Source organism: Solanum dulcamara, chromosome 3, assembly GCF_947179165.1.
Source record: "Solanum dulcamara chromosome 3, daSolDulc1.2, whole genome shotgun sequence".
Taxonomy (NCBI): domain Eukaryota; kingdom Viridiplantae; phylum Streptophyta; class Magnoliopsida; order Solanales; family Solanaceae; genus Solanum; species Solanum dulcamara.
This window is the reverse complement of record NC_077239.1, coordinates 76,646,837-76,699,638: the sequence shown is the minus strand read 5'-3', so window position 1 is coordinate 76,699,638 and position 52,802 is coordinate 76,646,837. Positions and strand designations below refer to the sequence as shown.

Sequence of the window (52,802 nt, the reverse complement as noted above, 5' to 3'; positions counted from 1 at the left end):
GTTTAGGCCTTGAATTTGAATTAGAGTTGGCAGCGGACCAACTAGAAGGGATGAAAGTTAGGCTTGAATGACTCTAATAAGGTTAATGGGAATGATAAGAGTTTTGCATAAAGTTGGCGGTGAATCTCTTAAGAGCATGGTTTCTTCTTGTTGATTCTTTTATATTATGCAGTGGGTATCGGGTTTATCGATCGATGATACCTACCAGTACGTGTTGCTTGTACTGATACGACTCTTGCTATGCCATTTGTCATAGTGTGGTTACAGAATCGGTGATGTTTATTAGATTGATAGAAGATAAATTCCAAACAGCTTCTACTCTTTCTTCCTTATGGTGTGAGCTGTATCATTATTTCATTATATATTGTATCATTAGACGCTCGTGTACTTGTTAGATTGTTCATTTTAATAAACCATCAGAGGTTTAAGTTGATACAAAGTGATTTCATAACTCTTTTGCCTATTATTGGTATTTTGTTAAACTTTCGCATGTCCTTTCATTTAAGGGGTTGAGGGTTCTCCTACCTAGGTGTTAGAGTGGGTGCTCGCACGGTCCGATGGATTGGATCGTGACAATATAAGTACATATCATTCACAAATTTTCATGAATTTATATGAATATACCTGAGATATACGGATATACAATTAGATATATATTGATATTAGTTGGGATACAAAGATTCCACTATCAAATGTGCATATGAGATGGAGTCTTCTTCAAACTCGAGTTTTCAATATGAAGTTCAGCTCAAATTCGTCATAAATCATCTATAAACACCTTTAAAATTCATATTCAAACATCTTAAGATATTTTCAGGAAAACTCTATATCACTAGTTGAGATAAATCACAAATACGTAAAATAAAAAAATTAAAATCGAGCGTCAATGGTCTTTAATGATATTTTTAGGTCTTTAACCTCAAATGATCGATGGAAATGTCAATAAAAATGGCATTGCAATACGAGATTGATGAAAAATTAATGAAGATCTCTTAAACTAAAAAAGTAGAGAGGTTTATGAGAATATTGAAAATTTCTAACACTAATTTTTTTTTTTGTGATTCAACTTGGATTGTATATTTAATAAAAGAAAAAGAAATTCAATTCATATTCATATACTTTTTTTAGTTCCGTTTGTATTTACTCGACAAAGGCCAAAGCCAAAGCATGGTGACAAAAAAATGTCATAAAGACCTTAGCTTAATTTCACTTAATTAAATAACACATATCCTTGTAAAACTTATTAGTACCATTACACATTTATTAAATTTTAATATCAACTCTATATCCCTAACTGATTTTTGATTTCAAGTCTTTGTGATGACAATATCTTTTTAATTATATTGTCAGCCAAGCTTGCATGGACTTTTGACATTTTTAATTGATAATTTTATTGCAATTTTAAATTATCTAGTTATTCCTAATCGAGCAATGCCATTTATAAATTTGATTAAGGAGCGATAAACCTGAGTGAAGAATATTACTAGATTTGATTTTTTAAAAGTATAAGGCGAGATTATCTTATTGGTGAATTTTGTCATATTAGTGGTTAATTGTAGGTTATATTTTATTTAAATAATGTCAAATTCAACAAGAAAAAGAAGAATAAAAATGCTTGTTAGCACATTAATTTTCTAACTCCTTATAAAAGGGGGATTCTTATGTTCAAATAAAAGCAAAAGTGATGTGGATTATTCAAGAATCAAAATTGAATTACTTTATAATTTTTTTTTTTATATCTCGATCATGCTTCTGGTTTAAGATTATTTTTTTTAGCTTTAATTTATAAATTATCTTCCACCTTACTCAACGAGGTCTTAATTAGTTGAATATGATCAAAATTGCTTGGATATTTTAAAAAATAATATAAGTTATTATTAGTTACGTAAACATTTTCTAAAAGTTGAAACCTCTTATTATGGTCCTTAGAAAAGACTACAACTAGTCAAAAAATGACTAAGAGAAGAGCCATTATAAGTAAGAATAGTGCAAAAGTAGGTGATAGAGCTTATTAAAGTTGTCTGAACACCTAGATGCATGTTAAGAAAAAAGAGCGTTCTTAGAAAAACTTTTTTTTCCGTCAAATTAGAAAATTCTTAGCCTCTAATTTTTTTTTAATCCTCCAATTGGATCATCAGATTTTTACAAGGTGGAGTATAAATTTGATAGCAGTGTGGAAGGGCTAAGGACACGACTTGTGATTTGGTGGGATATTCAATGAGAAGGAATAGGTTTCACAGAGTGCTTTTCCTCGTTATCAAGATGATAACTAGTCGATATCTTTGGATTTATAGTGAGGAATTGTTGACAATGATTTCAACTAGATGTTAATAACACATATCTAAATGGAGCTTCCTAGTGATATGAGTCCACATTGTCCTAGACATGTTTGCAGACTTAGAAAATCTTTCCATAGTGATATGCTTGTTTTATTATTGCCTTATATTTCGATAAGCATTCTGATAGTGATACTAATTTTTTTTCAACAATGGCAGTCAAAAATTAAAGCTAATTCGTTTTAATAATGACATCTTCAGCTATACCCTCAAGTTCCACACCTTTCATCAACAAGATTTATATATGTATACATCAAAAGTAGAAATTTGATGCAACTTTCTTGATTTTTGGGTGATTAATTCATTGTTTGATGTTTTATAATTGTGGCACAAAAAGATCTTTCAATAATAAATAAAAGAAAATTTTAAAAAATAAATTTAAATATAATTTTTACGTGGCATTGATGTGACACTGACGAACGCGTGTGTGATGCACTTTCCGTTATGAGAGTGGTATTGTAGTGTTAGGGTGAGATTAAATTCACTTAAAAGTTGTTAAAAAGGTATTTAAATGCCTATATAGTTAAACTGTTAAAATAAATTTTGTTATTAAGTTCAACAGAATTTGATGTATTTACACAAATAAATAATCATGCCAACTTTTGTTAATTAATTAGGTTTGTAGTTGGCTAAACAATCTAACAAATGCTCCTCCAAAAGTTATCTTTGGAAGTTGGAGTGTTAACATAAAGAAAGATTTATTTGATCATCTAGGAAATGAAGCCCAAATTAAAGCATTCTTTTTGTAGTATATATGCATATTAATTGTTAGTTGAACCACATTCTTCTAAAGCTTCACTACTTGCCTTATAGCTGTATGTGTTTCCCCTATTATTAATTATCAAAGCTTATTCTCCGACATAACTAGAAAAATAATTTTTTTAAAGAGTTCTTATTTGGCACTAATTTTTTTTCACGAATATATATCACAACTTGATTACTAATATTCCCTTCTCCATGTATGTTGCATTTTTCGAAAGTCAATTTGATTAACTTTTAAGGCTAAATTAGATTACATTAATTCGATATTTTAAAATATAAAATTAAACCAATATTCAAAAATTACAAGAAAAGTACTATAAGTTTTAACTATTTTTTTTAAAAAATATTATTAAAAAAATACATCTTAAAATATTAGACAAAGTTTATATAATTTGATTCTCAAAAAGAAAACTATGACAACTAAAAAAACCCGGAGGGAGTAGTATATAATAGAACAAAGACCATCATGTCATGTAAAATTTCTCCAGTACTGTTGTTGTTTCTTCTAGAAGAGACATTTTTGAAAAAACTTCAAATTGACCTAAAATATTATGAGTCACATGTTTGAATATAACCTTAGGTTTCAAATTTCAAGAAAAAAACATCTTCAAGAACTCTTTAATTTGTTTTTTTTAAAAAAAATTATTATTGATGTATAATAGCAACCATATATATGTATATTCACTAAATAAAAGTCAAATTAAATATTCTTAGACATATATATGCCAAGCCAATAGAGACAATGAAGGATCTTTATGTAATATGGATAGTGGCATGTCAAACATTGATCATGTTTTCTTTAATTAGATACTAAAATCAAGTTCTCACGGCCATTTTCTCCTCCTTCAACCACTCTTAAATTTAATCGACTTATACACCTAACTTAATCATTTTGATCCAGTCTCATTTTATTTTTATTTATTTTTGGCCTACACTTATTTTAAATTTTATTTTTCTGAAGAGAATATGAACATGTAAATTGAAGAAAGGAGATGGATGACATACCATTAGATTAAACTGTGATGAGATGATAAGTATTTTTTATACACTTTGAGGTGATAAATACTCTTATTTTTGATATTTTGAGTTAAAATAACTTTTATACACTTTTACAATGTTTGGATAAAATAAAAATAGATATTTTTAAGTATTTAATTATAAGTCAAAAAGATAAAAATATAAAAATAAATCAAAATCTAAATCCTATCTAGACAGGCTCGTAAGGGTAAAACGGAACAAAAACAAAGTAATTAATTTTATCTTATTTTTATAAAATAACAAGTAAATTGGGGCAAATATAGAGGAAGTAAGTAAGAGTCCTGCAGGTTAAGAAAAAATGGAAAGAGATTTGTGAGAGACTAAAATTAGTCATCTTACATTATGTGCATGGTGATTTACTCTCATGAATACCTCAGGACCGTTTGGTTAGCGGATTAAATTATTTTGAAATTATAATTTGAGATTATTTTATTTTATTTTTCTGGTGAAATAAAATAATCTTAAATTTGAAGAGATATTTAGAATTAGAATTATGATTAAATTTATACTGTATTTAATTGATCACATAAATTTATACTGTATTTAATTGATCATATAAAATTATTCTAGGATCAATTTTAACCATCGACCAAAGGAACCCCTTAAATTAGTTAATTGTCACCTAATTATCACGCTTTGAATCTCAAAATTGTGATACTCATTTTCCTATAAAATCAACTATAACAAGTCTCTAGTAGGGAGTGTTTCTCTTCGAATAAGATTTTATGTGGCGCAAAGTCAGATTAGTTTATCGGACACCAGATAAGCCCCCTCCCCCCCCAAAAAAAAAAAAAAAGCTATTACGAGTCCTTACTCATGAGACTCACCAAATTGTAGAAACAACAGGGCCACACAATTTGGTCTTTCGGATTTGGTAGTTGACTTCAAAAGTCTTCAACTTTTAAGAACTGGTCAGGTTCAGAAAAAAGTGAATATTTTGAAAATTATTAGAGCTTTATTTGTTGTCATTTCATAATTAATCCGCTTACGTTCTAATTCATACAGTATATAATGGAGTAACAAGCGAAGATGATATACGTATTTTAACTTCTAATTAGTTTCTACCAATGAGTACCTCTAAATTAAACAGGTTCATTTTCAAGAAAAGACGATTACTTACTATAATTAAACTCGACCTTTTCATCAATAATTAAACGACGCTGAAGCATGCATACATTTTTAGGCAGATAGTTTCCTATTTGCTAAATTCCAACCAAAGTATTGTTGACTTCAGAATATCGACATATAGAAATTCAATTTTAATTTTCACATGCAAGTTGGATTAATAAATTACACACATTTCACATCAAAGTACAATTTAAAATTCAGAAAAGAAAAAAAGAATTTTATTTGTTGAATGGTTCATTGTGGTAAACTCTCCTTCTTGCCAGCTAGGTTTCACCTGCTTATGGTGACCAAAACTCAAACCAACCAAAAAAATATTAAAATGATAAAAAATTAGAGGAAAAAAAGGAAGAACAAATTAAATGGATTATTGGGACCAACTATATTATGCTTCACCGTGTGAGGGAAAAAAGAATAACACTTTAATATCTTGTTTACCAATTATTAGTATTTTTACAGTAAAGTAAATGTGAAAGAGAGAAAAAAGAAATTAAAGAGTTCACAATGACCTGTTTTTAACTACTGAGTAGTGCTATATAATCCAATAGTATATTACAATTCCTACCTCATAATCCCGACATATTATAACCTTTGAATAATTATTCTACTGGACAATGTTGAATTCACATCTAATATTTGCTCAATTTCATAAATAAAATATTAGATTATTGTTTAACATTTACCACAACGCACAAAATTTTGATTAGACTATGATCTAAAAAAAATTAAATTTTGAGAGAAATAAAAAGATGACCATTGACTAAACAACTCGCTCAAAAAGATGCAATTGACAAAATTTCCGGCCGTATTGATGTATGACCTTATTGGATCAGGCTTGATTCAAAAAGAATAATAATTAATAACATACCATATTATAAGTGTCTTTGGATTGATTTAGCCTATTCACACACATTTTGTATCCAATAATTAGTAGAACGTCTCTCAATTTTAAACTTTTAAGGTTATGGATTTGAGTCTTGAAAAGGGGATGGAAGCTCTTAGAAAGAGATTAAAAAAGGAGGAGGAGAAGTTAGAACCAAATAGCATAAAAATAAGTAGTAGCTAGGGCAACCAGGACTTAATTAATCTTGATAAATAAATCTTAAAACTTTCAATTAGCAACTAGCTAGTTTTTACCACTTCAACAAGAAAAGGAGTAGTTAATTTCCTTGCTATCAAAATTTCAAAGATCTCTATTCTAATTACCCTATTCATTTAATGCAACAAAACCAAATAATTAACAAAAAATAATGTCAATATAATTAATTCAACATTATTAATACATTATATTTAATATCATTTTTATACACTCTACCAAACAATTCCTACGATATCATGAATTTTTCACCATTAATGAACTTTCCCATCATAAGCTACCGAGTCAATGCATGAAAGACATGCAATACCAAATTAAAGCATATATATGATGTGTTTAGATAACAATGTACTAACTAATATAACATTATTGTTGTGTGTTCATTGTTTCCAAATTTCTAACAAACATACTATTTTTTAATTCTTATGGTTTGGCTTTCCAAGAAATCAACCTCCCTCTATCATAATTACTTTAACTAAATGGGATACTGCCAGTCCCTCCTAGTTGTGTTTTAAAAATCATAAATCATACTGATAAAGGTTCTTCCTTTCTTCTTCTTCTTCTTTTTTTTTTAAAGAAAAAAAAAACCTACATATCTTCTTTTCAATTTTCTGAAAAATAATGTAGCCTTCCTAGATCTTTTCCCCTTACAGTCAATCTCTCTGTGACAATTTACTATCCTCTATAATAATATTTTATCAAAGCGGCTAAGTTTGTTTTTTTGAATTCGACTATTATATTATGTTATTTTATATATTTTATATAACAATATTTTGCGATATATAATAACAAAAAATAGGTTTAATTACACTGATAACCTCTCAATTTATAAATTCGCCAAAAAAAACCCATGTAGATACTGAAACTACGATTTGTTTATATTGAGGACTTGATCAAGTAATCAAATTTTCCTATTAAACTTGATTCAAATTCTATTTTTTTGCATGTGTTCTTAAATAATGTCCATTATGTAGACAAGTCACTTAATATATGTCACCTCTTGAAATTATACGTATTAGCCTCAATAGTTATAGAAGCTCAGATATGTTCCAATTGAGGATGTTTTGAATAATTAAAAGAAATAACATATTATGTGGTTAACTTATTTATTTAATGACATTTGAGAATACACAAAATAATTTTTTCCACAAAATTTAAATCAAAAGTGTTTAATAAAAATACTTTATCACGTGTTTAGATATTGGAACATACTGTTATAGTCCAGTGTCTAAATGACTTTTTTTTTTTGAAAAAATTAAAGGGCTATCAATATATTAAGCTCAAAAAATGTTCCTACAAACAACACTGTTACAGAGGTGACAGTGTAAATCCAACCTTTGCCTTTCCATGAATCTAAAATATTTTAAAGTACATAGGACATTGAAAATCATGATGTGTGTATACAAAATAATCCAATAAGTTTAGCTAATTTAATACCAACAAATTAAATTACTAAAAGCCGTGTTTTTGGTGAGATCAGTAGCTAATGTCCATTTAACTTTCTAACATTTGTACAACATCATCATTTTTGTCTATAATGTTTATACCAATTTCCAGGTCTTATTTTGTTTAAATTAAGGATATAGACAAAGGCAAAGAGAACTCTTAATATAGTACTTCTCTCAAGAAATCTCCTAGGGTTATATATATCAACTAGCACATTATTATCAAAAAAAAGAAGATCAACATTAAGTAAGATATGGTCAATTTTTGAATATCCTAATTGTAGTTGTCTGGTTCCTAATCATTATTTAATTTCACTAATTAAATATAAAAAAACTCTCTCTACCAGCCACTTAGCCTCTACCAATAGCCATTTAAATATCAACCCTTTGTGGCATCTATCTAAACATATTCCAACATAATACATTAACTTGTCTTAAACCCTAAACTCCTGAAACTCATCACACAATTATGAAACTCATCAACTTAGCCCTTTGTTGCTTCTTCTTCATCATTTTCTTCTTCTCGAAACCCTCTATTCAAGCTTCAATCAAATATGAACCAAACCCTAGACTTTTCAATGCTTACATAGCTCTACAAGCTTGGAAACATGTCATTACTTCCGACCCAAGAAACTTCACAAAGAATTGGTATGATTACAATGTTTGCAACTACACCGGGGTTTATTGTGCTCCAGCTCCAGATAATCCTAATATCACCACTGTCGCTGGAATTGACCTCAACCATGCAAATATCTCCGGCTACTTGCCTGAAGATCTTGGTTTGTTGTCTGATTTAGCCGTTTTTCATATCAATTCCAATAGGTTTCTAGGCACTATCCCGAAATCTTTTTCTAAGCTTCGAATTTTATATGAACTTGACGTGAGTAACAATCTTTTGTGTGGTGAATTTCCTTCGGTTGTGCTATCTCTTCCTGCTTTGAAATTTCTTGATATTAGGTATAACCAATTCGAAGGAAAGGTCCCTTCAAGACTTTGGGATCGAACACTCGATGCCCTTTTCATAAACAACAACAAATTTCAATTTTCATGGCCTAACAACTTGGGAAAATCGCCTGTTTCTGCTTTGGTCATGGCTAATATTAAAGTAACGGGATGTATACCATCAAGTATAGCAAAAATGTCAAAAACCCTAAATGAGATTATTCTCTCGAATTCTAGTTTAAGTGGATGTTTGCCACAGGAATTAGGGTTATTGAAAAATGTGAGGGTTCTTGATGTGAGTTTTAACAATCTGGTTGGAGAGTTACCGGAGACAATTGGTGGTATGAAGAAATTGGAACATCTTAACGTGGCACATAACAAGTTCTCCGGTGAGATTCCGCAGAGTATTTGCTCGTTGCCAAAGTTGGAAAATTTCACCTACTCTTATAATTACTTTTGTGGTGAACCGAAGATTTGTCTCAAGTTGAAGGATAAAAACGATAAGAAAAATTGTATACCATATCGACCATCACAACGTTCAGAAAGTGAATGTAAGACATTTTATTCACGGGGTCCGGTGGATTGCAGTTCATTTGGTTGTAGATCACCTCCTCCACCACCCCCGCCGCCGCCACCTCCTCCTCCACCACCGCCGCCACCACCTCCACCTCCACCGAAATCACATTATTACCATTATCCTTGATTGATGAGTTGTGTTTCTTTGACTTTTGTTTGCTTTTACGTGATTGGACAGGTTTTGTATTGAAAGGGAAAAATGGAAATAAAAAATTGATCGTTGAATAAATTATACATGTAAGAAAGTTAGACTTTTTTCTTTTTATTTTCTTTTATTTTTACTTTTTTTTTCTATTATTGGATATATACATTGACTTTGATTATGTTGTACTGCTAATGGATTTAGACTTTGCATTTTAATTTCCTCTTTTTATTGTTTTTTGTGCAAATAATACACACCATGTGATATTTTCGTCCAATTAATAGTGTCCATTAAGTACGAATCTTCAGCCTTAAACACCTCATTGGCTAATTCAAGTAGCCAAAAGTGAAGAAATTAATAGCACATTGGTCATGTACTAACTACCAAGCAAGGAATTTTATAAGAATTCTTTTAAAAACATATTAAATATCACATCTTGTATTTAAATCTGTGAGTCTGTAACCTAGAATAATCTTTGAACCCTCTTCGTTATTAAAGTTTAATTTTTCTTTACGTTTTTTGTTTTATTTATGCAATATAATTTATCAACGAACGAAATTGAGTTTAAAACATAAATTATATAGGACGATGCTCTTGTGTGAAATTAATCTATAATATATTTTTAATACTAAAATTTAAATGATATTCATTATATTATTTCATATATCTTAATTAAATCACATGTGTTAAGCTAATTAATGAAATGAGTATCTCTGCTGGTTGTTGACTTGACTTTATGGCTATGGTTGTTGGCATCTTTGATTTTTGGCTTAATATATAGACATTTACTTAAATTTATCACAATATTCTATCTAAACGTTTGAACTAAGCTCTATTTCAATTGAATACTTCAATGAGTATGTTCCGAACATAAGTTTGCTAGCTAGTGAAAAATAAAAATAAAAATAGCAAGGTTGAGAACCAGATAAAAAATATAATAAGGAAAAGAAATTTTATTCCCTAGAAGTTTGTTTGATTGAGAAAGCTATAACTCTTGTAAACCAGCTTGATAAAGGGTAGTGGTAAGGACAATCTCAGTACCACTGCAAGTGTGATAGTCCTTCAAGCAAGGAAAACGATGGGGCAAAATATAGTCACTTTTTTATGTTCCAATTGAACAATGTCCATTTTTTATTATTCTCAAAGAAATCATTTATTTCATCTCGGGAGAAATACGATCGGGAGGAGCTAAAGAGCATAACATGATGGACCAATGTGAATGAGTGTACGTTTTGTTGCTCCCAATAAATTGTTTCAATTAAACACTTTTGATTCAAAATTTGAAAAAAAAATTGCATATGAATTTTCATTCGCTTATTAGATAATTAAGTTAACCACATAAAATGTCATCTCCTTGAATTATACACATCAACCTCAATCAAAAAGTATTTAATGTGTATAATTAAAAAAGAAGACATATTTTCTCTAGTTAACTTAATTATCTAATAAAAGAATGAGAACACACTTACTAGTATATATATATATAATTTGAATAAAATATATCTTATTAGAGTATTATATTAGGAGTTAAGACGTCTAATTAAAAAAGAACTTAATTTGAATATTTACATAAAATATCCTGATAAATTTAGAAGTTTTCTGGCCGTCTCGCCTTGCCTTGCCACGTCCCACCCCTCTCAACTACAACCCAAGAAAAGAGCCAATCGAGCCCACAGGCTAAAGCCAATTTTTTGCAAAAAGGCTGAGCCCATTAATCAGTGGTCCATAATACAAAGCCTAATATCTGAATGGGCCAATAAGATGTCATTAGGGTTAAATTGATAGGGTTTGCCATTGAAGCCGTCGTCGAGCTCAGTATAGTCTTGTGTTTTCTCTCTTAGCATAGCTCAGAAGCTCGACCATGGCCGTCGGGTATACTCTCTCTTTCTCCCTCTATAACTCAAAAATCGCATTTTTGCAGTATTTATATTTCACCTTTTTTTGCAATTTCATTGTATTACAGTAAGAACAAGAGAATTTCCAAAGGCAAGAAAGGAGGAAAGAAGAAAGCGTAAGATCTTTTTTCCTTAGTTTTATACCAAAGTTTCAATCTTTTGTCTTTCTGTAATCTGGGTATTTTGTTAAATATGTTTTAAATGTTTATTCTTCAATTTTAGTATTTCCTGCTGTTTTCATTGCTTCAGTTATCGTCTTATCTTTCCCCTGGTGCTTTATTTGGTTGTTGTTACGGCTTTCATTTCGGTATTTCCTTTTTCAAAGTGTTATTTGAGTCAATGGTTTATCGGAAACAGCCCCTCTATAATCTACCATCCCCAGACCCCACTTGTAGAATTACATTTTGTATGATGTTGTATTTTGTTGATTTGATTCTTTCTGGTGGATTCAGAGCTGATCCATATGCTAAAAAGGATTGGTATGATATCAAGGCTCCATCAGTATTTGGTGTCCGCAATGTAGGGAAGACCCTTGTTACCCGTACACAGGGTACAAAGGTAATTATTTTCCTTAGTGTTAGTTTTATGAATATTTACCACTACTTCATGACATTGACTATATGTATTCTGGAAATGTTAGAGATAGGTTATTTTAGTGGTTTGAGTATGTGATTTCGAATATTGGTGAGTATTTCGAGTTTTATGAATAGTTTCTCCGTTTAGTATTTGAAGCTTAAGTCTGACCTGATGTGGCATTTTGCTAAATGTGGGTATTGCAAGTTTTGTGATTTCAGAATCTTCATTTGACCTTTCCTTAAATATGGTTAAGAATGTTGACTTTAGTCATTAAACTTTGATTGAGAAAACTAGACAAGCTTGACATATGGAGAAGGTCTCTCTTGTGAAACAACAACAACAACAACAACAACCCAGTGAAATTCCGTCTGGGGAGGGTAGAATGTACGCATACCTTACTCCTACCAAGGTAGGACAGCTGTTTCCTGGAAACCCTCAGCTCAGTAAAAGCATAAATGCATAAAAAATGTTAGATAAGAATAGGAAATTAAAAGTTTATGAGAAAAACAACAAACAAATAACGAATAGATAACAAATAAATACAAATAACAAATAACGAATAAATAAATAATGAAAGCGTCACAGATAAAATAGAGTAATCAAAGCATAGAAAGTAATAAATACTAACAGAAATAACAGAAATCAGAAGTCAAAGCGCAAGAAATCGTAATGCACTACTACGCCTATGAATAGAGAAGAATAACGAGACTATGAACTAGCCTTCTACCCTAATGTGGGTCCTCCACACCCTCCTATCTAAGGTCATGTCCTTCGTAAGCTGTAACTGTGTCATGTCCTGTCTAATCACCTCTCCCTAATACTTCTTCGGCCTACCCCTACCTCTTCTGTAACCATCCATGGCTAGCCTCTCACACTTCCGCACTGGGCATCTGTCTCTCCTCTTCACATGTCCATACCATCTCAGTTGCATTTCTCGCATCTTGTCTTCCATCGAGGCCACTCTTACCTTGTCCCGAATAGCCTCATTTCTAATCCTGTCTCTCCTGGTGTGCCCACACATCCATCTCAGCATTCTCATCTCAGCAACTTTTATCTTTTGAATGTGAGAAGTCTTAACTGGCCAACACTCCGCCCCATACAACATAGCCAGTCTAACCACCACTTTGTAGAACTTGCCCTTAAGTTTTGGTGGCACATTCTTGTCACATAGCATTTCGGAAGCGAGCCTCCATTTCATCCACCCTACCCTAATACGATGTGTGACATCATCGTCAATTTCCCCGCTGCCTTGCATGATAGACCCAAGATACTTGCAACTACTTCTCTTTTGAATGGCCTGAGCACCAAGCCTAACTTCCACGCCAACCTCATGAGGTGTCTCACTGAACTTGCGAAAATGCTAACTATATTATATGAAAGTGAACTTTATAAAGCAAAAATGTTAGGACACTCTACATTACAAGGAGATCCCTCTCATCAATTGATGATTCTTGTTTGTAACTTGTCCATCTTTCTCTCACTTTTTTAAGAAAAGTTATTGATTGCTTCAAAGAAAATTTTATTGTGTGAAAATTTGGGTAAAAACATTTGCACAATGAAATCCCATGGCTTTTGGTGTAAATGTTGTTAATGATGGCTTCACAAAAGAGTCTGCAGCAGGTGCCGGTTAATGGTAACCTGTCTGCCGCATGAAGCCTAAATGAATCCAAGATGAAGATCCATTAGAGTTAGTCACTTAGTTGTACTCTCTTGACTCAATATCTTGGCTATATTTATATATTATTCTTCAAGGGAATTTTTCAGACAACGGGTATTTTCTTCTTATTTCTATGAGAAATTACCCTTTGGACAGTGCCTATACAATGCTACTTATCATGATTGGAGGATGTTCTTATTTATCCCCAGCATTTCTTCAAATTAAAAGTAGCCACATTATGTCAAGCAGTGATGAGATAGCTAACATGTGGGGAGATCTATTTTAAGCTTGGATCAGCTTGGATCTTCGATGAATTTTCTTTTTACGCTTGGCTTCTGAGCTTCATCTCTTAAATTTACTTGTTACAAAACCTGATGAAAAAGCAGGGGCCTATTGCCTTTTTTGTGAATGAGTCTCTCGTAAACTTCAGGGATATCAATAATTGCATTGTTATTGGGTGAACCACTTGACTTAATTCATGATGGAATGGTTCAGTGAACGATGATACATTATAGTTTTGCTAGATCAAAATTGAAAGATCACCACTTTCCAAGACCATTCTTATGATTCATTAATTGAGCAATTTTCTTCATCTGATCTTATATGTACTGAATCATTGTATTCCTCCTGTGCGAAATGATTACTCAATGTGGTTTAAAGTTTTCTTAACTTAATGAAAAAAACAGGGACGTATTGCTTTTTGTGAACTATATCAAAGAAAACACAATTCAATGAATTATAACGTTATTTCTTCTTTCCAGATTGCTTCAGAAGGCCTGAAGCATCGTGTGTTCGAAGTGTCATTGGCTGATCTTCAGAATGATGAAGATCACTCCTTCAGGAAGATTCGTCTGAGAGCTGAAGACGTCCAAGGAAGAAATGTCCTTACAAACTTTCATGTATGACAATGAACTAGACTTTTTTCTCTACCTGTTCTTATTAAAATCTTCCTACCAACTTTTTTTGCGTTAAAATGGTCAGGGTATGGACTTCACCACAGATAAGTTGAGGTCTTTGGTAAAGAAATGGCAATCATTGATTGAGGCTCATGTTGATGTTAAGACAACTGATAGCTACACCTTGAGAATGTTCTGCATTGGCTTTACTAAAAAGCGCCCAAACCAACAAAAACGAACTTGCTATGCACAGTCAAGCCAGATTCGCCAGGTACATGCAAATGCTTGTTCATAGCATAACAAGTGTTGTTCTAATTCTTACATAGCTATATTAGTTGTGTGATAAATGGAAGAAATGGTAGGTTTAAGTTTTCTCAAGTATTCACTTTGATGTGCACAAGTCAATAAGCAATAGAAATAATGTAGGGATGAATACTAGTGCTTACACTTCCCCTTCCTGTATTTTGCTAACATCACTGATCTCTACTCTCTTCAAATTAATGGTTTTTAGATTCGTCGCAAGATGCGTGAGATCATGGTTAACCAGGCACAGTCGTGTGATTTGAAAGACTTGGTCCTGAAGTTCATTCCTGAATCTATCGGCAGGGAGATTGAGAAGGCAACTTCAAGCATCTACCCGTTGCAGAATGTCTTCATTCGCAAGGTCAAGATCTTGAAGGCTCCTAAATTCGACCTTGGCAGATTGATGGAGGTAATTTTGTTGTTCCCTTCTCCAGTAATGTTAATTTCCATTTTTCGACACGCTATCATTATAAATGATTACCAAATTCTTTACTGTTTCATCTAAAGTGAACTAATGCTTCAGCATCTGAAGGGGTTTGTGATAGTGTATGAAAAATTAATGTGGAGATGATTGTTTCTTGATTGTCCTAGGTTCACGGTGATTACTCAGAGGATGTCGGTGTGAAGGTGGATAGACCGGCAGAGGATGTTGCAACTGAGCCAACTGAAGTAGTTGGAGCTTAAATATGTTATGATTTTCAAATCTGTTTTTGAACTTGCTTGTGGCTTAAATTGTTTTTCATTAAATGAGTTAGTAGGTTACCTTCATGTACTTCCTATTTTGTTTCTTGAGAGTTTAGGAACAGATTCAGAAGGAATTTTATATACCATATTATATTATGTTTCCCAGTAAATGCCACTGCCTTTAATGTTGTTTACCCATCTATTTTAATCTGTGCATTGTGTAAATGGTCTTAAAACCACCAAAATAAGATTTTCATTATAGAAGCCTCTGACTTCACTTTGTGAAAGTGCATATAAGGCCATAAGAATTATTCACTCTTTCTATGAAATAGTTTTCACATTAATTGAAAATCAATGTTTGACTTGAAAATTTCAATTTTAAAAGTTTATTTAAGTACATTTTAAGTATGAACATTATTTCAAATATTCTTTGCTTAAAGGGTCAACCAAATACAATTTTAATTTCATAAATTTCAGAGTAAGGTGAAAATCTTTGGCCACGCCTACTTAAAGGTCTGGTATGTGGAAATAAGTTAAAATCTTGAGATAAATTGTAGAATTATTTCATTTTAAGCTTGGTACAATCTTTATTTTATTTTTAGCATTTCGGCATTGTTAATACTGTAATTGTGATGGCATTATTTGTATTTCTCATTCTATGTGATAAAAGAACTATACAGAGATTATTAATTCCCACGGACTTTTTGGAAAAGATAGGTTAAAATTTGAAGGTCAGACAGTGTGTGTATTATGATTTTGGATAACATGTTCCCAACCAAATTATAAGGTATAATAATTTCGAAAAAAAGATGCAAATTAGTTTATAACCTTTGATTATTTATCCCACCATTTATATCATAGTAATGAAATAAGTTATCCTATATACATGGTGGGATAACTTATTCCGGAATACATCAAAGACTAAAAAAAAAAATTCTTTGGTTTGCCATTACTTAAAAAGTGCACTGGTTAAGAGACTTTCAGAAATGTATATGCACAAGCTGAAGCATAGTGGCTCCATGCAACAACTAATATTAGATACCATCAACTAAAAACACCTTAGAGAGTTTCAGAAAGATTAAAATTACAAAACACAAAGCATTGCTAAAATTCTTTAGGCAGTTAAAAGTCTAAAAAACCGAAATAGTAGCCATGAGAACAAAGCTTATTTGGAATTAGATCCAACCTAACTCTTAACACTTCCCCTAAAATTAAACAAGGATCAGTTTTTCAAGAAAAAGTTTCAACCATTAGACGCGATATCTGATGCTGCCATTATTGCTGCTGCTGCTACTGGAAGGTCTAAAGCAACACATAGGACCCTTCTTTTTCTTCTCGCTGTTTCTCCTCCCGATATGAATGAAGTTCTTCAGTATGATGCCTGTGCTACTCCTGGAAAATTTGCTCCTAACTTTGCTCTTCTTTTCATCGTCCAGTTTCAGCAAAATGTACTGAATTTTCTGAATCTCTAGTTGCAACCGTCCAATCTTCTCAGAACCCTTTCTTGCCTGTTCTGAAACTCTCTTCTGACGGATATTCATGACCTCTTTCGAGTCTGCTGAACCACTGCTTGGAGAATAGGATGTACTTTCCTCTGTACTCTTCATCAATTGGCTATTCAAATTCACCAGATGTACGACAGTTTCCTCAACTTCTTGTAGCTGCTCCTTAACTGTTTCAAAATCAAAATTTTTGGTTTTTTTGGCCTTTTTGTTTGCCTCCAAATTTCTTCTCAGGCTATCAACAGTCAATTGAAGACTCATCAATTTCTCTGCATCGGAAGCAAGTCGCTTGAGAATCTTTTTGTTCATTTCTTGATTTGCCTCGGACGAGTTCATTGATAACTCTAACTTGTCCACACCCAACTCCTTCTCCACTTCTGATTCCGTAGGTGGATGTTTGCCCCTCCACTCCAAATTCCTATATTGGTTGTGCATGATAGGCCCCCCCACTGTTGGATGATTTGCCCGTTTCTTCATATCATTCACACTACGACTGAGGCTGCCGCCTTCTGCAGATTCCCACAGCTCAAGCATCTGATCATCTACTCTCTCTGCCGCAGAATGAGCTCTTTTAATTCTTTCTGGTGAACTATCAGAGACATGATCAAGTGGTATATCTTTCATTAGTGTCCCATTTTTGACTTCAAAGGACTTGGGTTTTGTCTTCCTTCGATTACGGTCATCGTCATGCTCCTTCTGATGACTCCTCCTTCCTGCAACTTCATGTTTTTCTCTATCCAAACTGGGCCGAGATTTTACTGACTCAATTTCACTCGCAGTACTATCTCGACCAGGCTTGATGTGTAAAGGTTTATGCAAAATAGGCTTGTTCATGTCTTCCACTACTTTCTCAACTGCTTTAATCCTATTCCTCAGCTCCTGCAAATCAAGAACGTCTTTTGGCATGATAGATTGACCATCCGTCAGCTTGTTGGAGCTAATTTGATCGGACTGAACATCAATTTCAACATACTGCAAATTCACGCAGAAAGAATAAAATTTCAGCAAAAAGTTGGAGATAACAGACTGCCGGTGATAAGCCGGAGGAAGGTGAGGATGACGTCAAGTTGGAGATAATTGCTACAATCTCTGCTTGAAGCTCAAGAATAGAGGAAGTAAACGAGAATAACACTTAGGAATGCTGATGCTTCCTGTCATTTATGTTCTGGAGCACTTAAATTAAGTTTTCAAGTACATCCACAAGTCAACTCCAAAATATATGTTAAAAGTAATGTTTGTTTAACTAGATATCCGTTGACAATCTATTGCACATTATGACTAAGCAAATATGGAGGAAACTTTTGAGCAATCAAATCACTTATTGATGTTTTAAAGCAATTGATGTTTTAAAGCAATTGATGTTTTAAAGCAATGGGCATGTACAGAAAGACCAGATGTCCCTTCAAACCTAAACATAAAGAAAGAAAAAGAAAATACTGCTTACATATGAGAAAGTACATTACCTTTGCTTCCTGAGAGCGAGCTAGATTAAGTTTCACAAGGAGCAGAGCATTATGCTCAAGTGAAACAATGTCATCCCTCAGAGAAGCAATTACAGGAGCATATGAATGTAACTGTGACTTCAGTTCTCCAATTTCACCTTCCATTGAAATCATTTTTCCTTTCATCCGTTGAATCTCCAAATCTTTGGAAGCATTTTTATCCTCGAGTCTTTCACACACCTCAGTCAACTCATTCATTTTGTTTTCCAGAAGTACTTCACGAACGGAGGAGATCTGGAGATCAAAATAAAAGGTTGCTGCCTCTGCCTCCCATAGTTCAAACTCATAGTTTTTCTCTTGGAGCTCCGAACTCAGATATTCTTCTCGCATTCGTTGCTCTTCAATTTCTTCATGCAACTTACCCAGTTCAGCTACCAAGTTCATATTCACTTCCCGGAGGACTTCAATTTCTTGGTTTTGAGTAGTATTTGTACTTGATATTTCAAGCATCTTCTTTTCTAAAGTTTCATTTGTCTGTATGGATTCTTGACGGTCAGTTTTTAGCACATCCAGAGTCATACACAACTCTGAGTTCAAATTCTCAGATGCTATAAGCTTCTGCTTGGCTTCCACGAGTCCTGCTTCTTGCTTATCAATTAATTCTTTTCCAGTGGAAAGTTCCAACTTCAAATGATTGTTAGATTCCCTTACTTCATAGAGCTCCTCTTCCAGCCTTTGAACTGATTCCTTCAGGAGTAAGTTTTCGGTTTCCTTCATTTCCAGCTTCTCCTTCAATTTGCCCATTTCCTTGTCAAGGTCACTGATAACACCATGAAGATTGTGCATATCTTCACATACTGACTTCAGCTCAGCAGATTTCTCATTACCAAAACTCATCCAAATTGTAGAGAGATTGCTAAGAGCAAGTGTATCTAGTAAAAGGGTATCATTTTCCTGCCCCACCATCCATTTCTCCTCCTTGATCTCTGTGAACTTTAATAACAAAGTTCTGTTCTCCTCAAGAACTTGAGAGTATTTCTTTTTTAATTCAACATAAGCTGTCTGCAACTGATCATGCTTGACACAGAGACTCCCAACCTCTGCATCAAGTACAGCGGTTAGTTGACTGCCTTTACTCACTTCCAGTCCCAATTTCTTATTCATCTCTAGAAGTTCGTGATTGTCTTTCTGCACTGTGACAAGCTTCTCTGCCATGATACTGAATTCTTTCTCTACAGATTTCTTCACTGATTCAAGTTCGAGGGCCTCTGATTTCAGCTGTACAAGTAAAGTTACGAGAACAGAGTTTTCAACCAATTCCTGCTGCTTATCATCCTCATATTCTCTGAGTGAACATTTTAGATCCTCGATATTGCCCAAAATATGATGCAGAAATGTTTGCTCATTTTCCACCTTATCTTCAGATACAAAATCAGATTCATTGTCAAGGGCCTTGAAAACCCGATATATCCCGAGTCTCAACCTTTCGATTTCATCCAGCAAAACTTCTGCTTCGACCTGTTGCTCAAGGCTCTCATTTTCTAACTCTGTAATCAGCCTGTCAGCCAATTTTGATGCCTCAACATGTTTCTGACAGTCCACCAATAAACTATAATTCTTTTCTTCCATGTCTTGTATGAATTTCTGCAGGATGAAAATTTCACACTGGGCTTTCACAGCTTTGTCAAGCTCCTCTTCAAATTCTTTCTTCCTCCACTTGCTTTCTTCTTGTAGAAGATGAATGTGGTTCTCCATACTAAACAATCGGGTCTCACTCTGATGAGTAAGTTTGGCCCTTTCTAGTTTCTCCATTCCAACTGCCACTCTCAGTTCTTCTACTTCTAAGCTAGTTGCTTTTTTGTCCTTCTCCAGGCAAGAATATTTTTCTTCCAATCCTGTAAATCTTGATTCCAGGTATTCTAGTCTCCGTTCAACATTTTCCAACTGAAGCGCTAGGTTACCTCTTTCAGCAAGAAGATTGGACTTCTCATTCTTCAGCAATTGGCAGATCTCTTCTAAACCCTTGGATTTTTCCCTCAGACCTTCAAGTTCAACTTTTGCACCAAAAAGAGAGTTCTCAAGAACAGCATTTTTCTCTAGGAGTTTCTGCATGCTATCAGTTATAATTTGCAACTGAGATAGCAAAGAACCTTTCTCAGCAACAAGGGTCAATTTTTCTCCATTAAGAATTTGGCAAGACTCTTGAAGTGCCCTCACATTTTCCTGAGATCCCTGCAACTCGCCATTCACGTCTGAGAGGGAACTCTCCAAAACAGCCTTCTTTCTCAGAAGTTCATCCATGTCCTCCAGCTTTTTTTGAAGGACTTCTTTCTCCTTTCTGTCCTTCTCAGAGATTATTCTCAGCTCCCTGCTTTCTTCCTGCAAGTTCTTTATTGAAGACTCGATACGCTCAGGGTTTAAACCTGCACCCTTCACTTGCTCCACCAAAGCCTGGTAGCTCCTGTTTAGGTCCTTGATTTCCTCCTTCAAACATGAAATGTTTTTCTGAAGGTTGTTATTAAGTTCTACTTGTTCAGCAACCTCCTCTTCGAGTCTCGTTTTCATCTTCCTCAGGCTAAGGATTTCATTTTCCAGATTCTCCTGTGAGAAGGTTGAGGACAATTTCAGTTCACTCAGGCTTTGATTTTCATCCTTCATTCTCCGAAGTTCATCTTCCAAACTATTTTTGCTTGTTTCCATGTCCTTCAGAAGTTGAAGTCCATTTTTGAGTTCCAATGCCAGCGCTTTCTGCTCCTCTTGAGATTGAGAATGCAAGTTTTGCAAAGCCAAAAGCGAGGCTTCAATTTGTGCATGCCTCAAGTGCTCATTTTGCAAATCACTTTGAAGTTTCTCCAGCTCCCTTTGCTTCTGAGAAAGCTCTTGATCTTTCATAGTTATCTTCTTTGCCAAGTTATCTGCCTCAGAGTGCAATGACTGATTTGATGTCTCCAGCAGAAAACACTTCTCTTCAGCATTTTTAAGCCTAGCAGCACCCACTGAAAGCTCACCATTAAGGCGTTTTACATCCTCTTGTGCACAAGTTAGTTCATTCTCAAGTTTGGATATTTTCTCCAGACAGTTTTTATATTCACGGATTGAGACTTCTTTCTTCTCAGTTAGCTCCATAACAAGATCTTTCAGTTTCTTTATCTCACTTTCAGCTCTATCGGCTTTCTCACTAAGAAGTCTGGATTCCTCCTGAGACAGCAAGAGTTTTTTCTCCAGTTCAGATATCTTTTCCAGGCATTGTTTGTACTGATGAAAACAACAGTCCTTTTCAGACTCTAATTTACAGATCTCATTCCTCAGATGCCAAGCTTCACTTTCTGCCTTAATTGCTCGCTCATTCACTCCTTTTATGTCTTCATGTGCTTGAGAAGCCTTATCCTCCAAACTGGATATCCGTTCCAAATACTCCTTGTGTTTGCTCAAAGCAGCATCTCTTTCAGCCTCCAGCTTGATAAGTGATTCCTTCAACTTCTGAGCTTCATTTCCTGCTTCACTGGCCCATTCATTGAACTTAAGGGAGTCCTCGTGTGCAGCACTGAGATCCCTCTCTACAGCTGACAACTTTTCCAGGCATTGCTGATATTGCAGGAATGTACTTTCTTTTTCCGCCTCGACACCAGCTAGGGCTTCTTTCAGCATCTGAACTTCGCCTTCAGCTTGACCTGCACGCTCTGACTCAGTAAGAACTTTGGCCTTGAGGTTTTCATTCTCAATTGATAATTCAGATACTTGAGAATGCAAAATTTGTTCTTTTTCCTCTGTATTGCTGTTCAATCCTTTCTTTAAGGTTCCCTCAAGGAACTTCGAGTTCTTTAGCATTTCTTCTCCAGCCCCAAGCATCTCATGCAATTGTTTTAGACCCCACTCACTTGTTCCCTTATCATCACCACTATAAGTTCCACTCTTGTGTATAGCATGCATTCTTGACAGCAATAATCCCACTGCATGCTGATGCAAGTCACCTGTATCAGGAAAAGCATGAGCTCCACGCAACACTTCTGGACTATGTGGCTCTGCCGCATGTACGGAAGATTTCACTGGTGAATCTTCAAGAAGAAACTGTACTTGGTCGGGAAATGCTTCTGACATGGTTTTCTGGGCCTGCTTAAGTTCGCCTGTTACATGGTCGTATCTTTCAGCTAATGCCCTGTATGCCCTGTAGAACTCCTCAACTAATTTCATAAGCTCAGGCCTTTTCTTGTAGTACATTTCAGCCCTTCTTGCAAATGAATCAGCATCTTCTTCGATGAGCTTGATCATAGCCTTCACTTTAGAATCCATTTCTGCGAAAATAAGAAATAAAAACAGGTTAATTAGGACATTTTGGATAAGACAATCCATTACAAAGAATTAATACAAACTTTTCCAGTAAACCAAGCAGAAGACGTTAAACGGGGGAAGGAGAATTAATGCCACAGTATTATTCCACCAGCCTTTACGACTATTTAGAGCAAACCTTTCGATCGTTCGAACCAGATAACTAGGACGTATGCTAAGGTCAAACTGGTGGTAGATACAAGCTTGATCTGTTTCACTTTAAAAAAGATAAATCTTTAATTGCACTTAACCTTTTAAGCCACCTGTAATATATGCACATATGGTAGGATATCTAGGTGGTTAATAAATGGATGTAGTGATTGTGCCAGGTTGAATGAACTCAGGAGTTAGTTGAGGTTAGCAAACATGGTTCCAATTGAAGTGTTTGCATACGTTGTGCAAGAATTGGGTACTAAGTAATACTTCGATTACATGAAACAGTCATTTTATGAGGGAATAATAGGCAAGGTTCTCTTTCACATGCAACTGACACTAGGCAGGTGGTGCACTTTGTATGACATACACAAGAGAGGGAGGCAGTCGGATTGGATAAGAGGAAGCGCCAGGCTATACGGAAACAGAAAAGACAAAATTTACAGACTTTTGGGAGACAAAAACTAATTCTTAAAGATATTTCAAATTAATTCTCTTTTGAAAAAATGAAAATATTTTTAATTTCCGTGAATCAAATGTTGAATGAAATTGATCCTTCTTTTCACTGATACTAACGACCTATAGGTCTCTATACCTACTTATTAAAGATCATCAGAATGTGTTATTCAATCAAAACAAATATTAGTTTGTGAAAAGTCTTGAGGGCAGCCCAAGACATCCGTCACAGAAGATCTGCCTCAGGAGGGAGGCCGGTAATGTAAAGACTAGCTAGAACATAGGTTCAAGGCAAAGCCATGGAATGGTACTCTTGCTTTTGGGCATAAAGATAAGCTATGTAGACACTCCAACCATTTCGTGCAAATATAACCTACAGTAGAGAAGGCTTAAAATACTCTGGACATAAACCCCCCATCTTGGGAAAAAAGGCAGCCCATTGCAAGGACCACTGCCTTCATGCAGGTCGAGGGAAGAGCCACACACCAAGGGATGTGATCTAGACTGACCACCCTGATGCAAGGGTCAATGGCTGCTTCTACGGCTCAAAGTTGTGACCTATAGGTCACATGGAGATAACTTTACCGTCGCTCCAATTCAAAAACCTCCAACTTGAAAGCCCCAAAAAGTTGTAGGTAACCAAAATCCCAAGCACATTGTATACACATGTCCCATAATGGCCACATTGTTTAAATACAGAATCTTATGGTAAAGGCACAAAGCGAGACACAAGGAAAGACATTTGAAAGAGAAGTACGATCTGAGTGGGCATGGAGCAATTTTTTGAGACTTAAAGGGACGCACTTGAGCGTGCAACAAATCTTTTAACACAATATAATAAAAACAATAGCAAGCACTAGGTGGCACATGTATTTGTTTCTTTTGATGCTTTCATGAATGCATGATGCAGATGGTATCAAGTCCGACAATCATAGTTCAATTTGAGCGCAATCATCCTGTATTTAGAAATCCCTATTTATGATGTGGTAAAGAAAATACAACATAGAAGACACAATTAAGAACACCAGAGATCTCGTTCTCCAGATAAAAATGAATTAATAATCAAGCAATTTCTGCAGGGGCTAGGAGAACAAAGACAAAAGGAACCAAGTCTCTAGATACTCACCAGTAAGATTCTCCTGAAGCCATTTTGAGTTCTTGGGGATATGACTATCCCACCACCAAGAGTACTTGCGCCTGGAGTCGGAATGTGGCAAGGTTGCCATGACTCCAGCAAAGAACAAAAAAACAACTGGATTTATCCTTGCAGAATACTGCAGGAAAAAAGAGAAAAGAGTAACAAATTCAGAAGAAAGCAGCCCAAACCAATTTTGGGGTAGAGAATCAAGGCCTGGAGATGAGAACTACGTGAAATGAGAATTAAAGCTAATAAATCATAGCAAAGTACCTGTTCTGTGGCTCTGGCAAGCACAAAGCACAGCTGCAGCTACAGTTACTTTTCAACTTAAAAGTTCCAATGCCAGTGTACCAAAGGCAACCTGAACAGGAAAAAAAAAGGACTGATTGAGAATCAAGTCTCATACATTACAAACTGTTAATTAGAAGCTATTAACTTCTCAAAAAAAAGACAACTGTTAATTAGAAAAAAAAGGATTGATATGCACATCATGATTTAACAGAATTTTCCAAGAATTCACCAATTGACAAGATTTATCAAGTCCATACAAGAAAGAGGGGAACTTCTAATTCTGATCAAGGCCTCATAAATAGACTTGTCAAGTAGCAAAATCAGAATGAAGAAATTTTCATCTAACTCTTAATTAACCAAGACTTCTTTTTTCCCTGATTATAAGTAGAGTAGAGTCCTAATTATCAAGATTTACACAACCCCAACATGAAAACTAAAAATTCTGAGCAAATGGGCAAGATTAAAACCAACAAAAAATCAATCTTTTTTGTGAATTGAACAAAAAACCCACCAGAAGAATGGAGAAATTTTCATCAACTCTTCATTAACCAAGACTTCTTTTTTCCCTGATTAAAAGTAGAGTCTAATTATCAAGATTTACAAAATCCCAACATGAAAGCCAAAGATTCTGAGCAAATGGGCAAGATTAAAACCACACAAAAAAACATTCTTTTTTTAAGAATTAAACGAAAAACCCAAAATCTAGAAGCCAAAAAAATGATATAAGAAGTGACATTGATACACAAAACCTCAAAGATACAAAACAGTTACACATCAAGAACAAATGATCCTCAAAAAACAAGCAAAAAAGATTGGATCTTTATAACATAAAAAAAATCAGAAAGTTACCCAAGATTACAGAAATCTGAATTAACAGAAGTCTGATTAGCAGCTATGATTATCAAGAACCAACTAGCTGCTTCATTCCCTCTTACCCCATTTCCTTTCTTGCTCTCCCTTTCTCATTCACTCTCTCTCTTTATCCTCTAGTTGGTACAGTGTCAATGTGACAATCTGTAAAAAGTAGACAAAATATGAAAAAAACCCTTCAAGATTGCACCTTTCAATACAGGTTCAACTACACACTGTGTATAATGTATGTATATACTCTAGTTTGGCGCACGGGGGGGGGGGGGGGTAAAAAAGTTGACGTTGTAAAATGGAGTAAATGTGCTAACAAAAAAGGAAGTAATGATCCTAATCAATTTGATTTCTTGAAAAAAAATTATTTTTTTTAAAACAAAAATTGTTGAGATTTTGTCGGCACTTTATTGGGTAATACAACTCTTGTATACTCATGACCAAGAATGGGGTTGTGCTTAATTTATTTATTTTTGGACTAATATATCCCTTGCTTGGGATCTCAAAAATGTTCTTTCTTGGGTCTAATTTCATTTTTAAAATATTTTTTAATTATTAATTTACTTGAAGTTAAATTCTTTATGGGATTATAAGAACCTCTTTATATGTGGCAGAAGCAGACCAGATCTTCTCTTTATTCTTTGCATTTTTATAAATGATACTCCATATATTTCTTTTTAGTTTTTTACACAAGAATAAAAGATTTTCTCAAATGAAAATTATTCTTTGTTTAGGTGAATCAACTTGGGAGCCTGAATTTTTTGGAGAATGTTAGCAATTTGTTTGAGTGATCATAAGTACAAAGAATTCGCTAAATACGATTTTACAATTAAACATTTTAATTTGTATAAGTTTTCTTGCGAAAAAAGACTTTTTGGGTAGTCGTCCTTCCATTCCAAGCCAGCACGATGGGGTTCCCCTTCCCCGCCCGGGAAGAACTTTACTCCCAAGACCTTAAGCTAGCAAGACGAATAGGTTTAGACTAGGGCATAAGCTCACCAATTAGGATGCGTGACTGACGCATTTTTTTTTTCAAATGATCTGGGGCATTCCCTCGAAGCGATCTTCTTCTAGTTGCAGGACGAAATCCGACAGCCAGCTCTGAATAACCAGCAAGTCCAGCAGGCTTTGCCTTAACGCCACGAAAACATAGCCGCCATAATAAGAAATAGGCGAAGCAGTTCCGATAGAATAACGTTAAAATAATATTTTTTTAAAGAAACATTAATTAGATGTGGAAGAAGAAATTTTAGTCACATCATTATTGTAGATTTTATAGATCGACAACATATAACATACAATCTTTATCCAATTAAGGTAAATTTAGGTGAATCAACTTGGGAGTCTGATTTCTTGGAGAATTTAGCATTTTGTTTGAGTGATTTTAAGTACAAATAATTCGCCAAAATACGATTCTACAGCCAAATATGTTAATTCATATAAGATTTAGTAATTGTAATTATTGCAAGTTCCGATTAAATAATGTTGATTTGAATTTTTTTTTAAAAATTATGTTGCGAATTTTATAACCTGGTTGCATATAAACATATACTTATCCAATTAAAATTGATTCATCTTCTAACGTTCTACTTTTAATATATTTGCAAATATATATATATATATATATATATATATATATATATATATATATATATATATATATATCTTTTTGAAAAGCTACTAAAACTGAAAAAGCATAGTTTTAGCAAACATGTTAATGTCATTAATTAATTAATTTTAAATTTGAAAAGCTGCTAAAAAGTGCAAAGTGAAGAATGAAGGCTTTTGCAGGACTAAACCACTCACCCCACACATTTTCTTTTAAGGAAAATCTGATCTTTGGTCCACAATTTCTTCAATAAAATTTCTTGTAACATTCAATTGAATTTATGTTTATTTTTACACAATTTTGATATTAATTTTATAAATTTTCTCTTCTTTTTTTTTTTTTTAAAACAACAATTCAGATTCAGTTTTAATATTATTTTCTTTCTTTTGTTTACCTTAAAGCATATACATGCGTGAAAGCTTCGCTGGCTTATCAAATACTTAAAGCAAAAGTAGATATGATGTGAACTTCTCTTCTTTCCACTAATTTCAACCTCAAGTAAAAATAATCACGATTAAGCAAATAAATGTTATTAGCATTACCATATTATATTTTGCTAATTTATATTTCTTCAATTTACATGTACAACAGTACAAGTAATTTGATTTGGTCACACGTATATTAAAAAAATAGGTATTTATAAAAAAAATTTGGGTATATTGTTGTTGTAGATATCTGTCAATAGGTTTAGAAAATATTTGTTGGACTTCTTATATGGTAAAGTTTATCCATATATGACATTTATATTAAATCATACTAAGTAGGCATTTGAACCTGAATTGCTTAATATTTGAATAGAAAAATAGCGTTTAAAATTAAGTTGAAAAAATGTGTTTGAAATTTAAAGTTATGTTTGAATATGTATTTCACTAGAAAAAATATTGAAATTTTAAGAGGAATATTTTTTACATTGATTTTTTTATTAAAAAAAATTGGAGTGAAAAGTTAACATAATGTATAACCAAATAGTACATTTTTTGAAAGAAAAAAAACGAACCTGAAAATAGCAACAAAAAGTGTATTAATAATTACTAGGTTAAGGTAAACATGTATTTTATATTTTAAATTTTCACCATGAGATTTATATTAGCAAAAAAAGAAAAGAAAGATTGGAAAAATTGTACAAATAAGAGATCAATTTTTTGTTTTTTCCAACATGCTAATTTATTTCATACTTATTTCCACCTAATCTGCCATATAGTTTCAATTAATCATAGTGGAAAAAATTGTGCCTCCATTAATTTGGATGGAGTTGTTGGTCTTTGACTATTTGGCCTAGCTACATTTGGAATAAAAAAAGAAGTTGTAGCAGTTAATTAACAATTAATTCAATTAAGTACATATTATTATGGCTAATGCCCTAATCCAGTGACCTTTTTAAATACTATTTTCAGTAATTCCTAATGACCTAGAAAATATAATTTCATTGGAATAAAACGTGTTCCGACTATTTATTATAAGGAAAATGCAAATTTATTCACAATACAGTTCTAAATGTATATATACAGGAGAATAGTTGATTTATTACTCTATGGAAAACAACTAAAATAACTCTCGGTAGAAAGAGCTTCTGCTTTAACCCGCCCTAATGCAAGACCATTACAAGAAAAATGCGGATACAAAATAATAGAGAATATTAATGTCGTATTCAAATGCATGTATTTAGAAAAATCTTAATAACTCAGTTGTTTGATTACTTAAATTTTTACTTTGTTGATTTGTTGATGATAGTCTGATTCCCGATCATCTCGTAATCCTCCTACCCTATCCCCAATTTTTACTTTTATTTTTAAAAAAGCATGCATGGACTAAAAAGTTGTATTCAAACTTTATAGCAAAGTGAAAAATATATAAATGGTGAAATAAACAGTATTAGTGCATGATCTTGAAAGAATGGGACATAGGCAAATTATTGGAGCTTAGGTTCATATTTTGGATTATTACATTAAAAATATAAATAAAAACTTCCAAAATGTGGACCAAGAAATATGGGCACCTCCTTGGCTTCTATCATCATCCCTTTTTAACCCAACGTATAAATATTAACAAAATAGATATATTTGAAAAGAAAGCATAAGCATAAGCATTTTGTTCTTTTCATTGAATTTTACAATAAGAATTTAAGATCCCATCCTCAGCATGGGTCAAAAAAAAAGATGTATAAAGTAGAATTTGGCTTATCAATTTGGAAGAAGGGTAAGTAGTGGGGACTTTGTGATATTGATGGAATTGACCTTTCTTCTTATACATAATGTTAAAAGCTTTTTGCCTACTTTTCCCAACAATAATAATTAGCTTTTCAAGAATTAAATAATTAGTTGGCAAAAGAGGTACATACATAGAAAAGAAATGAAATGAGTACTTATTTTTCCTTACCAACCTTTTCCTTCTCAAGAAAGGCATATATATATGAAGTACTATATATTTATTGTTCAACATTCATTCAAGGCCAATTAAATACATAGACAACCCCACTAATAACTTAGCCCCATTTTTCATTTTTGCTACCCTATCTTATTCTTTTTTTCATTTTAACTCTCCAAATTTATTTTTAATATATCATTAAAATACAAAAATATTATCCAATATAAACTATTCAACGCGTATTAATAAACATGATAAGGAACGAAATATTCCATTAAATAACACTACATGCTTTATAAGATCATGTTTTCCGGGTTTACCCCAAATCTCGCTTTCTAATTTTTAACTCATAGCTAAAAAAAGAACTCATCTTCGACAAGGGTAAAAAAAAACTCTGATTTATTACTAATAACACAATTTAAAAAAATACCAAAATCCGATAGAGTCCGTCAGGTTGTCAATAATTTTTCAAAAGAAAATTTACCTACTTTCATCGATTATTTTTCACATAAAATTGCGTAGAAACCATAAAAAAATTACTGTTTTTTATAGAAAAATCGACGGATGAATACTAATTTATTTATTTTTCCAAAAATTAAAGGATGTCCTTCGATTTTTACAGTGCAAAACTGCAATTGAAGAGTATAAATAAAAATAATGAAAGCATAAAAATTAGTATTTTGTATCTTAATAATATATTAAAAAATGGGGTTGAAGAGTTAAAATGGAACAAAGATTGAGATGGATTGTCAAAATGAGAAATGGAGACAAGTTAGACGGACTGTCTATGTATTTGGCCTTCTTTTTTAAATTAGAATTAATGGTGAAAACAGATTTGATTTTATTTTTTTTGGTGAGTTTCACAACCAACCCCCCACCCCCACCCCCTCCAACTATCAATTATTTTCTTTTTGAGTAGAGGGTAATTGTTTAGATAGGAAAGGAAATAACTAGTAGTTATCCTAATCAGTTCCGAAGTATGTTTTAATAGATAGATGATGATTTACTATATTAAAAAGAAAATCTACTTATAGTTTGAAGTGTAAAATTCTAAAAAAATGATGGTTAAAATATGTGTTCTTTTATTATCTCCTTAATTATACTCTAAACTGGTACTTATTACATACACATTTTATTATATACAAGTGTAAGTTATTTTCTCTTTCGAAAGGGCATGTAGGGTCGTATACTTTAGATCAGTAACAGGATTTTGTATATTAGATCGGGACATTATAATTTGTATGCTATAAAAATTAAGACTATAAAGTAAATATATTAGAGAATAGTATATATAGAAATCGATATTTTATTCAACTTTAAATTGTTGTACAAATGAATTGAATTATTTTCTATTTATGGAAAAACAAAAATTGTTGTGTAAGGCTTATTTAATTGCAAGTTTATCTAATAAAAAAGGACATTCATAATATAAGATATTTATAATACTCTCTCCTCATTTAATAAATAATGTATTTCGTTAAAATCTTACCAAAAAATCTTGTAGAAAAAAATTATTATACACATTTATTAGCTGTCTCATTAATTATCGTAAAATAACACCAATAATATCAAGGTTAGTAGTATATATTAGTGACATTCTAATATATTGTCCCATTTTCCCTGTCCCTTCCTGTAATTGGAAATAAAAATAAAATATATATTTATTTTTTAAAAAAATGCCATTAGTTATCTCTCTAGACTCTAGCTTTTTGTGAATTTTCTTAAAACTAGTTTGTCTTTTCCAGTTTAAATATATTTTTAATCTTCTTCTCTGAATTTTGAAGAAAACGAAAAATAAGTGAAGTATTAAGCATAATACGAATTACTGGTTGGAATTCAAAGTGGGTACTAACATTAGATTTAGATATAATATTCACTAATTAGTAAAGCACTAATAAAATTGTACGAAAAATGAAAAACCAAAAAAATATTAAAAGGGGCATTAAACAAACACTATGTGAAACTTCCATATGTTTCACTTGACAATATAATTGTCTTGGATTTGTTTGAAAACTACCAAAAATGACATTCATTCAATCAAATCTCTAACCAATTAAGTTATTAAGAATAAGAAAGAAAGATAATTGCAAACTAATATGATTGAAATAGTATACCAAAGTGATTAGTGGCAAATCACCAAGAGAGTTTCTTTGGTTATTAGTAAATCTCATTTCTGCTGAGATAGTAATTAGTGTGTGATTAATGACTTGTGCATGTAATAATCACCTCCTAACCTTAATCCGATATAGATATGAAACAAGAGTTTCAACATATATTAGTGCATACCACCAATGAATGAGGGGCAGTGGATTAGACTGTTTCTCTCTAAATCAAAGGTTTTGAATTCGACTCTGAATATGAAAATATTCTTGACAAAATGTGATTTTCCCATAATAGAACCCTACACAAGTCACGTTACAAATTTAAAATAGTCGAACTTCAATACGGATACCTAAGAAACCAAAAGAAAAACCATATATTAGTGCATGTGAAAGGTGAAGTATATATGAGCTTTTGTCATGCCATAATATTATAGCCAATTGGGTCCACTTTCACATGCCTCATTGACTACTCTCATTAGTTTGCCAACAGTACTGTACAATTGAATGAGTCAGAGTTTATTATTCTGACACATTATATTATTAATTAAAGACGAGACCATATAGTTTTGTGATTAAAAAGTGAATATACATTCTTCTATACGAATTTTGTATACATGAAATTTAGTGTAATATACACACGTAATAAGTATACATTCATAGTGACAAAAAGGTGGACCAGTCGATCAGAGGCATTTAAAATAATCGCCTAATATTTTTCAATGAGAAAATAATAATATTTTAATAGTGTCTACTATTTTTTTTTATTATATGTTTAGACAAATTTAAAAAGTTAATGATATATTCATTCAGAATATAAATTTGAGCTTACTACATTAAAGTTTGATTCCGCATTCGAAAATGTAAGTTAGTATATTAGTTACGTATACACTAATTATAATAGTATGAGTTTTAGTAATATATAAACAGTTACAGTAAGAAAGCTTTATATTATTATATCATATTTATGTGTTGTAGCTAATAATTCATGCTATATTTAAAATTACAAATTTTACCTATTTTAAGAAAATGTATCCCTAAATATTAACTATTTAAAGAAAATTTATTCCTAAAACGCACGGCAAGATGTGTTTTTATCCTTTTGATTTCATCCTAAAATCAATCACCGTTTTAAAATTTTTACAAAAAAATAATTATCCATTCGACTCCGAACTTGTAGATCATTCATCTAGTCCTGAATTATACAAAAAGGTACCCCACCCCCACCCCTTGATTCCAACACTACAACCCAGCAAAAAGCTTAGGAAAGAGTTATGTGGCACATGAAATTAAACAGACCCCATTCTCTTTGTTTCAATTAATATAGTAAAACATACTTTTCCTATTAAGTTTTAATCAGAAAGAACCCTCATAGATATTACGATTGTTTAGATTACAAATTTCAAAAAGAAATAATCTTTCTTAATTTTATAACCAGTTGAAATGTATTATATCTAGTTGAGAGTTCACCAAAAAGTCTTTCTATCCCATAAAAATAAAAATCAAATCTACATATATTCTATCTTTTTAAAACTTTACTTGTTATAAAATCACATTGAATATATTATCGTAACACTTGATGTTCCCATGGTAAGTCCACTTTTGAGCAGGGGTGTTCAATTCATATATATGGTTCGATTTGAGTCATTTTTCTAAATAAAAAAAAAGTAAATCAATTTAGTGTAAATTTTTTCAAATGTTAGAATTAAATCATATCAATTAAATCAATTTTTCAACGCATTGGTTCTTTTTTTTTGTTTTTTTTTTGTCGATTTTATATTTTAAAAATATGACAATATACTTCCAAGCAGAAGTGAATTTATAGGCAAAAATTTTGGAACATTATGTATATATTTTTTAAAATTAACATAATATACAGATTTTGTAATTATTCTATTTATACTAGGTTATCATATCAAGTTTACTATATATGATGAGTTACCGGTTATTATACGTCAATAAAGAATCTATGCATTGTCACTGTATGTAAATTTAATTATTATTTTGTTAAGTATACTGGAATAGTGGAATTTGTGATTCATAACACTTATTAATTTTATACAATTTCCACAACTAAAATATTTATTTTGAAATAAAAATTTAGAAAACAAGGAAATATGGGGATGGATAATTGACGTAAATCATGAATAGTGACTTGACGAAAGTGGTTGCTATATTTGTCGTGAATTGGGTATCTATGAAATTGATCATCCATGTGTGATAATTGAAGAAGATGTTTCCACTTTGTAAGCAAACCAATTATTATAGTGTTTCTCCAATTGCACTATTGAATTAACATTTCCAATCTCAAACTATACATTTTAATAGTCGTCAATCAATTATAGGCTTGATATAAATTTAATATATAGTTAGTCACCAACGTGAGTAGCAATACCAACATATTCAGTCCAGTAATTCTATAAGTGAAGTCAGAAAGAATAGTGTATATGCAAATCTTACTTCTATTTTATAAAGATAGAGAAGAACCCTCAGTTCAAGTAAAACATATCTAAAAAAACACATAAGCAAAACAAATATAGTAGTAAAAAATCACGCTGAAACTGTTAAAAACAAGAAGTAACAACAAAATGTACGATAACTAAAGCAAGGGAAACAACTGGTAACACAAATTGTGGAATAAGATAGTAGGAGAGTAATAATAACAATAGTGATAGGGAACTAGACAATACTAAACTACATACTAATCTTCTACCCTAATCTTAGACTTTTGTATCTTCCCTATGGGGCATGTGAACCCGTAATCATGCTGTAAAATTAAGTATTTTATGTATATAATTCATAAAATTGATATAATATGATCTATTGACACCTATATTACAAAAAGGCTAAGTGGTAGAGTTGTTTACCTAAACGTTTAGGGATTAAGTCCCACTTAATACATTTCTTCCTTCTTTTTTTTAGTGGTGCACTGTACCCATGTTTTACAAATTCTAGACTCACCAATCTTAGGATCATGTCATGTCCAATCACCTCACTCCAAGGCTTCTTTAGCCTACCTCTACCTCTGACCCACGAAAGCCAACCTCCTACAAACTTTCTCACCAGAGCATCCCCAATCATCTAAGTCTTGTCATGCCTTTCTCATTTATCCACCACAAAGGTCACTCTCATCTTATCCTGAATAACTTTGTTCATAATCATATCTCTCCTAGTATGTCCAAACATCTATTTCAACATCCTCATTTTTTCTACTCTCATATTCTGAATGTGTGAATTTTTTATTAGCCAACACTCCACTCCATATAACATAATTGATCTTACCAGCACTTTATAAACCTTTGACATTTTTTATCACTAACATAAGTATTTGTTGAAAATAATTATTTAGTGGCTATTTACTCCGTTCATAAAAATGCAACACATTGTTAAACGGAAGAATAAAATAAAATTTCTACAAATATAAGCAAATTACGATATGAAGATCAATAGCAATTGAAAACATGTATAATCGCACCTTTTTATAGTAGTCATTTTCTAACAATATTTTATCATAATAACGAAGTTTTTTTGGAATCGATTTTATATGTGATGTTATAAAGATAAGTATCAAAAATACATCTAAATTATTCTCTTTTTTTGAGTTTCATACCTAAACTATTAGAAATGTGAGTTTCATACATAAACTATGATTTATTAGTTTGAAAAATACAAATCAATGTTGTATGTCTTTATTTTTTTATAAAAATCTTGTCACATGGATAAAATATTTTACCTTGACAAAAATTAAATAAACTATTAATATTAATTAAAAGATAAAGACTAAAGTATTTTAAAGAAATTATTTTTTTTAAAAAAAAATTAAAATATTTTTCTCACCAGCTCCACCACCACTCCCCCTCCCCCCGACAATCCCCGTCCATCTATTTTTTAAAATTTCTTTTGTAAAAAAATTTAAAAAAATTCATACTTCACCCCCTCTCCTACTCCTTCCTAAAAAATGTTACTATTTTTAATTTTAAAAAAAATTAAAATTATACCCACCCCATCTAACCCTCCGTTCTTAATTTATTTTTATTTATTTTTTACATTTTTCTTGTTTTGAGTTAGATATGTACATATATTTTTAGTAAAATATTTTTTTCTATTTGCGTACCAAATATAACAGAAATAAAAATTATATTTTAAGAAAAGTCTTGGGACAAGTAAAAAATACTTTCCTAAAATCATATCTATATATCTAACAAAAAATGAGAAAAACTTTTGGAAGCAGAGGATTAGGTAGGGCGGAGCAAAACTTTTTTAAATAATATCTAAATTATTATTTGAGGGGGTGATGGAATAAGAATTTTTTTTAATTTTTTTTATAAAATAAATTTAAAAATTAAAATTAAAACTAAAAAAATGGGGGGGGGGGGTTATTTTGAGAGAAAGTGGTGGAGTGGGATAAGAAAAATATAATTATTTTGGGGCGGAAGGTAGTAATACTTTAATCTTTAATTTTAACTAATTTTAATAATTTATTTAATTTTTGTTAAGGTGGAATGTTTTGTCAATGTAGAGTGTGATGTGACAATTTTTTTAAATGAAAAAGAGAGTGTAGTACACACATCATGACGAGGATTTTAATAAAAGAGATGTTTTTCTCAATTTTACAAGTGATAGTTTAGGTATGAAACTCACACTCCAATAATTTAAGTATGAAACTCTAAAAAGAGAATAGTTTAGGCGTATTTTTGACTCTTACCTCTTATGTTATATTATATATTCTGTCTAATATATATGGACAACTATCCTTGTTATAAAAAGATTTCACTTTAATTTGATTATCTATTTCTAAATTGAGATGTTCGTGCGTGTAACATGCGAGTATTGTTCTCAATGATAAAATAATTGATACCTAGAGATCAAAATTTGAGTTGCATTGGTCTCAAATTTCATATTTTAGAGATAGATAGAAAAGGACTTTTATAGAGTCAATAGTTGGAGTTATAGAATATATTTTGAGGGTCTATAATGTTAATTAAAAAAGTACATGATTTGCATAAAAATGTTAGATTTAAGAGGATGGTTAGAGTTTTGGATTATTTAATTAGACATGGGTTGTGCCGCTATAAATATGGCATGAAATGAAAAAAACCTATTTGATCATTCCCTATGGTTATTTGACTGATTAATTAAAACTAAAAACATAGCTTTATATAATTGACTTTTAATTGAAGTTATATACTTTTCATTTATTATTGGATAGTTTAATGTTCACATGTGACATCTAATATTTATAAAGGGTGTTTTGAAACATGCAAAAGTTATTTTGTGTGATTTATAAGTTATGAGTTCAAATCGTGGATGCAATTACTGTTCCTATTAAGGTATATCACATTTCTTAAGATACAATTCTTCTTCAAATCCTCCTAATATGGAATGTTTTGTGTATCGATTTTTTTTTAATGTTACATCAACATCTGTGAAACAAGTGTCTTAATATTGAAGTTCCTGTTTTCTTCAAAGTAATATCTGAATGTTACTCCCCACCAATTCTTTCCCTTCTTCCAATAAATATTCTATAGCTAGACTTTACCGACACTATATACTATATTACATACTAGTGCCCTACAACACCCCCCCCCCCCCAAATTACACCCCACCCCATCACTCTATTACCCAGAATGGATGGTAATCTTTCCTTCTGAGAATTCTCCTCTTGCCTTTTTGTTTGTGGGGTTGGTGTTGTTTGGGGGAAGGGGGTGGGGGAGGTGGAGGGGCAAGAAGTGTACTATTATATACTATCATTATATGGTGTGATAAAATTATGTAACAAAAAAACTGATGTTTTATATTTGGGATAGGTTAAAAGTAGTCTCTAAAATATAATCTTACGTAATTATAGTTCTTTAAGTTTTCAAAAAATGAATACGTTTGTTCACCGCCAAATATTTAACAAACTCCGGTTGTTACATTTAATGGAATTGGATTTCTTTCTTTAAAAAAAAGGAATTAACGTGAGTTTAAATTTAGAGGCGTAAATTTTGTGATTTATATTATTTTTATTCTATTCTTCTAAAGTATGATGAAATTTTTTGATGTGAAACTCTTGCGAATTTTGGTATAGTTTTAGGTGGCTACTGCAACTCTTGTGTTGTAGTTTCTTAAATCTAATAAAACTTTTCTGATATTTATGGTTTAAAACAGTTCGTCTCAAATATAATAGTCGATATTTGATGAAAACCAAAAGTGTTCATTTTTTGGACAAATTTAAAAAATCAAAATTTCACAAGAATATATTTTAGAAACTACTTGGAGCCTATCTAAAACATTCTTGTCATTTTTGCTTAACTTAATTCAAAAACATCAATCAATAATACTCAACATCTTCCTACCAACCTCTTTGAAAGAAATGTGTATAAACACATTAATTTGGACAGTGGGAAAAAAGTAATGGAAATGGGACCTAGTTGAATATATAATATGAGAATCCAAATGGTGTTTTTGTTGTATTGTGATATATGGCCAGCTATAGACCCCCACCTTAGGTCTAAAGAGTCTGAAAAGAACTTGTGAATGCAATGGTACAATAATTGTGTTGTGCTTTCTGCAAACAAAGTTGAAAAATGACCATTCTCTTCATCCATCTCTTACATTTTTTTCTACTGTAGAGAAGAAACAAAGATAAAATTAAAGTGATCATGTGGCCACACATTACAACAACATATCCGTATCTGGGGAGGGTGGTGTGTTCACAACAGATGTTGTTTCCAATAAACATATGGTGACACATTCTCATCCTAAATTCTCAAGACGATACTTTTTTGATACATCGACAATATAAGAACTTTTACATTAATAGATCATCTAAAAGAGGTAGTAGATAACTTGCTATACATATTAAAATACAATGAGAATGTAATATAGATTCTTTATATTGTCGATGAATATAAGTTAAATCCAAATATGAAAGGATGAGCTACAGTGAGCCAAAAGAAGGGAACTGCAAAAGCAATAATTATGCCCACCACATCTAGATGAAAATAAAATTACACAAGCAAAACAATGATTGGGGAATGTTAAAGACTTTCTAAAGAAAAAAGTGTGTACTTGTAAAGAGAAAATAACATGAACAAGCAAGGCATCTGTTTGTTGGGCCTTACAAGTATGATTTCTCACTTGGGCAAGGGAGCTTAGTATATGAAGTGGACTAGCCCAATTGGTTACATCTTGTTTGGAGGCCCAACTTCTATAATATGAAATACTCATGTTAGATGTTGAATGCAAAATCACTCTTCTTAGTATTTTTAGAGAGAGAGAGAATAAACTTGGACGAAGTATTAACAACAACATACCGGTGAAATACCACAACTGGAGTCTAGGAAGGGTAGAGTGTACGTATACCTTACCCCTACCTCGAGGAAGTAGAGAGGCTGTTTCTAGAAGACCCTCAGCTCAGGTAACAAGTATTAAACAAACTAAAGAAAATGACACAAGAAGTATATTAACAAATTTTAATTCATTATTAAGGACAAAACAATGTTATTAAGAAACGAACAAGGCTATTATACAAGCACAAGGGGCGCCCTCAAAAGGTCCATGAAAGTGTACTAAACTAAACTAATAACTACAACAATAAAGATATTAAAAATTTTCCTTCCAAAGTTCACCAACTGGTTTGGATGAAGATCTTCAAGGATTGGGAGTGAGGGAAGGAAATGAAGGGATGGATTGCAGTATCAACTTGCGGCTGCTTCGACGACCGGGTGAATTTGCAAAGTCACAATGAGGAGGAGAGACTCTCTTCCTGTTGGGAGAAGCTGTCTTAATGCTACTGATTGGAGAGCTAGTCCCCCCTTGTTGGAGTATCTCAGGCATTTCATCTTCTTGAATCGACTCAAATGGTTTCTCGAACTTGGGCTGAGGTTGAAAGAAGTCTGGCCTTCCGACCCCTTGGCCAGCAAACATACCAGATGAGGATCCGATAGATAGAAATGATGATCGAGGCGGTTTGTTTTTTAATGAGAAAGGGAGCTGCATTGGTGGTCTAAAAAGGCAAAGTTTCTCATCAGCTAACTTAGTAGAATGATAGCTTGAAAAGCATAAAGAAGGAACTTTACTTGAAAAGTTGAATGATTGACATACCTTCTAAACGCTAAAGGTGTAGCAGGGACGGCGGAATCTGGATTTAGCTCTACATCACTATGTAGTAGGTCTTTCTGAGAAGTTCTATCGACAATACTCTTTTCATACGCATCTGTTTCCTCTTCCTCAGCATCCCCATCTGTGCCTATGAAAATAGAACCTGAATCATAATAATAGATTTTCAAACTACATTTATAGGTCACAACAACTGAATGAAACTAAAAAGATGATATGAACCAACGCAAACCCCTCTTTCTTTTTCAGGCATGAGTACGCAATTTCCTTTAATCAATATTTTGGTTTGGGTAGTGGAGAATGTTTACAACTAAAATCAAGCCATTATCAGAAGTAGCCAAGTAGACTTACCATCCTTTCTGCCAAACGCATTCTTGCATCCTTCACATCTGCAATTGATGGAACATCCGACCCCACCCTTCAAGAACAAAAGCACTTACCTATCAGCTTATGTATAAACACATGCAAAACCAATGCAACTTGTAAATATTAAAAAAGAAAGACCTGATAGCATTCACAATATTTCTTCAAACAGCCGGATTTCTTGCAGTTGCATCCTCTCTTGTGACGAGCTGAGGCAGGAGTCTTGCTGGAATCATCCTGCAATGCAATTAAATTACTTGTGTTGTAAGACTTATCTGCCACTTCGAAATAACAAATATCTGACAATGAAAGCCAAAAACTTTTTCCTCACCCCTGTTTCAGAAAGAGTGTCGGCGTTCCTTATCACTTTAGGAGCAAAAGCAAGAGGGTTTCTTGATTCGATCTGTTTGCGAGTTGCAAGGACAGTATCTTCATGAATAGGCTTGTTGAAGCAGTCTTGACATGCACATGGCTCCACACAGTAGACTCCAGCGGCAAAACATTCACAGTAACTGCATAGAAGTAAAACAGGAATGTTAAATTTGTAGACGGAGTAAGCACATTGGCACTACAGCAACACAATAAAGAATGCTTGGCTGATAGAGAGGGCTATATCTTCTATTAACGTCTAAATCACATAGATCACAAATTTCTACTTCAATTATGCCAAAACACAGGTTACATCTCAACCCAGAATCATTTCTCTTTTGGGTTAAAATAGATGGTTGGGACAGTACCCACATGTCCAAGAATTTTTAAGCATTTCTCGTCATTCCAAATTCAGAGATGCAAGAAAAGCATCCAACAAAAGAGCTACATCAGATATCATCGATCCATCAACATAAAACTGAATAAAGATCAATATGCACAAGAAGTTTGTTGAAGGGGAGCCCTGGAGTAACTGGTAAAGTTGCTGCCATGTGACCAGGAGGTCACGGGTTCAAGCCTTGGAAACAGCCTCTGGCAGAAATGCAAGGTAAGGCTACGTACAATAGACCCTTGTGGTCTGGCCCTTCCCCGGACCCTGCGCATAGCGGGAGCGTTAGTGCACCGGGCTGCCCTTTTATGCACAAGAAGTTTGTTACATGGTAAGAAGCCATTTTACAATTTCAGATCATGCTTTTGCAGCATGAAAACTCACAGCAACCATTTCTTTATAAGGTTTGTTTGGTTTCTCTTTTACGAAAGAAATAATCTCGACATTGAACTGGACAACTAAGACAACACTGATTGCCATTTTCATTTCCCATATAAACAATACGCACATAACTTATGTTAGTTATGTGGAATGTATGCACTCCTAATAATGACTTCTAGCCTATACGAAAAGTATCATAATAACGTATGGTCTTAAAATATACCATGATATTTACTTCAATTAGATCATGTTATTAAAAATAAAATAAGAAATTTAGAATTTAAGAGTTTTGTTGGCAGAGGAGGTGGCTACGAGTTTGCCATTGTCGGAGAATTTGACACTGGAGATGGCGCGTATGTGGCCAGAGAGAGTGTATTTAAGCTCATAGGGTTTGAAAGACTTTGAAGGCTCGATAGTTGAAGTCATGGAGGGTGTTAATTATTTTCTGAATGCGAGAAAATGAGTAGGGTTTTTGAGAGGTTTAATTATTTTCGCACAAATAAATGATAATACTTTGATCTGATAAACTGGTGATTTACAGACCAATGATATTATTTGTCACAAGTTTTATGCAGTTAGAAATCAAAGAGATATTTTACTCCTTATATCCAATCTTTGAGGCATTGAATCAAACGTCCCGACAAGATATGCATATCCACTAACTAAATATGGGGATTATTTAGTCATGCATTACAACTTATGTACTTATAATCTCTACAATTTTCACTAACCAAACAACCCCGTAGCTAACCACAAAGAAAAATGCTAATTAAACAACCGCCGCCTCATTTAAATACTCAATAAGCAACCCATGGCATGAAAATTGAGTACAAACTAAAGATAGCACATAAAAGGAGAATAATAACTTACAGTTTCAAGCATTTTGATTTCTTACAATTACAGCGCTTGCATGCCTCACCTTCTCCAGGTTCCAATCGACGTCTGCGCAAATAATTTGTAATCAGATAATGGTAGAACAAAAAGAGATTACAAGAACAAAACATTATCATAAGGGAGAAGGATGCACATGCCTCTTTTTCTTTGGACTAGTCTGATTAAGCTCTTCACTATTTACATATCCAGGTGCCAAGCTAACATCCTCCATAAGAGGTACACTATTCTCTAGAGGAACAATTTCTCTGGAGGTTTCAGGCAGTGATTTACTCAATGATTCTTGACCAGTAACTAAAGGATGAAGACTGACAGCTGAGCCAGACGTAATTAACAGCTGTTTCCCAGAAGCATTGGTTTCATGCTTGACAACTTTGCCATCTTTTGAAGATGCTGCAAGGGCATTTAAATGCAAGCCAATTCCAGGTAAAATGCATCGCGAAGATTCATTTACCGTCTTATAAGGTACTAGTTGCTTCTCGTTGCAGGCAAGGTTTCCATCAGTGTCTTGCACAGCAGAAGAACCAGAACCCTCATCTACATGCTTTCTTCGAGATCCCACCATCTCAAAAACTAGACAACGTCTTCTCATTCCACGATATAGAGTAGAGACCATCTAAAAAGAAAACCAGTAAGAGATCAAGATCACAAAAATGAAGAACTGGAGAGTCCATGCAAAATATGCTCACAACTAATAAAGCTCACTGATGAAAACAAGAACGGCCAAATAAACAACTCTAAGATCATCTAATAAACCACTAACAAACATGCTCTATGTTTGACTACTTTCCCCATAGTCTATCAATAAAGATTGCAATAACCAAGATTTTCCTTGAATTGGTGAAAAGCTAAAATATGTTGCATCTCATAGTAATAGGGAACCAGTCAAACGCTTTCAAGCTGTGACAAAGTCAAGGTCCTAGACAACTAGAGACTCATAAAATCAGTTCCAAGCTTACAAAATACACAATGGTTCTCCCAAGCAAATTTGTAGTCAAGAAAGTTGAGCACAAACTGTAACATAGAAAGAGATAATTAAAGAAAAAGAAAAAGAAAAACAGAAAATGGTTGGAACTCCAAAAGCTGATCAGCCACAAAAAGTAGTGACTATCTCATATAATAATAACAATAAAAGCACAAGCATAATAAACTAGTGTGCAGAATGCAATTCCTCACCTCATTATCAGTTCTTTTACTTTGACCCACACCCATACCGTCATTCGTTAGAGAAGAATCAGGTTTCATGTTTTGGTTCTCGGTATATTCATTGACTTGGTTTTCATCACCAGGTTGAGTAGATGGTTTCTCTGTTTCACTTCCATCTCCACCACATTCGCTGGTACTAACCTGACCAAAAACTTGCATATTCTGCATTTCATTTGAGGCAAATCCAAAGTGCCTCAAATTAGGACCTGCTGCTTTAGTGAAAGCCTCAGGGTCACCGGGTGAGTCAAAGATCAATAGATCTGTGGCATCACAAATCAAATTATCCCAATCACATCCTGAAGCTTCTTTATTTGGATCAATTTCATTTGTCCCCTCCGTATTAACTTCACATCTAAGCAAACCTTTTCCAGACATGCCTTGTACCAAAGGGACATATGTCACAGAACTGCCTGCAAATTCTGACAAACTCTTACCTCTAATGCCCCCAGTAGGTAAAGTACTGGGACTATCATTGCACTCATAATTTAGAGTTCGCTCAACGGCAAGCTTTGAGCATTCATGGGATGCTTCAACCACAGAAATGTCAGAACCAAAACTTTCCTTGGGCTCATTTGAGCTATTTACAGCATCTAACGTACCTTCATCATTATCAACTTTAACACTGTTATCAGAAGCAAATTCTGGTTTTGATGGATCTGAGAGCAGGTGCCTGGAGAAAACAACAAAATTAACAACAATAAAAAAGCCTGACAGACAACCAACAAAACAAGTGAGAGAGAATAAATAAGTTGCAATGAACATTCGTTACCTTCTTAGAAATCTGGATTCCCTTATGGAGCTTACATGCGGTGAGGTGAACACAGACGGTATAGATCCAAAACTAAGGGTATTGAGTGTCTGGGGAAAGTGTGCTGCCTTAACTGGTTTGATGGGGGAAAGGTTGTTAAGGAAATTTGAAAAGGGGGACTCCTGCATAGAGGGAAAAAGAAGACCTTCAGATTGCAAGAGAAAAAACTAAATTATAGTGATAATTTCCTGAACATGTGGATTTAAGAATTTCAACCATGCAGCAAGCTAGGCCTTTTCAGAAAAATATGATAATTGCCTTTATCTGATACTAATGTTAAAAGAACAAAATCTCAAGTTAATGTCAACGATAACAGATCATGTAATGTGCACGGAAGAAAATGAACTTGGCTCATTCCTGCTCTATCTTAAATCATATATAAAGCAGCTTATTTGCTTCATTAGTTAATTAGAGGCACATGCAAGCTATCCAACAATGCCTAGTAATAAATTAGTGTACCTAATGAGATATTAAGAGCAATCCAAGTAAAATAGTCCATTTCCAGCAAAGACATGAATATGGTGACTGCATATTTCATTTTCTTTTTTGCTAATTAACCTTCTTGAAGGAATGAATCCACCATAGCTCAATAGAAGTCATGGAAACCCAATTCACGCAAGATGAAAATGTGGACAAAATTCAATTGGGAATTAGACAGCAGCAGAATGGTTGATTCCGCAGAATAATCGAGACAGACAACCAAGGTAAGACATCACATTGTTTCCAAATACAAAGCAAGGAGAACTATGACACTATAAGGCACAGATGAAGAATCTCAACGAGAGAATCAGGAAGGCTAATCATGTGTTAAAGATAAAATCAGTTAGAAATTAGAGAATAGAGAAGGACGAAGTTCTATTTTACACATGAACTAACATCCATACAGCAAGCGTCCAAATCAAAAGGCTAGTGAAACATGCAAACTCAGAAAATGATAAGAGACGCAACATAACCAAGTCTTGAAGCATTCTATACACCAGGAAGATAGCAAATCTAAGATATCTTACCAATAAACTGAAATTCACCACCTGAAAACACATCTAAAAAGAAAGAAAGAGGAAAAACAGACCCAATTCTCCAAAAAGTGTAATTTCCACTAATTAGAAACCACTCTATTACAAATGGATTAACAGAAGCAGCAACCAAAATCCATTCAATTTACTTCAATCCCATTTCCATTTTCCAAAAAACTTATTTTCAGCAAGCTTTGGTGCCTAAAGATTTTGATCTAACCCTCAAAAATAAACCATTCCAGAAGCAGTGTCTCTCAACAACTGCGAGAGAAGAAAAAGAAAGAAAAAATAAAAACATGACATCGAACTATTTTTGCAAGATTAACACAACCCCATTTCTCAAATAAAACAAATCAGACATCAATAATCAAAACCCACAACACAACTACACCATAGATTCCAAAAATATCAAGAATGAACCAAATCAGTAACTAACAACCAAAACCCTCAAATGAATTAGCCCAAAATCCCCTTTCCCCCCAAAATGAAATTCAAAAAATTAGCAAAAGATTCAATCTTTAAGCGCTTTCTGAAATCAAATCAGTAAACATACCTCGAATTTGGAAATGGGTGTTGCGATCTGGCTCTTGTTCCTCTCTGGAGTGTCCATTACCACCACAACTCCTCCTCCTCCTCCTCCTCCTTCCCCTTTTACATTCACCTCACTCTTTCTACCTTCTACTTCTACTTCTTCACTCTTTTCTTCTACATTTTCACTCTCTAAACTCACTTTCTCATCTTCCCCTTTTTTTGTAGACATCTATCTGACTTTTCTATGGACCCTTTTTCTCGCTCTATACACACACACACACAAAAACACACAGAGATACACACAGTTTCCCTCTCAGATAAAGAAACAGACGAAATTCAATAAGGAGCGGGAAGAATGGTGATAAAGAAAAGTGGGATTTTCTCGTGCTGATAAAAGAATGGTGACATCTGCCCCCACCATCCCCCAAGAAATAACCCCACAACCAGAGAAGATGCCACCACAGCTGTTGGTTTATGTAATTGGATGAAAAAATTGATAGAACAAAAAACAAATATAAAAGGCGAGGAGGGAAAAAAGGACCAAAAGGTAACGTACAACTACAAATTTATTGACCAAATCTCCCCCCTTTACTTTTTTACTTTGTAAAATACTTATCACTCCCACTATTCTTATTTTTCTCTTGTGGTCCTAAAGCTAGGATGGAGTCAATCCGAGTTTTTGATGAGTGAAGATTCATATAGTTGATTTTAATATATTTGAGATTGAAGTGTAGTTATTAACTTATTATTATTTGTTGTCGTAGTTTGAGGTAAAAAAAAAATAAGAATCGCATTAAAATACAATTATACATTTTTTAATGTCAGTTATTTGCTTATGAAATGTTAGTGTTGATCTCCGGCGTAGTTTAGTAGAATTTGGAGTATATGATAAATGAGAATGCATATAGTCAATTATAATATATAAATAGGGATTGAAGCGTAATTATTATTATTTGTTATTGTCGTTGTTGTCTGGATAGGAAAAGCAAGAATCACACAAGAATTCTATTGTATATCTTTTAATGCCAGCTATTTGCTTATGAAACATTTGTGTTATCCTCGAGGGGTAGTTTTTATGAAGTATATGATAAGTAAGGATTTTTATAGTCGAATTTAATATATAATTAGGGATTAAAGCGTAATTATTATTATTGTTGTTATCGTGATATGAGGTAAGAAAAAGCAAAATTCTCGTGAGAGAATCCAACTAGCTATGAAACATCAGTGTTGTTCTCGTGTAGGTAGATTAATTGTAATAATCTACTATTGCAATTATAATATTACAAATTTAATCTCAATTACCTTGAGATCATGAGCGTTTAAATGATTTATTCTTTATTTCATTATTAATTATGTAAAAACAAGGGGGGTGAAGGGGGTTAACTTATTTACTCCATCGTTTTAATTTGCTTTCTTAATTTCTATTTGAGCAGTCAAATGAATATTTTCTTTGATCATAATTTTTAAAATATTTTAAATTATTAGATTTCCGATACTTCTCCTTAAAACCAGAGCAGCATGTAATTTTGCTTTGCTTTAATATCATATAAAAACACGCAGGAATGGGTCAAAGATTGTTAGAGGAATTTAGAAAATAAAAAAAATCAGTTTCTATTTAGATGCCTAAGAATTCTATGTAAAGATAGAGTTTTAAATTTCAGTTATGCGCTTTTGCGGGCTATTTTTGCTGTTAGTTTTATTATTAATTTATATTCTAATAATTATGGTGAGAGGGCTGAAAAATACAATTTTAATATTGCTTTAATTAGTTGATTATTAAATACATAATCGCCAATTTTTTATGAGTTTTATTGCACTTATTACAATGTCATAATTCGCTTAATGTTACTAAGAAAAATGATTATTTTGGGTTCTTAAAATCTTGTCTCAACAATGCAAAGTCCAAAATATTCCACTTAATTATAATATGAAAATTATCTGGTAAGAAAACAATTTCTTTATTTTATAGATAAATGTAAAAGTAAAAATTGCGTATATTCTATTTTTAAAAAATTTATTTGTGAAATTTCACTTAATATGTAGTTATTGTCCAGTAAACTTTGAAAATGTAAAACCTACTTAGAATTATAATTAATGACTTATAATGCAATAAAATGAATATTATTCCGATTTTAGGGTGTTCCCACTTCTCAAAAATAGCTGTTTAAACTAATTTACGTTTTGAACAAATCCACAGTTTGTGAAAACTTTTTTTATATTTTACTGTTCTTTTTTTTTTTTTTTGGGGGGAGGGGGGGTTAATTTACATTTGTCCTTGAGATCATGAAGATGTAATTCTTCCATAGCCTCTTATTAACATTAACTAATTACTCTGTTCTCTCAAATTATTTGTAGTTTTCTTTTTTACACGTCCTTCAACGAAATATTAATTTAGAGAAACTTTGACTATTTTGCTTATATTTATGTCTTAAAATATAATTTTTTTATTGAATTATTACTCTATTTATGTATTATTTTCACATAATTGAAGTGTTTGTAATTTTCAAAAGTAATTATTAATAAAGGTAAAATGAAAACTATTGTAGTAATTAATTTTGTCTTGAATTTATATAGTGAAAGGTAATTTGAGATACCTAATTGTTAACAACCACAATAAATAATTTGAGACAGAGGAAGTACTCCTCCTTCCCTTTTAGTTGTCGTGTATATTAAAAATATTTGTTTCAAAATTGTTGTCAATTTAAACTAAGCTTGTTTGGATAGTGATTTTTCGTGATATGGTTAGTAAGAGAACCACGTTTGGTTTGATTGTTTCTTTAATTATATGGTATGATTTGGTTTTATGATTTTGTAACCATTAAAACCCTCATTTTTTGAAACCACCAATTTGGTAGTATTCCATTGCTCACCTTTTTTTTTTCCAATTATATCCTTATTTAAATTTATTATATATTTATGTATGTTTGTCCTTTCATGAGTAGAAGTATTACAAAACATGCCTTCGCCAAATTATGTAAAAGCCTCATCAGATAAAATACATTTTTTGATAGGATGAAACTCTACCGCGTTCTTTTTTTTTTTATGATAAATCATATTACAACAACTATCAATTTTTAACTATTTTAAATTAGAGAAAAATATCATTGCATGATACTTCAAATAATTTCTTTTTCATGTTCATATTTTTGAAAAATGAGAAATTGAATTGGAGCTGGAAAATGATAATTTTAATGTTTATAACAATTAAGGGAATTTTTCAGATTCATGCCAGGGCCGTAGACTACTGAAGCAATCTATCTTATGTGGAGACTGGTGGAGAAATTTAGGGAAAGAAAGAGGGATCTTAATATGATATTCATTGATCTTGAAAAGGCTTATGACAAAGTTTCGAGGAATGTTCTCTGGAGGCGTCTGGAGGCTGAAGGTGTTCCGATGGTGTATATTAGGGCGATAAAGGATATGTATGTTGGAACCAAGACTCGGGTTAGGACGGTGGGAAGAGACTCAGAGCACTTTCCTGGAGATGGGACTACATCAGAGATTTGTGTTGAGTCCTTTTCTTTTTGCCCTAGTGATGGATGAGCTGACACGACCTATTCAAGAGGAGGTTTCATGGTGTATGCTATTTGCGGATGATATAGTCTTGATTGATAAGAATCGGGACAAAGTTAATGATCGATTGGAGGTTTGGAGACAAACTCTGGAGTCCAAAGGGTTCAAATTGAGCAAGACCAAGATAGAGTACATGGAGTGCAAATTCAGTAGTGCGGTGGATGAACAAGGCATGGAAGTAAGGCTTGCCACTCAACCTATCTCCAAGAGAGAAAGTTTTAAATATCTTGGGTTCGTCATCCAGAGTAGTGGGACATCGACGATGATGCCACACATCACATTGGGGCAACATGGACGAAGTGGAGGGTTGCCTCTAGAGTCCTGTGTGAGAAGAAGAAGCCAATCAAACTTAAAGGTAAGTTCTACATAATAGTGGTTAGGCGTTGTTGTTATATGGTGCAAAGTGCTGGCCAGTCAAGAACTCTCATGTTCAGAAGATGCATGTTGCGAAGATGAGGATATTGAGATGGATGTGTGGACATACTAGGAGTGATGAGATTAGGAACGAGGTTATTTGGGAGAAGGTAAGAGTGGCCTCTGTTGCAGACAAGATGAGAGAAGCAAGACTTAGATGGTTTGGGCATGTGTAGAGGAGGTGTGTTGACGCCCCAGTTAGAATGTGCGAGCGGTTGGATTTTGGGGTTATACGGAGGGGTAGGGATAGACCGAAAAAGTATTGGGGAGAGGTGATTAGACAGGATATGGCGCAACTTCAGATCACCGAGGATATGATCTTAGATAGAAAGGAGTGGAGGTCAGGTATTAGGGTAGAAGGTTAGCAAGGGTAGAATATTGTCTTGCCCTGTGATGGTTTAGGGTTGGTCTTAGGTCTAGACGTGCCAGTATAGTTGTTTTACTATTGCCCTTTGATTATTACTCTATTTTGCTATTGGTATTGTCATTGTTTTATAGAATTTGCATGATATGATTTGTATATATACTTTTGCTCTATCTTATTTGGTACTGATACTTTTGATCCGAGGGTCTTTTGAAAAAACCCTCTCTATCTCCAGAGGTAGTGGTAAGGTCTGCATATACTCTACCCTCTCCAGACCTCACTTATGGGACTTTACTGGGTATGTTGTTGTTAAGGGCATTTTTCATAAATTTTCAGTGACGATATAGTATCATACCGTCAAACCAAACAACAAAATTATCATTAAACAATAGCAAATTATAAATTCTATCCATACACAGTATTGTACTGTACTGTACTATACTATACAGTACCATATATAGTACCTTACATTATGAAACCATAGAAAACCACCACTCACATAGAGTGTAAGAGAGAATTAATTATGTGTTCCCAACTTTTTCCTTTAGTATTAATTATTCTAGAATTAAGAAATACATAAATAGATAAAGTTAAAGAATGAAGAAGGAATATATTAGTTAAACTACACTCGATTTTTTTTCTTAAGGGTTATGCAAAATCTTATCATAACAACTAAAAAGAGATAGAGGGAGTATAAATATGGAGTTATAATTAATGTTTATCATGTATATAAGCTTTTAAAACTAAGTTGTTGATCAACTCAAAACAATCGAAAGCCATCAAGGTGTTCCAATAACTTGTAGTAATGATATGAATCCTTAGGAATGGTGGCAGATTGACGGATTGAGTCAATTATGGGTGGGTTAAAAATGGATTGACATAAAATGGATAATTATTTGACCCGCCCATATTTCATATAGAAAAACGTGGATTGGGTGATAAAATAGGTTGTTTAACCACCCGTTAACCAATATTTTCATGAGTAAATGATGTTGTACTTTAGGATTCAATATCCGGGTAGAACCTTAATAATCTGATAAACGATTTGTAAGAAACAAGACACATTATTGTTAATCTACATTATATTCTAAGTCAAAGTAGAATTCAACAAAAACTAACATGACTCCGACCCTAGAAACCGACCACGAGATTGAGAGTCGAGATTTTGGTCAAGGTCGAATCTAGGATCAGGTCTTGAATCGAGGTTAAGGTTGAGTCTAGGTTTTGAGTTAGGGGTGGAGGTGGAACTCAGGATTCCAGTCAGTCAGCTCCCGAATTGATTATTGGATCAGGGTGAAAAGTCGAATCTCGCACTAGGATCGGGTCCTGAATTAGGACCATGAGTCTAGTCTAGGTCAATGTTTAGATCCTTTTTAGGATCAGGGTTGGATTCAGAGTTGGATCGTAATTCAGGTTTTTGACTTGAGGTCCGAAGTCGAGTTTTTGATTCGAATTAGGGTCAAGGTCGAGATTAGGATCGAAGGTTTCAACTTCGATGAATGTTAGAGGAAGGATTGGTCTGAGTAGAGAACTGGGGATTGGGGGTTGGGTAGGGGTTAAGGGATGCGAAGGACAGGCAGGAGAGGAAAGAAGTGAGTGTTGGGTTAAGGAAGAAGGTGTGGGCATGAGCAAAAGATGGGGTGAGAGGTCGTGTGGGGGTTCAGGGGATGGCGAAGGTCGGGCAGGAGAGGGAAGAAGTGAGTAGTGGGTTAAGGAAGAAGGTGTAGGCATGAGCAAAAGATGGGGTGAGAGGTCATGACCTATGGTGTCTAAGTGGATTAGGTGGTGATCGGGAGGTTGAGAGAGTTTTGAAAAACAATTTTCTTACTTTATGAATGAAAGTTATTTTTCTTAAATTGAAGAAAAATAAGTTTATTTGAAAAACATTTGTAAAAATATTTAAGTCGATTAAATATGAGAAAATTGAAAAACCACCGTAAAACACACACCTTAGATGTTCCCCCAATTTTCATATTTTACCCATGTTCTTAGGGGTCAAATGTGGATCGAACCTCAAATTTTATCTACTTAAAAAATTACTTTTCAAACTATGAAAACATGATTGAGTTGATAATACATGAGCTTATTTTGCCAACACTAGTCCCGTAGTAATTTCAATATGATCACCTACTGCATATTTTTCACATTAAAAAGGCAGACAGAAACAATTTTTCAACATCAAGAAAAGAACTATAGATTGAATTCAAGAAAAAAAAATGTTTTTACCGTAGTTAGCCAAAATAAGGAAGACAATTGAAAAAGTAACAGAAAATCCTTCCATATAAATATGTCTACTTAATAGTTATAAAAACAAATAATAACAATAATACAATAATAAAACAAATTAGTTCGACCTTAATTTCTTCCCCTTTAATTTGGAAAAATTACATAACTAAGCAAACGTCTCTAGTATAAATAAGCTATTGAATATTGGATACACCGGATAAAATTGATATCAATACAAATACATTGAATATACAATGAAACACAAATACATAAAAGAAAAGAGGCTAGCGAGAGAGACAGTTTTAAGCGAGATACATTCGCCAGGTGCTTCAAATACCATATCTGAAGACAAATACTGATAAAATATGTAATTATTGAAAATCGTCATTGCGTTGAGTAATTATTAACACCTATACTAACGTGTTTACTAAAATTCGTCTTTCAATTTCCCTCCCTTT

At 33.0% G+C, this 52,802-nt stretch overlaps 4 protein-coding genes and 2 non-coding genes across 8 annotated transcripts; 4 read left to right on the top strand and 2 right to left on the bottom strand.

The window, feature by feature from the left end:
- Positions 1 to 8,140: 8,140 nt before the first annotated feature.
- On the top strand, positions 8,141 to 9,566 carry LOC129881829 (leucine-rich repeat extensin-like protein 6). Its single transcript, XM_055955937.1, has one exon. It carries the CDS (start codon positions 8,272 to 8,274, stop codon positions 9,445 to 9,447), a length of 1,176 nt encoding a protein of 391 aa, XP_055811912.1. The 5' UTR covers positions 8,141 to 8,271; the 3' UTR covers positions 9,448 to 9,566.
- Positions 9,567 to 11,200: 1,634 nt separating this feature from the next.
- Positions 11,201 to 15,643, top strand: LOC129883034 (40S ribosomal protein S3a). The gene is made up of 7 exons (XM_055957579.1): positions 11,201 to 11,334; positions 11,426 to 11,473; positions 11,810 to 11,915; positions 14,352 to 14,489; positions 14,572 to 14,757; positions 14,998 to 15,198; positions 15,381 to 15,643. Exons 1-7 carry the CDS (start codon positions 11,324 to 11,326, stop codon positions 15,471 to 15,473), a joined length of 783 nt encoding a protein of 260 aa, XP_055813554.1. The 5' UTR covers positions 11,201 to 11,323; the 3' UTR covers positions 15,474 to 15,643.
- On the top strand, positions 13,833 to 13,934 carry LOC129883783 (small nucleolar RNA R24). Its single transcript, XR_008765933.1, has one exon. It is a non-coding gene; the product is annotated as a small nucleolar RNA R24 (small nucleolar RNA).
- LOC129883794 (small nucleolar RNA snoR74) lies at positions 13,967 to 14,102 on the top strand. The gene has a single exon (XR_008765943.1). It is a non-coding gene; the product is annotated as a small nucleolar RNA snoR74 (small nucleolar RNA).
- An 823-nt stretch (positions 15,644 to 16,466) lies between the features above and the next one.
- LOC129883033 (protein NETWORKED 1A-like) lies at positions 16,467 to 25,867 on the bottom strand. Of its 2 annotated transcripts, none has more exons than XM_055957576.1 (5): positions 25,631 to 25,867; positions 24,761 to 24,851; positions 24,479 to 24,626; positions 18,439 to 22,709; positions 16,467 to 17,947 (listed from the first exon to the last, which is right to left on the bottom strand). In XM_055957576.1, the coding sequence occupies exons 3-5, from the start codon at positions 24,576 to 24,578 to the stop codon at positions 16,724 to 16,726; spliced, it is 5,595 nt and encodes a 1,864-aa protein (XP_055813551.1). In that variant the 5' UTR covers positions 24,579 to 24,626; positions 24,761 to 24,851; positions 25,631 to 25,867; the 3' UTR covers positions 16,467 to 16,723. The 2 variants fall into 2 exon arrangements, with proteins under 2 accessions (XP_055813551.1, XP_055813553.1); XM_055957578.1 differs by lacking the exon at positions 25,631 to 25,867 and adding an exon at positions 25,293 to 25,310.
- Positions 25,868 to 39,157: 13,290 nt separating this feature from the next.
- Positions 39,158 to 46,244, bottom strand: LOC129883032 (protein tesmin/TSO1-like CXC 2). Of its 2 annotated transcripts, none has more exons than XM_055957575.1 (10): positions 45,790 to 46,244; positions 44,185 to 44,345; positions 43,386 to 44,085; positions 42,350 to 42,825; positions 42,189 to 42,260; positions 40,512 to 40,692; positions 40,322 to 40,417; positions 40,169 to 40,235; positions 39,803 to 39,947; positions 39,158 to 39,704 (listed from the first exon to the last, which is right to left on the bottom strand). In XM_055957575.1, the coding sequence occupies exons 1-10, from the start codon at positions 45,994 to 45,996 to the stop codon at positions 39,350 to 39,352; spliced, it is 2,460 nt and encodes an 819-aa protein (XP_055813550.1). In that variant the 5' UTR covers positions 45,997 to 46,244; the 3' UTR covers positions 39,158 to 39,349. The 2 variants fall into 2 exon arrangements, with proteins under 2 accessions (XP_055813550.1, XP_055813549.1); XM_055957574.1 differs by having other exon boundaries at positions 39,803 to 39,962; positions 45,790 to 46,243.
- Between the last annotated feature and the right edge of the window lie 6,558 nt (positions 46,245 to 52,802).

Excerpts from the sequence above, each read along its gene's own strand:
- LOC129883032 (XM_055957574.1), bottom strand. The coding sequence starts at position 45,996 with ATGTCTACAAAAAAAGGGGAAGATGAGAAAGTGAGTTTAGAGAGTGAA. Across the intron at positions 44,346-45,789 it reads CACCCATTTCCAAATTCGAG|GAGTCCCCCTTTTCAAATTT; the intron begins GTATGTTTACTG and ends CCCTCTATGCAG. Across the intron at positions 40,693-42,188 it reads AAATCAAAATGCTTGAAACT|TTACTGTGAATGTTTTGCCG; the intron begins GTAAGTTATTAT and ends ACTTCTATGCAG.
- LOC129881829 (XM_055955937.1), top strand. The coding sequence starts at position 8,272 with ATGAAACTCATCAACTTAGCCCTTTGTTGCTTCTTCTTCATCATTTTC.
- LOC129883033 (XM_055957576.1), bottom strand. The coding sequence starts at position 24,578 with ATGGCAACCTTGCCACATTCCGACTCCAGGCGCAAGTACTCTTGGTGG. Across the intron at positions 22,710-24,478 it reads GCTTCAGGAGAATCTTACTG|AAATGGATTCTAAAGTGAAG; the intron begins GTGAGTATCTAG and ends TTATTTTCGCAG. Across the intron at positions 17,948-18,438 it reads CTCGCTCTCAGGAAGCAAAG|TATGTTGAAATTGATGTTCA; the intron begins GTAATGTACTTT and ends GTGAATTTGCAG.
- LOC129883034 (XM_055957579.1), top strand. Across the intron at positions 11,916-14,351 it reads CCCGTACACAGGGTACAAAG|ATTGCTTCAGAAGGCCTGAA; the intron begins GTAATTATTTTC and ends TCTTCTTTCCAG. Across the intron at positions 14,758-14,997 it reads AGTCAAGCCAGATTCGCCAG|ATTCGTCGCAAGATGCGTGA; the intron begins GTACATGCAAAT and ends AATGGTTTTTAG.